Here is a 72,089-nt window from a genome sequence, read left to right as displayed (position 1 = left end):
TCTGCGATCTATCGTACTTGTGCTTATTTTTGTTAAATTTTTTCAAAACTTTGAAAATTCATAACTTTTCCACCCGGACTACGAATCAAGTGATTCTTGAGTCTAACTTTGTTATTTTTTTGTTGTTTTTCCAATGGTATGCACGGTAGCATCCATTTCGGTATGAAAAGACCATTTTACCCTTGAGTCTCAAATTTACCGTTTTTAAACCTAACTTCCGCTTTTGTTTTCTTTTGAGTCTCATAGCTTCTCGGGAAGTCATTTTTGGGTCTTAGAAATGATGTTCATTACTAGAGACCACTTCACTTTCATTTTGCTTCCGCATTTGGGATCCTTTATCGAATCAGTTTCGGGTCACTTGTTGACGCACCGGGTATTGTAAAACTTAGGCCGTCACAATAACAAATTTGTGATATGAAAATTATACACTCATTCACTACCCTATATATACACAATTTATGTAACTTACAAATCATTTAAAGGTCTCGAATTAACTCGAATGATATAACTTCTATCAATTAAGAAAACCTAAGGTCTCTCACTAAATATAAGTAAGGATAATATCACTTTCCTCCCTCCAAGTTAGGCCTAATGATAATTTGGTATCAAATTACTTTTTTACCCTAACAATGAGTTTCATTTTCTTTCTTTTTTCTTTTTTTTTTTTTTTTAGGAAATTGAACTTTTCTTTCACTCTTTCAAGCCCTAAATTTGCAGTCATGAAGATATCCTATTTTTGCCCAACACAAACCCAATATACACTCAATTTCTAAAGTTTGAACCCAAATTTCAGTTCGCTAAGTGACAGAGAAGACTATAGACATTCAAACAAACCATATTCTTCACAATCGGAGGATATTTGGCACCATATGTTTTTGCACGAGCGTTTAGTTTCAGGGTTTTAGCATCCTCTTCACCATTGCCTGGAGAGCCACCATCTTTACCGCCACCGGAACTGAACCAATTCAAAATCGATGACCCTATAGTTCCAGCCATTGCTATAGAATTCAAAATCAAGAGCACAACAACAACAAGTGGGTCTAAAAGATGAAAACCAAAAGCAAACAAACTCAACCGAATTCGAAGGAAGTCCGGGTCATTATTGATGATACTGGCAAAGTAGGATGTGCACGAACCACCGAGTCCAGCGGCACAGACTATGGCCTCCAAAAGTAGCATAGAGAGGCAAGAGGCGGCACACGAGAGCACGACGAAGGGGTCCGGCGGAGTTGTGAGCTTCTTTTCCGATGAGAGCGAAGATGCCGGAGTTGACGACGGAGACAAAACCAACCCATATCAGGTCCCTCCAAGTAAAGTGGTGATTCGTCTTGGTTTTAGAAATCAACCTGCAGCTCGATCAATTCGTCTGAGCGGTTGGATAGGTAGTTCTTCAGTTTTTGAGGTGGTGCTCTGTGTGGGTTTGATTCAACATATATATATATATGTATATATATATATATAGAGAGACGTGTTTGTAAGAAAGAGGCGCCTTGTAAATAAAGTATGTTAGACAGGGTATATGAGTATTTTTAAATTAAAAAGTGAGGGTAAAAATATCTTCGCAACTATAGTCCGGGGAAATATGATATTTCATACTCAATAATAGCTAACATCATCAAAAATAAAAAATGGCTATTGATCGGCGTTGATCATCACTAGAAGCGAGCAGATTTATATAATTTTTGAAACATTAGAAATACTGCGCCTAACCTCAAAAAGAAGTAAGTGATATTTTTTCAATGTAAGTGATATGAGGAATTCATTGACGGGTCATGAATTCGGCAACCTCGAGATCGGCAACATCGAGATCGAGTTGTCACCTAACTACCCCCGAAGGACCCTTCCTTCAATCAATTAGAATTCTACCCAACAACAGCTTTGCCTCGGCAGCTGGCAATAACGTCGAATCACCACTTGCACTTTCTGCGTCAAGCTGAAAAAATCTTGATCGCTTCCTTGCGTCTCGGCTTTCTAGGACAAGTTGTTTAGCTTTTGGTCGCCCTCATAAAAAATGGGACATGTGGATTCGATGGAGCACTTCTCAATGGCACCTTTCTAACTCTCTACAATTCCAAAATAATGATAAATAAATAAAAAATAAAAAAATTGGGCTAGAGGTCTCTCACTTTGATACAGGCCTACTCATCTCAAACATGGTGAAGAATTCATGATGGCAAAGCAAAAGCAAGAGCAACCAACCACCAATAACAAGGTTGATAAAAGTCAGGTTGCCTCCATCTTGTTCGTCCAATTTGGTTTTGCATGGTTGGCATCTAGAAGTCCGTACTAAAATTTGTGATGTTCTTATCAGCGTTCTATTGGTTAAAAAAACAAAATCCATTGTTCAGGGCAATATACGAAAAAATCTCAAGGGTCAAACTTTTGATAGAAGGTTTGATAATTCAGATTTAAATTTAAATTTGTTTTCGAACAAAGACAAATATCTCTTAATCCTGGGGATTTAGAGCAATGAAGGGGAGTATCCAAATCAAACACACACCATTTTTTCTAAAAATACGAGGCCATTTTCTGACAACCCTCACCTTACCCGGATATAATATTATCCGTTTTTAATTCTCCCGAATTAGAGACTTTCCAGGCGGCCAGTCACCCATCTTGGTACTACGAGTTCTGATGGGTTTACTATCATCACCGTTTTAAAATACGTTATGTCATAAAATGGTGTAGAATCTATATATATCACTTCACATTTTCCAGCGATGTGGTATCATGACACCCTGTAACCTGCCAGTACCCGCTCACAAAAGTCAACACAATCATCCCTTAATGGGGCCCAACATCCTCGTTGACCACACTTTCTCGCTGGGTTCTGCCTTTGATACCATTTGTAACAACCTTCACCTTATCTAGACACAGTATTGTCCGCTTTTAGCTTCCCGAACCAGAGACTTCCCAGAGGAAGGAAAATTAACTTTGTAATTCTGATGGATTTACGGTTACCAAAATTTTAAAATGGGTTGTGTGATAGAAGGATATATAGCCTACACATGGCACTTCTGTTTAAAGTACCGCCACCAAAAAAAATAGAAAAATGGAGTCAATTCAATGTTTAAATTTAATTAAATTGTAATTTGACCTTGGGGTATGGTTTTAGTCAGTTTGTGGCGGTGAAAAGGAGAATAATAGTGAACTCAATGTATTTAATTAAACTGTATTTGTTGTATAGTTTTTAACAGTTTTGGCTAGGAAACATGACAAGAATAGAGTCAATTCAAGGGTATTATTTTATTTATTATAGAATGGAGTCAATTGATTGGTATTTTTTTATTTGTTATAATTGTACATCATTCTCACAAAATTATTGGATTGTTTTAGGAATCTAACTATTTATTGTCGCGGGTTATTAATATTTTTTTATTATATTGATAAGAATGAAATTTTAAATTTATTTTTATTAAAAAACAAAATAATATTTTAAATTTAGTGTCGTTAAAAAGATAGTTTTAATTTTGAAATATGATATGTATTTTGAAAAATCTCAAAATAAAAATATGAATAAAATTTTAAGACGGAAGGAATATGTGCGGTATAAACATAATGGAGTCAATAATTCAAAGGTATTTGTTATATATCAATAAAGGGCTAAAATTATAAAATTCCAGCAACTTTTAATTTTTTATCATAAAATTCTAACATGTTTTTTAAAATTCCAACACTATTACAAAGTTATCACATTTTACCGTAATTCTGTTAGTTTGGGGCGTTAAAGTAGTGCATGTTGCTCATTTATATTGGCAAAATATTTTTAAGTGACAAAATTACCCCTCCAAAAACATGTGTCAACCATGTGCTGTTACACTTTTTTGTTATTCCAAAAATGACATTAAAAGAATATTTTTAAAAAATTAACATCAAATTATTTCTTTTTAAACACAAATGAGGCTTTTCATTTTATTTATTTTTTAGAAATACAATAAATCTAACTTTGAAAATCTTCTTCCAATTGAGTTTTGAATTAATTGTTTTTTTATATTTACCATTTTTCAAAATAAGAATTAAACTTTTGTGATTAGAATTTTATTCAAAATTTAGTGGTTATCCAAAATCTATTAGTTTGCCATTTAAACATATTTGAAAAAAATTACTAGCTATTCTAATTGTTGTCATTTTTTATATTTAAATTGTGTAGTAATTAGTCAAGTTTTTGAAGTATGAAAATGATTCAATTTTTTAAAAATATAAAATAAATAATATTATTTTAATGACTTATTTAGTTTTTTGTTTACCAAATTGTGAATTATACAAAAGATTTTTTTATTTAAATTAAATAAACTAAATTATAGTTTGATACATGATGTAATATTCATAAATTGACTTGAACTAAATTATACTCAATATACAAGGTCTGTGCTTGAGGGTAATTTTGTAATTTGTAAAATATCAATTTTTGTTTTTTTAAATAAAGTGGAATATCATAAGAGTAATTTAGTCATTTAAGAAACCCTTATGCTTCGTTTGGATACACAGGAGAGAAAAGAAATGAAATGATTATAAGAGAAAAGAAAATAAAGGAAACGATAATTATAATTTATATTCATGTTTGGATAGATAGGAGAGAAAAGAAAGGAATTGGTAATATTGTTGTTTGGATAACACAAAGGGGAGAAAAGAAGAGAAAGGATAATAATAAAATTACCATCTTACCCTCTTTTTTTTGTAGGGTTAGGGCAAAATCATTTCAGCCTCCCAATCGCCACCATCATTCTCTGATCTCTCTCTCTCTCTCTCCAATTGGAAACTACAAAATCTACAAGAATCAGAACATCGAAACCTATATCTCGACATATCATTTCAGATTCCAAAAATCAAAACCAAACTATATATTTTCAGCCTCCCAATCGCCTCCATCATTCTCTCTCTCTCTCTCTCTCCCCAACTGGAAACTACAAAATCTACAAGAATCAGAACATCAAAACCCATATCTCGGCATATCATTTCAGATTGTTCCAAAAATCAAAACCAAACTATATATATATATATATTGCAACCTCCCCAAACTACATATATATATATATCGGTTTTTACATATATATATATATATATATATCTCCATCTCTCTATTCTCGTATGGGTTTTGTTTTAATTCTCCACTTTGAATTGAAGTTTGAATCAACTTTTGTTACATTGGTTCAATTCTCGATTTCTATCTCTAGTGAAGGAGTTCGAAAATTTTACAACGGTACGATGGATCCTTAGTTGATCAAACTCGCTCAAGAACAAATGAGTCGCATGTCACCCACTGAGTTGGCTAGAATTCAACAAAAGGTCTCTCCCTCTCTCTCTGCAACTGTAAATTACATATATATATATATATATATATATATATATATATTTCAGCCTCCCCAATAGCCTCCATCTCGTGAGGAAGCCTCCCTCTCTCTCTCTCTCTGTAACTGTAAAAATCAAAGCTTCAGCCGGCTGCCTCTCAACTTTCTTGCCCCTTCTGTAATTTGCTCCATTTCTCTCCAAATCCCTCCAAATCCGTCTCAATCCTTTCTTTTCTCTTCTATTTCCTCCATTCAAACACACTTAACACTATCCTTCCCTTTCTTTTCTCTCCAAATCCCTCTAAACCCCTGAATCCAAACGAGGCTTTAACGATTCATTGACAGAATTGGGACAATATGATTACTTTGTAATAGTGTTGTGGTTTTTAAAAACAGGATAAAATTTTATGACAAAAAATTAGAAATAGTGGAGATTTATGATTTTAGCCCTTAAATAAATTGTAAATCTTGTATCTTTTTTAACAGTTTCTCCGGTGAAAAGGACAAGAATGGAATCAATTCAATGGTACTATTTTATTTCTTATATTTAATTATATTGTAGTAGTTGTATAGTCCTAATCAGTCCATGCAATAATGATACGCCTCACATAGTCTCATGGTATCAAGATCGGTCATGCAATAAAAATACGCCTCGCATAGTCTCGTGGTATCAAGATTGATTTTTATTTTATTTTCCTGTTCGGTTCGGTTTGGTGGAAGTTCGCATGGTATCAAGATCCTTTCCAATTTACTTTTACTAAATAGTCAAGTTCACCCTACATTGAGGAGACATCACATTATATCAAAAATGCTGTACACTTGTACAGCTTTAGTCTAAACACTCACAGTGTGTTTAACAATGCAACACTAAAGCATTTTTAAATTGTGAATGCGACAACTCTTTTTGTTTTTTCGACTTGATGATGTGATTGAGGGTTATTTATTATTATTTTTTAAATGCGTGTTGCATTACTTTTTACCGTAGGATCGGCTGGAACAGAATTCCTGTTCCACAGCAGACGATTTTGATCCAAGGTTTTAGTCAATTTCTGGCAGTGAAAAGGAGAATAATAGAGTCAACTCAATGTAAATGGTTTTATTTTATTTGATATATTTAATTAAATTGTATTTGTTGTATAGTTTTTAACATTTTTGGCTAGTGAATATGACAGAAATAGAGTCAGTTCAAGGGTATTATTTTATTTATTATAGAATGGAGTGAATTGAATAGTATTTTTTTATTTGTTATAATTGTACATCATTCTCACAAAATTATTTGGTTGTTTTAGGAATCAAATTATTTATTGCTGCGGGTTTTTAATACCTTTTATTATATTGATAAGAGTAAAATTTTAAATTAATTTTTATTAAAAAGTAAAATAATATTTTGGAATTAGTGTAGTTAAACAGATTGTTTTAATTTTGAAATATGATATGTATTTTGGAATATCTCAAAATAAAAATAAGAATAAAATTTTAATACATATTTGCCGTATAATTTTTGTCAGTTATTGCCAAAAGAATGGAGCCAATAATTCATTGCTATTTGTTATATTTTAAATAAAGGACTAAAATCATAAAACCTCCACTACTTTAAATTTTTTATCATAAAATTTTAACCTGTTTCTAAAAATTTCAACACTGTTACAAAGTTATCACATTGTTCCAATTCTCTTAGTTAGGGGCGTTACGTGCTGCTCATTTGCATTGGTAAAATATTTTTAGTGACAAAATTACCCCTACAAAAACATGTGCAAACCATGTGTTGTTACACTTTTTTTGTTATTCCAAAAATGTCCTTAAGCATGTTAAATAATAAAAGCTGTTGTTTACTCATCCACTGAAAATGATTGAATTTTAATGTTTGAATTAAAATTTTAAATAATTTGTGACTGAAGATGGTGTGTTGCTGCACCATAAGCTTAGAGAGTGTGCATTAAGGCGAGATCCAAGTTTTACATTTATAGAAGCCACTACTACCTTTCACTATAAATATAGTTAGGGCGAGTAGGGATCGTCCTAATGGATTGTGAGGGTCGAACAAGGTTGTGGAATCGCTATTAGGGCTAGTAGGTCGAGTGATTAAACAATTGGTTGGTTGGTTGATTAAACTAGAGAGCAAATTAAACTAAATAATTGAATGCAGATAAGAGTAAGTAAGAGAGATAAATCTTAGGGTTTAGAGGTCACTACCAAGCAATGCTTTTCTACACCCTTAACAAGTGACTAATGAGGGAAATGTATGTTGCAATATTGATGCGTGCGTGTGTTTGGTTGATACAACTAGTAAGGGTGACCAATTAAGCATACATTGTCTAATCAACATGTGAAAAGCACAATATATCTAGCAATTAAGTATATATTATCTAAATAGCATGTGAAAAGTACAGCATATATAACAAGTCATTAATCATTTCATTAAGCTCACAAGCCAAATATACCACAAGGTTAGAGACATATGCTACTTGCATTCAAAAGTATGGAATATCAAACAATAAGCATGGATTATCCTCCCATCTAACAACTACGCTACCACTACACTACAATTAAGCTAATGACAAGAAATTAAACTAATTAAGCTAAGGGAGATGCACAATCCATCAAGAAATAAGTATGAACCATCAAGAAAATCACAAGAGCATTCCATTAAGCACTATGTTTTGACAATCTCTAAATCTATAGCATCAATATACATAAATATGCATCAATAACACAAATCTAGAGACAAGCACATGAACATCTATTCTAACATACATAGACATATGAATAGAATGAAATGATCAATTGAAAACATTTAACCACATAAATCATTGAACAATTAAGATCTATATATATCAAAGTGTCAAAATATTAATTACAACATTAATCCCTCAATAATACACAAGATTAAGATATAGAAAGCATGCTTGGGGCTAACTCTAGCCCCAAGAGGATGTCTAGCCACTTATGGTGATGTTGCTCCAACCCTCAAGGGCCAACTCCGTGGAAGAAATCTACTCTTTGTTGATGAAGAACTCCCCCCTTTGTGTCTCTAGCCTCCTCCTCCTCTAAGCTTGCTCTCCAAGAGATGATATGATATTGGCTCCCCCTTGTAAAAAGCAATCCTTATCCTTATATAGGTAGGTCAAATGACACCCAAAATGAGATGGGGTCGTGCACACAATATTCTCTAATGATTGGATAAATGACAACTTTCAATGAGCTGGAAATTTAACTTTTTCGCACTAGAAGAAGTTCGATCGATTGAACCTTGAACTTGGATCGATCGAACTTGGCTGAGATCTATCGAACTTAGGCTGGATCGATCTTCATTAGTGGTGCTTTTTGGATAAAGACAAATCTGAGATATTTTGAAGATATTTTTGGGAAAAGGACAAAAGTGGTTGGTAGGGTGGTACAATTAGATAAGATCAATCATTTGGATAAAGACAAAGCAGTTCGATCGATCGAAGAATGGTGTTGGATCGATCAAACTTTTGAGATCTCTGAAAATGTCATTATGGCTCTGATCCATCTTGAAGTGCTGAGATCGATCATGTTGGATTGATCGAACTTTGATCTGAGATCGATCGAAGATATTAATTTCCACATTTTTCTTCCTTTTGCTTCCACTTGGCTCCTTTTTTTGATTTATCCCTGAATTGCTTCATTTCTACTCTTATTTGGCTGAGTTAGCTTATTTTCGGGATAAGTGCCTGAAAATGAAAATAATATGAAATCAATTTAAATGGTAAAGTAAGATAGATAAAGGTACTAGAATGCCTAAGCTTAAAGGGTTTAAATACGCACTTTTCAGCGCTCATCACACCCCCAAACTTAAATATGGCTAGTCTCTAGCAATGAACTAGAAAGTAAAGGAATGAAATGAACAACTATACAACTATGAACTAGAAAATAATAAATGGATAACGCCGCTTTCGTAGGGAATACGATTGCATTTAGCGTATGTAAGAAGCCTTTTAAACCCCTAGGTTACCCCTAGTGGATGAGTGAAGTCTCGTGAGGGTTTCTAGAAATGGTACCCATAAACATTAAGCTCATTCTTTCAAAAGAGGTACCAATATTGCAAACAAACATTGGGAGAAAACTACCTCAAGTATGCAATGTTTCAAACATTTCTGAGCAATCTCCCAAAATCTCAACATCAAGCAAACAAGTATGGTCCTCCACACATAAAGAAAATAATCATGCAAATCAAAACAACTTTAGAATCCTTTTGAGTGGACCGGCATCAAATGTGTTGCTATCTTAGCTAACTAAAGAATTAATCACATTCTTACCCTTAAATTAGCACACAAATCTAGTATCAATTATCAAGACAAAAAGTGGACCTTTTATTAAAGTTTCATTCATCTAGGTGCGCTTATTCTTTTCACTCAATTTTTTTATTTTTTTATTTTTTTTTAGGATCAAAGATGGAAGCATGGTGTAATGTGTTGATCTATTAAGCTTTCTAGCGATTCATGAGGTCGAGCGTTAGGTCAATGACTCCCAAATCAGACGGCTTTAGGGCATTAGGCGTTCAAACACCCCTACGGACTTACAAGCTTAAATCAACTAGGTTACAAATCAAAACAATCTCCATCTAATCATTTCCCACTTCTCACCTTTTGGGAGAAGTCCTCACTTTTTTATTACTTTTGCAACTTTTTATTCTTTTTTTTTTTTTTTTTTTTTTTTTTTTTTTTTTCATTGGACAATCAATTATTAACCTAAAGTTTGGGCCCTCCACCTTTCGGCGCGAGAAATTCGGTACTTGATGAGGCTAAAATCCCGGCTACTTAGTGAAAAGGGGTTGTTATCCATCTTTATCAAGAATGAAAACTTTCAATGCACTATTAGCTCAATTGGGATATAACCAATTGAATAATCAACAAAGCATGTATCCCACAAATGAATGATAGTGTGCACCTGTGCTAGTGTAGAATACTAGAGTGAATCTCAAAACAATCACAAAATCCGAATGATGTGGACCACAAGTGCAGGCAAGATATCAATCTTTCGAAAAATTTACTCCTAAATGGCATCCAGAAGGCATACAAGGAGTATTGGACTCTCAAGTCAAACAATTTTTAAATTTTAAGCAATATAGTCCTCAAGAGATCAAAATCATCGCTAGATATGGACCAATCATAGAAAAATCCCTCAATTACACAAGTTATGCTCAAAATCTTGAATTTAAAACTAACACTGCAAAGCACCATTCCCCCAAACTTAATGGCACAATGTCCTCAATGTGCAAAGAGAATAAAGGAAAGAGTATACCAGTGCAACGAAGCAAGAATGATCGGGACTGAAGTATCCAAAGTGGGTGGCATGGCCCCCCCAAACTTGGGATTAACAGTGGTCCTGAAAAGATGGCACTTGGATAAACTCATCAGATAACAAAACGGAAAATAATCAGTGCATAGTGGACATGCACGTGTAAATGGGATAAACAGATAAAGAGATGAGAGAGGTATAAGTGTGGTCCTGAAAATCGGGTAGCACTCTCTCATTGAAGTCACTGTGATGCACCTGATGGAGTCAAACATATAGATTTGAGAATATAATATATGACATCCATAATAAAAGCATGCATAAATAGAAAATAAAGTACTGGAACATCAAAAAATCTAAGCCGACAGACTGGCTGTAAAAATAATAGTACTATACAGTGACAAAAGTAAAGTATCAATAGTAGAGAAGGATCATAAAGAGATAGAAGAAACTGGAATCTCAGGAAGATGGGGTAGGACGGGCAAGTCGGGCTCCACCGATATCTATGGATAGATCTCAGAACATAGTTGCGACATCCTTACGGAAGGTAGCAAAATCAGCTCTGTGGGCCGTAAGATCAGCTCGTATAGCAACAACAACATCCTCAAGAGTCTGCAGGCGTACTCCAAAGCCGGGGGTCTGATCTGGAGCCTTAGGTAGAAGAGTCAGAAGAATGAAAATCCCGAGTCTACTCCTGCTCGTGAATGGGTGACCCAGCTAGAGAGTGCTGCTTTGTGTCATCTACAGGTCGTTCCAAATCAATATCTATATACTTAGCAGCTGGACCGACTGGTACATCGTCCGCTGCGGGATCTGCTGTTGCTGCCTCTACCTCTTCAGCCTCTAGCTCCTCTGTAGCCACTACTGCGTGGTCCTGCAGTCTAGTAATGATGGTATTGTAGCTCTTATCCCAGTCCTTCTTCAAAAAGTGACAGGAACCTCTCTCATGGTGATCCCGAGGATGAAAAGGATAGCGCTGGTCAATCAGAATCTGGGTGATGAGGTGGCCAAAAGGGAGAGACTTAGCCCGTCCGGGCTTCTCTTTGCTGATATACTTATCAAATAGCTTCCTCATCACGCTCCAGATGAGCACGAGAATAGATACCCAGTGGCCTGTGTAGAATGTGTAGAGGGCTGTCAGAGTCTCATCTCCGCTGGATCTTGTGCCCGGCCATATATATATTCCAAAAAAGAATGGAATCGAAGAACCATAGGTCATCTGGAAATAATGTGCGGGTGGCGAAAGTCTCGCCATCGGTATGGTGACCTGTAAGAAATACTGCCATGTCAGCAAAAGAAGGCCTGTATAGCCTCGGATATAACTCCTGTAGCTCCGGAGGGCATCTGTATGGACAATGGCAAGAACGGGCTAGCGAGTCCACAGTGATAGTGATCTGATGGCCATCTATGGTAGTGACCAGCTCTGCTATGGTATGCGGGGATGGTCGGAGGTTCTGGAAGAATAACCGTACCAGCCGCGGGTAGACTGGCTCTGTAACTGGGGCAAGAATAGCTGCAAGGCCCTTCTGAATAATGTCGTGGTAAGCTGATCGGGTCAGCATCGATCTGGAGAAAAAGTCTGTGTTGAACACCGACTCATGGTCTACTACCATATGTGTATATCTAGGCGCGGGCCTATCACGCTCCTGAGCTGGTTGAGCTAGCTGGCGTGGTGGAGATGGTACTGGTGAATGCTCAGCTCCAGCATGTAGTGGAGATGGTGATGGTGTAAATGCAGCCTGAGCTGTAGAGGTGGATGGAATATGAGCATCCTCAGCTTTATGAGCAGGTGACTGAGGTGGAGTAGGCTGTACTCGCTCCTCCTGTGAATGAGAATGTCCTTTATCCGTGGTCTGATATGTCTCTGAGGCCCGTGTTGCCTCTTGGCAACAGTCTTGCGCTTAGTCATAGCCTAAAAAATAATTTTAAAAAAACTTGCAAGGGGAGTTAGTGCTAGAATTAAAAATTGAAAGCACAAAATAGAAACATGCATGTCAAATAAGATAGACAAAACATATAGATGACATGAATTTATGCAAGTGATAGGATATGAAACATGCTAAACAATGTAAATATGAAATGCATCCAATGTGAAATGTCACAGGCATTGGGCAAATATGAGATAGCATGAACATAATGCATGATGAAAGAAGTGTGTGCATGAGATCTATGAAGTTCGATCGATCACAAAAAGGTTTGAGATCGATCTCAAAACTTTGATCGATCTGAGGTATGAGTTCGATCGATCTCTCAAGATCGATCTGAGATTGAAGTTCGATCGATCACAAAAAGGTTTGAGATCGATCTCAAAACTTTGATCGATCTGAGGTATGAGTTCGATCGATCTCTCAAGATCTATCTGAGATTGAAGTTCGATCTATCGAACTGTGCGAAGGTGAAAACTCAAAGGTCACAGATCTGTGACTTTGGAACACGAACAAGGTCATGGGCCCATCAACACAACAAATCAATCAATTCTAGGCACATTACAAAACCCATACTCCTATAATCAATTCGAAAATAAAAAATATAAAAACATATATACACATATATATACACATATTTACAAACATGCTTCAAGCTCATCAATGGTGGATTTCATCATCATTCATCCTAGATCTAGCATGTAGGCAACATATATTATCAAATTAAAGCTTGAAATGACAAAGTGTGGTTCGGATCTCACCTCTAGTCGCGAGAGAAGAGGAGATGAAGATGGTGATGCAAATCCAAGAGGAGAGAGAGAAAATCAAAGGTTGGAACTCGCAGGAGGCTCGCCGGAAATGGAAAGGGTGATTGGGGTTCACGGCGATGATGAGGGAAGCAAGGGTTAGGGTAGGGAGTTGTTGGATCGATCTTTGTAATCGATCTCACAACTCTCGGTTTTATTTTTAAAAACATTTCCCTATTAGTTCAATCGATTGAACTGAGATTTCAGATCGATCGAACTTTGATGAACTCTCCTCAAAGTATTTTTTTTTTTGAAATTTTTGAAAAATGAAAAACTAAAATTAAAAATTAGAATTAAAATTTTAAAAAAAATAAAATAAAATAGAATAAAATATTTTTGGATTTTTGAAAAATAAAATAAAAAATAAAATTAAAATTGAAAAATAGAAAATATTTTTGAATTTTTTGAAAATAAAATAAAATAAAAATATTTTTGGATTTTGAAAATTAAAAAGTCAAATAAAGTCAAAGAAGGGTCAAAATAGAGAAGTGAAGAACTGAGATTCATCTGAACAAAATGTTCGATCGATCAGACAGAGGGCAAAAATATGCAGGTTTTTGGTTCAAAAATTTGGCTAAGTGTTGGAACTTAAAGATCGATCCAACTTTGAAGTTGGATCAATCGAAGAACTTCAGATCGATCTTGGAATGTTTTCGATCGATGAGACAGAAAGCTGAAATATGCAGGTTGATGTAAGCTCAAAATTTTTCTAAGTGTTGGATCATGAGATCGATCAAACTTTGAAGTTGGATCGATCGAAGGTCTCCTGATCGATCTGAGAATTAGTTCGAACGATGGGACAGAGAGGTGATTTGGATGCAGGTGGATGTAGGTCGAAATTTTTTGTAAGTGTTGGATGCAGGTGGAAGTTTGATAGATCGAACTCTCATTTGAGATCGATCGAACTTATGCAAAATGCTCAATCACAACATAAAAATTCATGCAATCCTAATCACAGTTCCTATCAATGCATATGAACCAAAAACAAGTATCTAGACTTCGCAATAAATGAAATTTAAGATAGAAATGAAGGAGGAATAGGGTTTTAACACCCTACGATATGTTTTTGTTAGTTTTTAATGTATCTAGCAAGACATTGGGCTTTTTTAGCCCGGATCAAAGATCTTGTAATGCATCCCCTCCTTGTTGGGGTGATAGATGCTTTGAACTCCACCTAACAAACGGTTCTTTGAAGAACTTGTTAGATTAAGCTCAAACGAAACTTTTGTTCCCTTGTCAATGCAAGAACAATCTTTAGGCTTCCATGCCCTTTCAAAGCAAGAATTTGAAACAACACTTTGAGAATGCAAGGTTGAAGATGATCCATTTGAAGTTTTGGTCTTACACAAAAGCTCACTTCCTTGACATTGAAGATCATAACATTTATATACAACATTAACCTCTCATTCATATTTTTCAAATGAATTGGGTATGGGATTGAAGATATTCAACTTCACCTTCATATGGCCAAATGAGATCTTCATTATCCTCGTCCTACAATTGATGTTGGCATTAGCGGTTGCCAAGAAAGGACGGCCAAGGATAACGGGAATTTGGCTTTTAGGATTGGGAACCGATTCTGTGTCTATGATAACGAAATCAATCGGGAAGAAGAATTTATCAATTTTAATCAAAACATCCTCAATGACACCTCTAGGCTTCTTGATAGATCGGTCGGCAAGTTGCAAAACTACCGACGTCGGTTTTAATTCACCTAGGCCCAATTTGACATAAACCGAGTATGGAAGAAGGTTAACACTTATTCCTAAGTCAAAAAGCGCCCGTTAATGATATGATCACCAATGATGCATGAAGTAGTAGGTGAACCAGGGTCCTTAAACTTTGGCAAAGTGTTATGTTGCAAAATTAAGCTTACTTGCTCGGTCAAAACCACTTTTCTTGGTGCTTGGCTCTTGTTCTTCCGCTTTTGGGTGCACAAGTCTTTTAAGAATTTGGCATAAGCCGGAATTTGCTTGATTGCATCCAGAAGTGGAAGATTGACTTTTACTTGCCTAAACATTTCCATGATTTCATTGGTTTTTGCCTTTTGCTTGTCTTTTGAAATGGATTCTTATAAGACATCCGGAAATGGAACTTTTTCAAACACTTTTTTAGAATTTTCTTTTGAACTCTCTTCAACACAAGAAGTTTTCAAATTACTTTGTTTCAAATCATTTTTCAGCAAAACCTTTTCAAATTCATTTTTTTGCAAATCTTTCTTCAAATCATTTTCAAAATCATTCTTCAAATCACATTTCGAAGTTTTCTCATTCACAAGATCATGTATATGCAATGAAGGAGGAATGGGATGTGAAACGGGACGGGTGACAACTTGAGGTTGCACCAGTTCACTCTCTTCATTGGACACTTCTACTTGATTGTCCACAACCCTACCACTCCGCAAGGTAGTCACCGCATTAACATGTTCAATGGTGTGGCCTTCCGATGAGGAATGAGTTTCCACAACACATTATTGCTTAAGTGGGACATTAATAGGCATCATTCCCTTCTCTCTTGCATTAAGAGTGCTTGCTATTTGCCCTACTTGGGTTTCTAGCTTCGCAATAGATTGAGAGTGAGAATGGAGCAATTGTGTGTTAGCCTCTAAAGTGCCCAAACCATTTAAAAACTTTTCTTCAAAGGTGGGACTTCTAGTATTTCCTTGGGAATAAGATTGGTTGGGAAAATGAGAATTAGCAAATTGATTCCCTTGTGATTGATAAGGTCTATAACCTTGGGATCCTTGGTTTTGAAGTGGAGGTAGAAAGTACTTCCCTTGAAAACCGCCTTGGGAAGGGTTTGAGCCCTCTTCTTGGTTTTTCCAAGAAAAATTCGAATGATTCCTCCAACTTGGATTATATTGAGTACTATAAGGATTGTTCCCTTGGTTCACAAAAGCTGCATTGACTAGGTTTATTTTGCACTTGTCCGTGAGGACAATGAGAAGTAGAATGAAGAACACTAGAACAAGTCATACATGTTTCATTTGATGCACGATGAGAATGGTTAGGGAAGGAAGATACTTGGTTCGCCGAGTTTTGGTTAATCAAAAATTGATCAAACCTTTGAGATAAAGACTTTATTTCGGCGGCTATTTCATTTGAATGGTTGACTTGATGTAAGCCAACACTCTTCCTACCTTGTGAATTTCTACCATTCTTGGATAATAATGTTCTATGCAAAGAATTTTCACTTATGCTCTCATAAAGACGCCACACGTCATCCTCATGCTTATCAATGTATGAGCCACCCATAGAAGCATCAACCATACCCTTATAATTGTCCGATAAGCTCTCAAAGAAATATTGAACTAATTGCCATTTGGGCATGTCATGATGTGGACACTTCCTAAGCAACTCATTGAAGCATTCCCATGCCTCATGAAACGTTTCTCCATGTGAAAATTCTCGAATTGAGGTTCTCATAGCATTGGTTTTTGAAACCGGATTGTACTTCTTCAAGAACTCTTGTTGCATTTCTGCCCAAGAAGTGATTGAGAAAGGCCTAAGATTGTTAAACCAATACTTTGCCTTGTCTTTTAAGGTGAATGGAAAAAGTTTGAGTCTTAAGACCTCTTCCGGCATGTCCGTAAATTTTACGGTGGAACATACTTCAAGAAACTCATCTAAATGCTTGTAAGGTTCTTCACTTGGAAGTCCATGATAGTTAGGAAGCATTTGAATGGTTTGTGGCTTAATTTCATAATGATGTGCTCTAAATGGAGGCAATTGGATACATGTAGGTAAATTATACTCATTAGGCACATAATGGTCTCTTAAAGCAAGAGGTGGATTAGCTACTTGAGGTGCAGCATGAACACCTTGGTTTTGAATTCTTTGATTGATGATGGGAGGTTGTGGAGCATACATTGGCCTTGGCATTCCATATGGAGCTTGGCCTTGTTGTTGTGGTGGTTGGTGAATGTATGGCCTAGGCATGCCTAATGGTACTTGTATGTTCTCATGATACACATTTGGATGAAGGATACCTTGTTAGTCTATGTGACCAAGGTCCTCTACATTCTCTTCATTATGGCCTTCCATTGATGTAATGGATCAGGTAGAACTAGAACTTCCTCTTCCCCTAGGATTTCTAATTACGGATTCAAGATGCAAATCAAGAGGGACAAGAGTTGGTCTTAGCGATCTATGACCATGCATGCACAAGGTGAAAACACATAAACACAATGAATGAACAAACACTTCAACTTCACAACAATTCAATTAGACTTGTTCCACAAACACTTAATTCATACTCCCATACTTTAACAACAATGATGCAAAGAACAAATAAGAATGCCTCCACGCGGGCTCACAATTTGTCTAAGTGATTGAGTAAAGAAAGTCTCACAAAGGTCCTTTAGCACTTCAACTCCAAATTTAAAGCTTAGCTCAGCAATTTTTTTTAAATTTTTAGCTTTTTACTTTCTTTACTTTGCTTGAATACTCCTTTGCTTGCTTCCTCTCCAACAATGCACCTAGTCAAGTAAGAACAACACAATATGTAACCAAAAAGAAAAATAAAAATAAAGTAAAGACACGATCAAAAGAGTACTAATCCTAATTGATTCCACAATTCCGACGTTGCCAAATCAAATCAATCCCTAGCAACGGCGCCAAAAATTATGGTGTGTCACCGCACCACAAACTTAGAGAGTGTGCATTAAGGCGAGGGCCAAGTTTTACATTTATAGAAGCCACTACTATCTTTCACTATAAATATAGCTAGGGCGAGTAGGGATCGTCCCAAGGGATTGTGAGGGTCGAACAAGGTTGTGGAATTGCTATTAGGGCTAGTAGGTCGAGTGATCAAACAATTGGTTGGTTGATTGATTAAACTAGAGAGCAATTTAAACTAAATAATTGAATGCAAATAAGAGTAAGTAAGAGAGAGAGAAAGCTTGGGGTTTAGAGGTCACCACCAAGCAATGCTTTTCTACACCCTTAACAAGTGACTAATGAGGGAAATGTATGTTGCAATATTGATGCTTGTGTGTGTTTGGTTGATGCAACTAGCAATGGTGACCAATTAAGCATACATTGTCTAATCAACATGGGAAAAGCACAATATATCTAGTAATTAAGTATATATTGTCTAAATAGTATGTGAAAAACACAACATATCTAGCAAGTCATTAATCATTTCATTAAGCTCACAAGCCAAATATACCACAAGGTTAGAGACATATGCTACTTGCATTCAAAAGTATGGAACATCAAACAATAAGTATGGATTATCTTCCCATCTAACAACTATGCTACCACTACACTACAATTAAGCTAATGACATGAAATTAAACTAATTAAGCTAAGGGAGAGGCACAATCCATCAAGAAATAAGTATGAACCATCAAGAAAATCACAAGAGCATTCCATTAAGCACTATGTTTTGACAATCTCTAAATCTATAGCATCAATACACATAGACATGCATCAATAACACAAAATCTAGAGACAAGCACATGAATATCTATTCTAACATACATAGACATATGGATAGAATGAAATAATCAATTGAAAGCATTTAACCACATAAATCATTGAATAATCAAGATCTATATATATCAAAGTGTCAAAACATTAATTACAACACTAATCCCTCAATAATACACAAGATTAAGATGTAGAAAGCATGCTTGGGGCTAACTCTAGCCCCAAGAGGATGTCTAGCCACTCATGGTGATGTTGCTCCAACCCTCAAGGGCTAACTCCATGGAAGAAATCTGCTTTTTGTTGATGAAGAACTCCCCCCTTTGTGTCGCTAGCCTCCTCATCCTCTAAGCTTGCTCTCGAAGAGATGATATGATATGATATTGGCTCCCCATTGTAAAAAGCAATTCTTATCCTTATATAGGTAGGTCAAATGACACCCAAAATGAGATGGGGTCGTGCACACAATATTCCCCAATGATTAAATAAATGACAACTTTCAATGAGCTGGAAATTTAACTTTTTCGCACTGGAAGAAGTTCGATCGATCGAACCTTGGACTTGGATTGATCGAACTTGGCTGAGATCTATTGAACTTAGGCTGGATTGATCTTCATTGGTGGTGCTTTTTGGATAAAGACAAATATGAGATATTTTGAAGATATTTTTGGAAAAAGGACAAAAGTGGTTGGTAGGGTGGTACAACTAGATAAGATCAATCATTTGGATAAAGACAAAGTAGTTCGATCGATTGAAGAATGATGTTGGATCGATCGAACTTTTGAGATCTCTGAAAATGTTATTATGGCTCTGATCCATCTTGAAGTGCTGAGATTGATCATGTTGGATCGATCGAACTTTGATCTGAGATCGATCGAAGATGTTGATTTCCACATTTTTCTTCCTTTTGCTTTTGGCTCATTTCTTTGATTTATCTCAAAATTGCTTCATTTATGCTCTTATTTGGCTGAGTTAGCTTATTTTCAAGATAAGTGCCTGAAAATGGAAATAATACGAAATCAATCTAAAACGGTAAAGTAAGATAGATAAAAGTACTAGAATGCCTAAGTTTAAGGGGTTTAAATACGCACTTTTCAGTGCTCATCAGAAGACGTTAAAAGAGTATTTTAAAAAATTTAATATCAAATTATGCATTTCTTTTTTAAACACATATGAGGCATTTCATTTTATTTATTTTTTAGAAACATAATAAATCTAACTTTTGAAATCTTCTTCCAATTGAGTTTTGAATCACACGTTTTTTTATGTATACCATTTTTCAAAACAAGATTAAACTATTGTAATTAGAATTTTATTAAAAATTTAGTGGTTATCCAAAATCTATTAGTTTACCATTTAAACATATCTGAAAAAAATTACAAGCTATTCTAAATTTTGTCAATTTTTATATTTAAATTGTGTAGTAATTATTCAATTTTTTGAAGTATGAAAATGATTCAATTTTTTAAAAATATAAAATAAATAATGATATTTTAATGGCTTATTTAGTTTTTTGTTTACCAAATTTTGAATTCTACAAAAAAAAAATTTATTTTAAATTAAATGAACTAAATTATAATTTAATACATAACGCAATATTCATAAATGGACTTGAACTAAATTATAATATACGGGTTTGTGCTTGAGGGTAATTTTGTAATTTGTAAAATATCAAGCTTTTTAAAATAAAGTGAAATATAATAAGAGTAATTAAGTCATTTAATAAACCGTTAACGATTCATTAACAAAATTAGAAAAATGTGATAACTTTGTAATATTGTTTGGTTTTTAGATACAGATTGAGATTCTATAATCAAAAATTAAAAGTAATAAGGGTTTATGATTTTAGCCCTTAAATAAATTGTAATTGTTGAATCGTTTTTAATAATTTCAGACAGTGAAAAAGACAAGAATGGAATCAATTCAATGGTATTATTTTAGTTCTTAGATTTAATTATATTGTACTTCCTGTATAGTCCATGCAATAATAATATGCCTCGCATGGTATCAAGAACTTTTTATTTATTTATTTATTTATTTTTTTGTCTGTGAGTTCGCATGGTGTCAAGATCCTTTCCAATTTACTAAATAGTCAAGTTTACCCTACGTTGAGGAGACATCACATTATATCGAAAATGCTCCATACTCATACAGCTTTAATGTAACACTCATAATGTATTTACTTTAAAAATGCAACACTAATGCATTTTTAAATTGTGAATGGAACTCTTTTTAAGTGTTATTGTGTTTTCGACTTGATGATGTGGTTGAGGGAATTTTTTTTTTTTTTTGAAAGGTGTGTTGCATTATTTGATTAGTTGTATAAAATAGTATACTAGAAAGCATCCATGTTTGTATGAAAGATCAGTCCTCAAGCATCTTCCATTTCTCTTGTAATTTGTTGTTTGTTGGGTATGAATTCAGATATAATAACAATTATAATAACAAATAAATATAATTAAAATAATATAGGAAGTTCCCATTCGGGAAAAAATAATAGTATAGGAAGTTCTCCCCGTACTACAATTATTTATACTCGGTATTTGTTTTGAGGTGCAACTCACCGTCAATTTTGACCCGCCAATGTGAACAAAACGTTGAGCTGATGGAATCAATTATCACATCGCTTCATCAATTTATTTAAGAACAAAATATTGAGCTGTTAGAGCTGGTTGAGATTTTATGATAAAAAATAATTGATGAATTGATGTGGATAAAGACAAGTTCTTCAGATCGGTATTGAATTAGAACACTGAAATTTATTCTCTTGTTAAATACTACAACCTACCTTTTACAAAGGGGGTCAGTTAATTCCAAGGGTACGACAGAATTCCCTAACAGAGTCTTTTCATCTCTTCTTGGTCTTGTACTAACTTGACCGTCGGAAACTCTTGGGCCGGTATTGCACCAGTGCCTTTCCGATAAAATTCTCTTCTCTATAGGTTACGACGTCATTCTAGGTCGTGACAGAATCTTACACCATCAGTTGAAGCCGTTTGTGGGAAACGATATTAGTTTCCCAAAAAAACAATGGTTTAGTTGCGATCCGGAGTCCAACTCGGAGAAGGAAGCCAACACCTCTTGCGCCTTGATGGTGCAGGCCATCATCAATAGCATGACAGCAGAAACCAGTCACAACATAGTGATGGCAGTCACCATCAACATCATCATAGTGGAAATCAATCATAGCATGGTGATGACAATAACTGTCAACAACATGACGATGGGAACCAGTCGCGTCACAACGATGGTCATTAATCACACCATGATAACAATCAACCCCATCGCAGGAATGACTGACCTCGCACTAGAGAAAATTAGTCCGAGTATGCATCTCGTCACGAGAACGCGCCTAGGCGTGTTCTAAACGATGGGAAGATTTTTGCAGTGTTGGAGCAAGAGGTTCAGAACCTTACTCAAGGTATGAATCAGTTGGTCTAGCAAAATGCAGCAATCATGCAATACCTAACTATCCCTGCAGTATCCCTCCAAGGTAACGAGGACAGTGATAGAGTATAACATAGCCAAGCGGGAGGCCAAAAGAGAGACATGAGCACTTTCACGCCTTGTTCCCGGCAACAGGATATATCTGATGCCAGAGAATGCACTAAACCAACTTAAGTCGATCATCAGATCCAGGATCTCAAATTGAAAGTGGAAGGAATGGCACAAGCCCTAAAAGGAAAGGTTCTTGCCACAGTAGATGTGTGACAACCTGAATTCTTAAGATTTTAATTATATTTGAGGAATTGATGTTGTATCAATAAATGATGGTATTGTTTTTATGATCCTGGGTGTATAATGAAGTATTTAGATTTGAATAAATTGAGGAATTTTATTTAGAAAATTTAGGGCGTGACAGAATGGTATCAGAGCCTGTACCTAGCCGGAAGTGTGAGTGTAGTGATGTTGTATTTGACGGGTGTGAGTGGGTGAGTGTTTTGTTCTGGCAAGCTATCACTCGTAACCTGGTTTGTGTGGGCAGGTGTCGTTCACTGACAGCTATTGGGATGGTTAATAATTGTGTTTGTGCATGTATTGCCTGGTTTATAATTGGTCTTGGTTTTGTGGGCGGGTGACGGCATCGACTAGCTGCTAGGATAGTTACGGAGTATGTGGGCAGGTAACTATCATTGTTAGCTACCGCAACGTTTTTCATGTCACGGTATCTCACATTGCCTGGGGTAAGGATTTTTGGATTTTGTTTTGCCACTTTTAATGCTTTCTGGTATGCGAAGACTGTTGGATCTGAATTTCGGGATGAAATTCTTTTTAAGTGGTGGGGAATGTGACAACCCGAATTTTTAATATTTTAATTATATTTGAGGAATTGATGTTGTATCAATAAATGATGGTATTGTTTTTACGATCCTTGGTGTATAATGAAGTATTTGGATTTAAATAAATTAAGGAATTTTATTCAGAAAATTCCGGGCATGACAAGATGACCTTGTTCAAAAGATGAAACTACCTTTTAGTCCTCAGATCAAAGCCCTCCCTTTACCAACAAAGTTCAAGATTCCCCATCTTGACAGTTTCGACAGAACTTGCGACCCCTTCGACCACTTAGAAAGTTTTAAGTCCCTCATGAACTTGCAATCCATTCCAGATGAGATCATGTGTAACGCTTTCCCTACAACACTTAAAAGGTCAGCTCGAGTTTGGTTTAATAAATTGAAACCAGGATCCATCAACGACTTTGATGAACTTAGTAAGCAGTTCATAGGGCATTTTATTATAGGGAGGAGACACCAAAAGCTAGCTACTTATCTGCTGAATGTTAAGAAAGACAAAAGGGGAGTCGTTGCGTGATTATATTAATTGGTTTAATATAGGAAATGTTGCAAGTTGATGAAGTAGATGATAAGGTTGCCCTTACATCCTTCATGGGAGGGTTACAATCTTCCAAGTTCATACTTTCCATGTTAAAAGATCCACTAAACAACATGACAGTTATTGATTAAGGCCCTGAAACATATGAATGTTGAAGATGCCATGAATTTAAGAAAAGGCAAGGGAGTCAATGATAAGAAGACGCTATAGATAAGAAAGACGACAACTTCAGAAAGCCTACCAATGATATGCCCTTTAGGGTACCCAAGGGGCAAGATAGCTATACTAACTTCACTCCCTTAAACACGTCGATCAATCAGTCCTCTTATAGATCTAAGATAACCATTTCTTGAAGTGTCCCCCCAAGTTAAAGTCAAATCCGATAAGGACAAGTATTGTCGGTTCCATAGAGATCATAGGCACAACATTGATGACTGTTTTGACTTGAAGAACTAGATAGAAAGCCTAATTCGTCGGGGGCAGTTACACAGATATGCCACGGACTGTGAAAAGGGTGCGACTTAACCTACCCTCGAGAATAAAGGGAATAACCTTCCTGGCAGCTCGTTAGGAGAAATAAGGGTGATTTAGGGAGGATTTGCATATGGTAGAGAATCAAGTTCGGCACGAAAAACCTATGTTAGGAGAGTCCGAAGCTTAGCAGGAGTCAATGAAGTTGAGATTCATGAACCCCAGCGAAGTCTCCTAAAGTGGAAGGTCAAGACATTACCTTTTCAAAAGAAGATGCAAAGGGAATCCAGTAGCCACATGGCGATTCTTTAGTAGTGATAGTAGTTATGGCCAACTACGCAATCCATCGTATAGTAATTGACAATGGTAGTTCTGCCGACTTGTTATTTATTGATGCATTTGACAGGATGTGTATTGGTAGGGAAAGGTTAAGGCTAAGGTTTTTCTGAGAAAAAGGTTTCCCTTTAGGTGTGGTCACACTTCCGTTAACAGCCGGGACCAGTCCGAAACAAGTAACCGTGATGGTATATTTTTTAGTAGTAGATTGTCCATCTACGTACAATATAATCTTGGGGAGAACGACTTTGAATACAATGAAAGCCGTCATTTCCACGTACCACCTATTGATGCGCTTCCCTACAGAGCAAGGCATTGGTGAGTTAGGAGGTAACTAAGCAATATCATGGGAGTGTTACGCCGCCATTTTAAGAACAATAAATTTACAAGAAACATTGGCCATCGAGAGACCAGAAGGGTTAATTGAGAAGGAACCCACTAAAACGGCAAAACCAGTGGAGGACCTCATGGAGATCGATTTGGATTAATAATAAATTTGGAAAAAGGTGAGCATAGGGTCACTACTCAACCCACTTATCCGAGATTCACTTGTTCAACTTCTCAGAGGCAACAAAGAAGTGTTTACATAGACACATGACAACATGCTTGGCATCGAACCCTCCATTATGCAGCATCGGCTCAATGTGGATTCATTCTTCAAACCGGTCAGACAGAAAAAGTGGGTGTTTGTTCCAAAGAAGATCCTCGCTATATCAAAGGAGGTCGAGAAGCTCCTGAAGGCCAACTTTATTTGGGAGGTTTCAATACCCCCATTGGCTGTCAAATGTGGTCCTGGTCAAGAAGGCAAATGACAAATGGAGGCTTTGTGTTGATTTCAGAGATATAAATAAGGTATACCCAAATGATAGCTTTCCTTTGCCGAGGATCGATATATTGGTTGAAGGAACAACAAGACATGAGTTACTGAGTTTCATGGATGCTTATTCCTGATATAATCAGATCTTTATGTATGCTCCTGATAGTGAAAAAACTTCTTTTATCACTAACAAAGGTCTGTATTGCTACAATGTGATGTCGCTTGGGTTGAAGAATGCTAGTGTCACCTATCAGAGACTGGTCAACACAATATTTAAGCAACAGACAGAGAGAAACATGGCATTATATGTAGATGACATGTTGGTAAAGAGCCTGAAGGTCGAGGACCACTTAGTTGATTTACAAGAGTCTTTTGTTGTGCTTAGGGCATATAAGATGCAGTTGAATTTAAGCAATTGCGTTAAGTGCTGAAATATGCACATTTCATCCCTAATCTTGAGTATGATATAACCTTATTCTAATTTTTTTTTTCCCGCTTTAGTCTTATTTTGTGTTATTTCCCTTTTAAAGTGCACAAGGTTGAAATGAGCTAAATCTGGTGTTTTAGAGCCTTGGGAAAGTCAACCAAAGTCTTGGCGAGAAACTGAATAAAAAAGGAAGCTGGGTTGAAAAATTCCTATCTATGATCGATCGAACCAAGATCCATGATCAATCTTATCAGATAAATCAAGCCAGAAACCTTGAAGGATCGAAGACTTTGTCCTTATTCACATAAATATCTCCAACAACCCTTGATCGATCTAGCCAAGGCCATGATCGATCAAGCACTTTGTCCTTATCCATATAAATATCTCCAACAACCTATGATCAATCGAACTAAGGCCTTGATCGATCGAACGAGCCCTGACACTTGCGAAAATCAGAATTTAAGCCTTAATTCAAGGGGGCTTGGGGTGCAATCAAAGAGGTGTCCTTGTGAACGTGGTCTAACTAATTTGAAGTCATAAGAGACACCTATAATTTATTGGACCAATTAGCAAGGAGGTTAGCAAGTGTAAACATTAGAGATTAGATTTGGGATATTTTGGGACACATTCTCTCTTTACATTCTCTGCACTCTCTCTCTAGGGTTTCAACCAAGGAAGAAGAAGAAGAAGAAGAAGAAGAAGAAGAACCCAAGCTTGGATATGGATTGTGAGACAACCATGATGACATCTACCTTTTCCATGAGTGGCTAGTTCTTCACTTAAGGCTTGGATGAGCCCTAAGCTTGTGTAATTAAACCTTTGACTTTTAATTTTGGGGATTATTAATAGTAATTAGTGTTTGGTCTTCTGAATTTAAACTTGGTTGTACCAAGGTTTATATTGAAAATTCTTTCAATTGATTCTCTATATTGGTTACATGTTGTCTTATGTGTGATTGATTGAGGGTTAATCTCTACATTGAGTACTTTTTGTAATTGTGATTAATGATGGCCATGCACGGTTTCTATTGGATACAATTGCTAATTAGTTTAATGGATTATGCTTAGTCTTAATGGGTTGTACTACACCTTAGAATAATTGTAGTTAGGTAGACAATTGACGCTGGATTTTTATAGTTCATACTTATTCATTGCAATTTGTATTATCTTATTGATTTTTGAAGTGTGCTTGTAGCCACATTTTCATTACAATGAGTTTTCCCCATTAATTGAAGGAATTTGGTTTAGTTGCATAAGTTTAGTGGTGCAATTCATGCCCTAAGCCTCTCTCCCTATCACTCAACTAAAGTCTAATTTAGTTTCATTTCATTTGCATGCTTTACATACTTAAATCACCATTAGTGTAATAAACCAATCACCATCTTTTCAATCTCACGCTCATTGATGTTAAGTTAAATTCCAAGCCAATAATCCCTGTGGACGATCCCTTCTCACTATACTAACGTACAAGTGTTTAGTGGTTTTATAAATGTAAAAGTTGATGCCCCTAATTGCCACATTTAAACACCTATTTTTGTTGAATACAGTCGAATACTACCGAGTTTTTTGCGTTGTTGCCAAGGATTGACAGTTATATTAGAATTGAATTTAACAGTAATGTTCATTTGATTGTAAGTAGGATGAAATTCCTGCCTTTTTCTTATTGTTTGTTTTATGTACAATTAGGTACTTGATCGAAAGAGAAGCAAGCTTTGGGATCACAGCATTATGCTTTAGACCTCTGTGAGCGTATCTTGAACACTTGAACCATTTTTGCACATTTCTATTCATGCTTGAGAGATGTCCCACATCGATTATTTATAGAATATTTAGTATATTCTTATAAGCTTAGAATAAGCCTTGTAATTTCCATCTCCTTATTCAGCTTTGGGGGAGTGAGGAGATGGTATTTTGTTTTCACAAAAAAAAGGGGGACAAAATTACCACATTAATGAAAAGGAGGAAAAATATGTGATTTAAATAAGCCCTGGATCATAAGAAATGATGTAGGGAAGTGCCCATTTTTATTGAAGTTCGTTATTTGGAACTAATGTCCCACATCGATTATAAATAAAACAATTGCTTTATTTTTATATGATAAGATATAATTCAAGCATCGCCACTGGTGCCATAACCTCCACAGAAAGTAAAACCTTAGAAGAATTTGGCGATGGTTTTTACTTTTATTTTATAAAAAGGGGGTATATATATATATATGTATGTATATAAGAGACAAAGTCCGACATCACTTGAGTAAATAATTATTCATGGTTCTTATTTAGTAAGCCATTTTGGGAAGTGGACTGCTAGCACATTCCTCCAACATAGAAAAAGTGATGGGGAGTGTGATAGAGCATTTTAAAAAATAAAAAATAAACACAGACAAAGGAAAACCTAAACACTATTTTTTATTTTAATTTTTTTTTCCTTCTTTATAGCCTAAGGCATAGAAAGGTGGAAAAGGCCAAAAAAGTGGCAATGGAAGCAAGTTTGATAGCTAAAAAATAGAAAAGCAAAATTCTTAAGGCATTAAAACTTTTCAAAGGAAAAAAAAAAAAATGGCAATGGTGATAAGCGCCAAATATTTCATATTTAAGTGCACTTAATTGCATTATTTAGTTTATTTAGCATGTTAATAAAATATGTTTTATACAGTATTTAGTTTAATCGTCATTTTTAGGGCTTATCGCAAAAATGGTATAAAAACGGGATATTAATGGCTTTTTAAGGACAAGGGAATTGGCGAGCTACGGAATCCGGAAAAATGGACTTAGAGCCTAAAGATTGTACTCAGCCTGAGAATGAAGCCAGGCCCGGGAAGCTGAGCAAGAAAGAAAAGTCAAGACTTGAAGGATTCAGCCTTACGTTCGGACGCACTCTCCTAGTATTAATCCTACGTCCGAACGCCCCTCACAACTGTGTTCATCAAATTAAGGTTTGAAGAAATTAAAATTCCAATAGCCTCGTGAATTTGTGTTCGGACTCCTGATGCCACAGCCTTGTGAAGTCGATGCCTTACGCCATGCCAAAGGAAGTCTGAACACCTCGCGTCCGGATGCAATTCCCTAGATTTGAAATTCAAATGAAATTTTAGTTACTTATTTCTCTCCTCCCCACTTGAATGAATGAGTTTAATTGGTTTTTGAACTAGTTATGCCAGAAAGAGGTTATACACTTGTATAGGGATCCCTAATACATATCCAATATCATATATCATTGCTAGAGAGAGAATTTGAGGTTCCAGAGAGAGAAAGTGAGAAATAGCTAGGATTTTCGAGTGTTCTTGGTATTCGGCTACCATGTAGTCGAAGATGGAGTCTTCCCCTTCAACCATTAGGGTTCCTACCACCACCAGGATGAGCTAAATCCCCTTCTAGGGGATTGAGGTAGCCTCGATTAAGTAATTATGTAGTCTTTTGTAATGTAATTCGAGGAAAACTCTTGTGTTTGATGAAGTTTCATGAATAAAGATGTGATGTATAATTTAATTTGTGTTTTACATTTAAATTGATATACAATCTGGGTAGAATATATATATATATATAGGTATATACACCATGTGATTCTTGTCTTAGAAAGCATGATTATATATTTATACACTTAATATTTTCATATGTGACAATAGGAATTTATATTCATGAAATGGGATTATTGGCATGTTATGCATGAATTTAGATAGATTATGCCAAGGGAAGATGAACCATACTACAACCTTAAATTAATATAGTTAGGTAGATAGTCCATGCAAACCAAAGATAGTCAATGCTAGAGGATTGGTTTCATGTGCTAAACTTGTAATGCTAAGATTTTGATAGGCCATGCCTAGGGAAGATGGCTCATACCACACCCTAGTTTAGATGGATGAGCCTTGCCAACCGCAGATGGGTTATGCTTAGTCTTAAATTACATGATTTTCTTGACAATTGTTGTAGTTATTTTATATTTCTACACTTTTCACACCATATGTAATTGTATCCTCAAGTTACTTATAAGTATGCATGATTGTGAGGTCGTGGTGAACTCAATTCCCTAGCCTTCCTTTTATTACTCTTTAAATTCAATTTAGTTTATTTTAATCTTATGCAAACGATAAACAAACAAATCAACCATCTCTTGTGACATTTGTTGGGATTTATATGCCCTGTCATAGCGAATTTCTAATTAGATTAAAATGACATATGTTCCTAATATATCTAAAATATTTATACTTTATACAATTGGTGAATTCAATGTATTATGTTTTGATTTATAGTGGAATTGATAGTGTCCACTTGATTACAAGAGATATTTATATATGTATGTGATGGCGATCAATATATGAATATAAATAGTAATCATAAATAGTTCATAGTGGGTAATTATGGATGGACTCATTATTAACTAAGACTTGAACTGGATCCGCATTAGGTTGAGATATATTGCGAGAGCCATCGTATGTAATTGCTCCCTATCACGGTCATGGCATTTGACTCTTAAGCGTGAGAGAAGTATAAACTCTTTTATTAATTAGTAATTACTTTGATTTGTTTGGCGGAATCCTCGGACTCCATAAATCGGCACTTTGGGTAATTATGTAATTAATAGTTAGAGGGTTATATTTTCAATATTTGCATCATTCCTACTTGTATTTATTTTGTATTGATTATGGTTGATCACAAAGTAAATTCGAAGGCCTTCGTGTGTTTTTAGACAAAATGATTTATTATTTATTTATTTATTTAAATTATTATTTTTGTTAAACAAATATTTTATTGTGATCAAGCCGAAAATAATCAAAGATACCAAAATAAATATATTAATTTAGTAGTCGGATTGATGGTTTTATTTATCCGATATTTAATTATGCATAGAAGGGTCAAAATGCAACATTGACTTAGAGGTTAATTATTATTTTATTGGAGTTCAATTAATTTCTTTTAGTGAAATATAAATTAATGTATGAATTCATTGAATTGAGTCCATGGATCAGGCCAATTATTAATTCATTATAGTCAAGAAAATAATAAGCCGAAAGGATTCTCACTCATAACCCAACTTAATATTAGAATCCCATTAGATTTGAGATATCACGTTAATTTTAGAGATTGAGAAAAATATATTGTCTTCAATTATTATTTTTAGGTGGCCTATATATATATATGGAGTCCATGTATAGTTGGAGGTTACGCCTATGTGCAATAATTTTTAAAAGACAAGAAATTATTTTCTCTCTCTAAGATTTTAGGGTTCGTGTTCTCATTTAATGGAGGCTCCCACAAGCTTAGCTCTCCAAGGTCATTCATGAAGGCTTGTGAGTTATTCCTAAAGGTAAGATCATTACTAAGAAGATGGAGATCCAAGGAGGAGGCATCTAGCAAAGGGATCTACAATAAGTGGGAAAGTTCATTTTAGAGGAGAGATCTAAGGTTTACTCAAATCTTGATGTAAGTTTTCTATCCCTAAATTGAATGGATCATCATATTCTTCATATATAAAACTTGTCTCTACACATGAATCAAGATCTTTATTTGAAAAACCCTCATAAAGTTATAAAAACTTCCGTTTGCCCAACAGTGATATCAGAGCTAGATTTTATTCATGTCTAGAGATCATATTTTTTATTGAAGAAAATTATCATTCATGGATCCAAACTTATATATATGCATATATATATATATATATTAATATATAATTATGATTTATGTATATTTGTATTTGGATGATGATAATGTATGCTTGGGCCATGGATGAAGCTTATAGGTTAATTAAATGTAATTTTATCTTTCGATGAATGTAATTAAGGCTTTGATTTAGCCATTTAAAAGTTTAATGATGTAATTTTATTTTTTTCATTGTATTTCAAATTGTAAAATTTATTTAAAGTCATGTAATCTTCATTAAAGGATGTTATGAAGCTTTAAGAAGGTCCAAGAGGGTTAAATTAGGCTTCAAGAATTTTCTGAAATTTTTTAGAATTTTTCTAGAATTTTTCTAGAATTTTTTGAACCTAATTTAATTTTTTTGGAATTTTTTGGCGACTTTCCGGTGGCCGGTGGGCTGCCTGTGGCAAAGGAGATGCCAGATGGGTTGGCGGTTGATTCGGTGCAGCGCAGTCCACATGCGCCCGCACCAGCAGCCCTTGGATCGTCATTAAGTGGTAAGAGGATGTGGTACAAGCCAGCCAATGGTGCGCATTAAGAGCACCCAATCCAGAAGCAAGTGAATATCACGTACCGGGCATTATGGTGCCAATAGGCACGTGCAAGCCCATGGAATGCGCTGGCCACACCCACATGCGAGTGCAAGCGCGTGGCATGTGTTGCAAGCTCCCACCAGCGTGTATAGGCACGTGGGAGCGCGTGGCACGCCTTGAGAACCTTCCTAGGCGAGTCAGATGTGCTTAGGGGTGTCCGATGGCTCGTGGGGTCGGGTTACAACCTCCTACAGGTGTACACAAGCCTATGATGGACCCTCGCGCAATAATTAGAGCATTTAAATATTAAAAGCTAAATCCATTGGCCATTTTATTTGTTTTATCTGTCATTTATTTATTTATGTGATTTATGAAATGCATAGAATAGATAATTGTTAATTAATTATTATTCATGCATTGGATCCATGATATTTATTTAAATGACTTGATTTATATTAATTAAATTATGAAAATTAATTGAATTTGATTATTAATTAATTAGAGGGCACTTGAAGAGGTAAATGGAAAATTATTTTATTTTTTTAAAAATATGCCTTAAATTAAATATTAGTAAATCATTTAAAGTCTAAATATTTTCTAAATTTAATTGGATTAAAATCAAGACGTTTTGCATGCATTATATCATTTAAATGAATAAATTGAAAACCTTAATTATGAATGATTAAAAATTGAGTGGGAGCAAATATTTTTATACATTACTCCATGGCCTTCGTTATTAGAACTATTATAATTAGATCTTTAAAAATAAGGCCCCACGTATGACTTAAAGAGTCTAAAAATTACTAGAATGGTTGTCTCATAAAAAAAAAAATATTAAATGCTCGTTGTAATTAGATCTTTAAAAATAAGGCCCTACACATGATTCATAGAGTCTAAGATTATAATTACAAGATATTTAATGTTTTATTTTTCGTTGGAGCATTAATAACGTTATACACTCAATCTAAAATCAATAGTGTTAGCTCCCCAACAGAGTGGTCTACACTAAGTGATTTTAAAAAGGTTACACATAATCGGGAATCATTTCATATTTATAGACAAGGCATTGTCTTATGAGATATGGAAATGATGGGATTCGGCCAAAAGTAATAATGAACTTCGCCAATCGAATAAATTATTAGCGTATTGGTTATCCGATTTTTTATGCAAAGTGGTTAAGGGACCTTCATATTATTATTTTAATGGAAGTGCTCGTCTAATACCAAATGAATCTCAACAATAATAATAATGAACTCCTCCATCAGAATAAGTTATTGACGTATTAATTGTGTGATTTATTATGCTATGAAGTTGAGGGACCCACATTAATTAAAAGGGATTGTTCACCAATAGTGATAATGAACTCCTATTCTATTGAGATTTATTATACTATGTGATTGACAAACTCATTTAATTTTGAATATGCATGGTAGTATTAATAGTTCACCTTACTTATTGCATGAATGCATTTATATTTAGATTTTATGTCTAATCTATTTAATCTTCTTGCTAATATATTCAATATAACTGGACCTTATTTATACGGACTGGAAAAGGAACTTAGATATTTTACTCACAATGTAAGGGTACAAAATGTGTTTACTACTCCCATACCTAATTCCTTTTTACTTTAAGATACCCAAGAGGATATTAATGATTTTAATAAGTGAAATAAGGCAAATGATATGGCTCGGTGCAACATTCTAGAGTTTATCTTGAATACGCTCCAAAGCTAATATTTGTATTATTTTATTTTCTTCAAGCATTATGTTAATCTCAATCAGATGTTTTGGTGAGATTAAATAGAGGTATGCCTAAGTACTATGTCAGATTAGAATACCATCAAGATAGCCTAATGAACTCTAGTAAAAAATCGTATTTTGAAAATGAATGTTTATGAAAAGGACACCTAAGAATAACTTGAATATACTTTTCAGAATCGTGGACTGGTTTTGTATTAAGAACTAAGAAATCGATCAAAAAATAGAACTTGTCCACTTTTATGAGTACATCTTCAACAATACCTCGTGGTTGTCTGACAGAACGGTCAGCAAGCTGTAAAATAACCAACGTAGGTTTTAATTCTCCCAAGCCCAACTTCTTATACATCAAGCAAGGAATAAGATTCACACTTGCTCTAAGATCAAGAAGTGCTCGCTCTATCACATTGTTTCCAATGATGTAAGAAATTGTAGGAGCACTAGGATCTTTAACCTTTAGAGAAGTGTTGTACTTAAGAATAGCACTGACTTGCTTGGTGAGATAATTTTTTTAGGGACTTGGCTTTTGGATTTTCTCTTGAGAGTGCATAAGTCCTTTAGAATTTTGGAGTAGGTTGGAATCTGCTTTATAGCATCAAGTAGAGGAAGATTGATTTTGACCTGTTTAAAGACCTCCATCATATCTTTAATTTTTTCCCCTTGCTCACTAAAGTAGGAGGGTTCCTTGAGACATTCAGGATAAGGAGCTCTTGGTTCATAAGTTGTCCCAGAGTTGGGAGTAGATGAAGAAGTGACTCCATCTTCAACTCTTGTTATGGTTTGTGGAATAAAGTTTAAGGAAACATCCCTAGGATGTGAAGTATAGATGATAGGATCAATGAGAACCTTAAGCCTCTCTTTTTCTTCCTGTCCTTTTTCAACTTGATTATCAACCCCTTTACCACTCCTTAATGTAGTGATAGCCTGAACTTGCTCATAATGAATACCTGAGGAATTGGTTTCATCAATCATGTAAGTTTGCCCTTTCAGGTTGGCTACTGGCTAACGAGGCAGCTTTCTATCCTCTTTTCGAGATAGAGTACTTGCTATTTGCCCAACTTGTGCCTCTAGCTTTGCTATGGCTTGTGAATGTGAATTAAGAAGTTGGGTATTGGCTTTAAGATCAACAAGAGCATTGAATACTTGATCCTCAAAATAAGAATTTCTAGGAATAGGTGGAAGATTAGGAGTTTAAGTGGGTTGATTCCTAAACTAGGGTGGACGATAAATGGCAAATTGATTGAAAGAATTATTTTATGGCAGAGTGTTGGATGAATTTTGATACTTTTTATGTGATTATGGAACAGTGGCTCCTTGACTTTGATTACACCATGATTGATTTGGATGATCTATCCATCTAGGATTATATGTAGAAGCATATGGATTATAAGTTGGTCTGGAGAATACAGCATTCACTTGCACCAGTGGGATCTCAGATGATTGTCCCATCATAGGGCAAGTGTCAGCAAAATGGGAAGGATTAGCACAGATTGAACAAACTTCCTTTGGCAAGGCAGTTTGTGGATTAGCAACAAGAACATAACCAGATGATAAGATTTGGTCAAACCTACGGTTCAACGCTTTTATTTGAGTAGCTAACTCACTAGATTTTTTTACCTCGTAGAGTTTTTCAACCTTATGAATTCTAGGTGAAGACCTAGACCTAGAGGAAGAAGCATATTGCATTGAATTTTCACTTATGGCCTCAACCAGTTCCTAAGCGTTAGTCGGACTCTTACGAAGAAAAGATCCATTACGGGATGCATCAACCATGTTCCTATGAGAATCAGAAAGATCATTATAAAAAATATGTACTAAATGCCATTTAGTAATATCATGGTATGGACACTTTCTTAGAAGATTATTATATCTTTCCTATGAATCATAGAACTGTTCCCCCGGGATTTGAGAAAACGCCATGATATCTCTTCTTATTTGTGAGGTTTTACCCACTGTGTAGTACATTTTCAAGAACTCGTGTTGCAACATGTCCCATGTAGATATAGAATTCGATGGAAGGGATTGCAAACAAGTTCTTGCTTTGTCTTTGAGAGAGAATTAGAAAAGTCACATCTTGAATGAATCATTAGTAAGAGTGGTCAACTTGGTAGTCGAACACAATTCCAAGAATACATCCAAGTGCGTATACGGATCCTCTGTTGCAAACCCATGGAAAATATGAAGCATTTGGATCATAGCAAGCTTAATTTCATAATGGGTTGCATCAGCATCAGGAAATACAAAGCACGAAGGGGAAGTGTATGTAGTTGGAATAAAATGATCTCTCAATTATGGTTGTGAAGGAACAGGTGCTTGTGGCACTTGCTCTTCATTACCCGTATCAGCCATGTTATTAGAAGAACTTTCTATTGAATTTAAATCCTTTTTAAGTTTTCTTAGTTAACTAAGAGTTCTCACTATTTCAGGATCATGCGCTAGAGGTTCTGACTGAGAATGACGAGTTAACATGCACTAATTCCACTAACCCTAATAGTAACAAAAAAATAAAAATTCCAAGCAAAAGAAAATAGCAAAAACTCACAAAAGGTTTTAAAAACCGAAACTTTTTATCCCTTAAGCGTCTTTATCCTAACTGCTAATTTCCTGCACTTGAAAAGAAAAAGAATTAAGGTGAGATATCAGAAAGTCCGAAGACTGGTAAACCAAAAATAATGAACTAATTAAAAATTAAACAAATAAACAAATCTCCCTGGTAACGGCGCCAAAAATTGACGTGTTTAGTTTATTTCCACTTGCAATAGCACGAATCTTTGTAGGATAGTATTATATAGAGGATGTCAATCCCACAGGGAGATGAGTGTTATTTGCTTTGTTCTTAACTAATCTAATTTATTTCTTAGTTTACAGGTAACTGGTTGAATTGATTGGTTGATTGGTTGTCACTAATATAAAATAAAATTAAACTGAATTTAAACTAAAGAGATCAGAGAGAGAAAAAGTCTTAGGGCTTTGACTTCACCACAACCTTCATACTATGGTTAACTATTCAACTCTGGGAATTTAACAATTTATATTTCAAATGAATTGAACTCAATAACATTCATTTAATTTGGTTTTTAAAGAAAGATATTTTATAAATCAAAAATAACTATAACCTATCTATGCTTAGCATTGACTATCCACTTATCTACTTCAACTAATTTTGCAAATAATCCATCTTTCCTAAACACAGACAAGAAAAACATTTATTTATAAAAAATATTGGAACACCATTACATGATCTCCATTCCTATGTCCAGCAGGGCTCCGCTAGATACCGTCCAATAAGAATAGGGTGAGAATAATTTAAGAATAGTTATATCTAAGACAAGGTAATAACTTTTCAGGATCTATTTAAAACTTTAAAATCCAATTGAGTTGTCTCAATTGCTCATAATCATGTAATTAGAAATATAATATATTAAAAAAATCCTAGAGTTTAAACAATCAAACCACAGTACTTAGATCGGGCTACATCAATGCCTTAAAAGAGAAATTAGCTACTCATAATGATGCAGAATGTCATCTATGTTGTTGTTGTCTTCATCATCACGGATGACACTTCTCTTATCAGGATCTTCACCTTCTGGAAACCCTAAAAGCCACCACTACAATATCAGCCTTCTAAATAATACAAGAATAAGGAACATCTTCTATCAATTCTTGTGCCTTCTTTTATAGAAGAAATAAGGATTTAGTGGGCTTTTAGGTCTTCTGGCCTATCTGAAATGAAATAAGACTTGGAAAAGAATAATCCCCGTAACTTATAAATCCAATTTGTCCTGGAAGGCTTGAGCTTAAGGAGTAAAGCTCGAGCTATTAGGCTCAGGCTCGAGCTTTGGGAACAAAGCTCGAGCTTTCTTGAAATATGGCTCGAGCTTTAAGGAATGGTGCTCGAACTTCACTTTTATACTTAGTCAAATTTCTTCAACTATTTTCCGAAGCGTCTTTTCCATCAACACTTAGAATATTTTGGGGTTTTCTTCTTTTAACATTACTCGATCCTAACTTCATAGGGCTTGAGGTTTAGGTATAAAGCTTGAGCTTTTGGGGCTCAGGCTCAAGCTCTGAATGATAGTGCTCGATCCTTGAGACTTGGCACGAGGCCCTGGGAGCTTGGTTTTCTTTAAAACTAACTCTTCAAATTCCAACGCCTCATACCCGAGCTTGAAGGCAAAGGCTCGAGCTCTGGAGGTATAAGGCTTGAGCTTTAATGCCTTCTTGATTTTTTTCTTCTTTTTCTTGTAGGACTCGAGTCTCAGAACTTAGGCTTGAGCTTTAGTACTTGGATTCTTCCAAACTTCACCATTTAAGCTCTTGGCTTGCTTTGGATGACCAGCAACGACTCTGTAAGCTTCGATATCAGTCTTTTCATCATAAAGTCTCGGTTTTAACCGTTTATTGGGGAAAGTACCTATAAATACACAATAAACCTAAATCAGTCTAACAATGGATAAAAGTATTACTTTAGGTCTTAACATATGTATATTTAGGGGCTCGAATATGTAATATTCAGTGCTTATTATCTAGTTAGTAATGTGTTTGAAGGACTGATGTGGAAGATAGTGAAAGCTTACATTGATGATATGGTTGTCAAAAGCATAAGAAAAAATGATCATGTGCAACATATACAGAAGGTCTTTGACACACTTCGAAGGTACAATATGAGGCTCAAGCCTACAAAATTCTTGTTCAGCATATCATCAGGAAAGTTCCTAGATCACATAGTTAATAGATCGGGGGTTGAAGCTAGTCCGGCACAGGCCAAAGCCCTGGAAAGGAATCAAAAACTGTGATACCCCTCGATTCTAGAGCCACGAGTGATCAAGTTCGAGCACAAATCTGAGGGATACCAAACAATTAATATGTAAATAAGCACAGAATACAAAAATGATAATTAAATATTAAACGCAGAAAGAATTCTAAATTAAAAATCCTCAAAATAATAATATTAAAATCCAATAATCTAAAACCTCTATTAACTAAACAACTCGGGAATCCATCTAGTGGACCCCTAATAAAATCCCAAGCTAAAAAGAAAATAACTGAAACAAAATCTAAAGTTAAATATGGAAAGCAGTCCTACATAGTTAGAGGAGGGAGTGACTGTATCTATTCTGCACGATCAAGCTCTAACTCTGGAACTGCCGACCACCTGAAAAATAAGAGTGGGTCAGGCCTACATGCAAGTTCTATCCTGCTACAATCCATACAAAAACCCGATATATAGATACATCCTAGATGGCATAACAATAACTAAAATAGTCCATATATGTATAAATACACACTATAGGATGCTCACTAGCCCAATAGGTCTGTCTCAGCCTGAGTAGAAATACCATGCAAATCGCACATAATGTGGTCATGTGTACCTAGACCTACCAGGGAACAACAACTATGTCCAGTTATCCATCGTAGGTGATATACGCACCCTAACCATGGTCTTGAGACTTAAGCTCATACTATGGCATCATAACCATAAATATATAAAGTCCGTATAATCCTAATACCAAATATCTTCCATCTGATATAGTGGCTTGACATAGGTATAACAATCCATCTAGAAACCAGAGTATGTCATTTAATTAATTATTGACCTGACACTAATATGAGTAGGACTTAACCTTTATGGTTAATCCATACCACAATCTAGAATAGCTAGGACTTAGTGTTTGAACTAATCTATCCTTAGTATGCCACCGTCTCATACCGGTGCATACAATCCTTCAAACAACGTCATTGATAAAACAATAATTGGTTTCATCAACCATTCTCCAGGATATGCATAAATATAATTTAATACATATATGACGATATTAGACATTCATTATAGGGATAATTCTATAAAAATGGAATTTTGTAGGTCAAAGGTCAAAAAGGTGGAGTCAAATTTTCATTTTCCAAATAAATGGAGTTTTATGAAAGGCTGAGGTGGACATGGAAACTTATTGCAAAAAGACCCAACTACCCTTTCTCTCTCTTCATATCTCTGTGATTGCCTGCTCTTTCAGTCAAAGCTTCCTTTGCCCGTCTTTATAAATCTCTTCATACCTGAAAGTTTATGATGAACTGAGTCAAGAGCAACGAAGATGGCGATGATGGAGTGTTCTTACTGGCGACAAACAAGGATTACAAGCAACGATAGGGGTTATACTATTTGTTAAGTTTGGAGATGATCATATACCATAGAAACTGCTTTTCTGTAAATGTTTGCTTTTATCAGTAAATTACAAACATAAACAGTGCTGTTACTTTCTTCTATCTATTAATTTTCCAACCCCTCACCTTCTTTGCATTTTCAACACCAGTGGTGTGTGTTTCTTGGAGATCAAATGACCAAATCAAATTATGACAAATGATTTACAGAATTCAATTAAAAATCAACAAAATCAAATCCATATACTGATATATATGGCAGTCCATAAATATAGTTGGTGTGTGTTTCTTGGAGATCTGATGACCAAATCAAATTATGACAAATGAATTATAGAATTCAATTAAAAATCAACAAAATCAAATCCATATACTGATATATATGGCAGTCCATAAATATAGTTCGTACAATAACAGGATATGTATAAATAAAAAGGTGAAATAACTAATCGAGAGAGATGGTACTGTGCATTCATCTTCTCCAATCACAAAGAGATATGAAGAGAGAGAAAGGGTAGTTGGGTCATTTCGTAATAAGTTTCCATGTCCACCTCAGCATTTCATAAAACTACATTTATTTAGAAAATAGAAGTTTGACTCCATCTTTTTGGCCTTTGACCCACAAAACTCCATTTTTATGGAATTATCCCTTCATTATAAGACCTAAAAATCATGTTCCAACCCTTTCAATTGCTAAAATAAGGCTAAGCATTTAAATCCTCCAAACAGTCCATGAATTGATACAGTTTACAACCAATTAAATATCAATTTAATCCAAACCAAGTATAATTAATTGCAGATAATCCACTATACTTATAACATTATGGAAATATAATTAAATCATATATAAAAGATTTGCAAAGTTATAGTAAGTAAATTAATTAAGAAAACAGTGTGCAACGTGTAGGTTTTTTTCCTTAAATTTATGTTGCTCCATTCTCTTATCCATCTATGAAATAATGCTTCCCAATATTTTTGCAGGTCCATAGCAATTATTTACAACATTTAATGCAATTCAAACAGCTTAAAAATACCCTGTATAGCCCAAACAAAACCTTAAAATAGTTAATATGCGTTTCTGGGCGAGAGCAGGCTCTCACAAGTTGAGAGCTTGCTCCAAAACAATGGGAGCCGGCTCCCCACCCTTGGGAGCCGGCTCTAAGGTGTTGGGAGCCGGCTTCCTCCATGTGGGAGCCAGCTCTTGCCTTGAGGGAGTTGGCTCCCTCCTTTTGGGAGCCTACTCTCTCTCCCTTAAGAGTCGTCGTCCGTTTTTCCTTCGTCTTCTTCGCCTATGGCGATACTCAGAGCCTCTGTAATGTTTTTATTACTTGTTCTAGAGTTCAATCAATGTCCCAAATTATTTATAAAACATCGATATGCATCAATGACATCAATTAAACAAAGCTTACAACCAACGACAGTAGGATTCAGTTAAAAACTTTAAAGAAATCTCAAACCAGTTTAATTCATCGAAATTAAATATAGTTTAAGCATGCATAAAAGATATGTTTTAGCATTAATTTATACCCTAGAGTCCACCTAGGCATGCATAAAACACAGGTTTAAGGGAAGGAGTTAGAATAGAGACTTGCTTTTGAGATTTTTGAATTAAAAACCTCGTCGCCGTCTTCCTAAGTTTTCCGATGACGTTTGATCACTGCCAACCTCCTACTGCTCAACCTTCCTTCCTCATAGGTCCGTCCTTTAAATTCACAGCCGAACCCCAAATGTAAACTCTCTGTTTTTCTCACAATTCCCTCTCTGTTTCTCTCTGTATCTCTGTTCATGAATAGGTTCTACAACCCCTTTGCAGACTTATCACTGTATATTTATAGGCTAATATAAAACCTTAGTCCAGTTATAATTAGAGACAGAAAACCCTAACTAAATCCTAGCCGGCCGCAACGAGAAACATAAAAGAACAACAAAACCTAATTTAAACATTAATTAAACCCTAATCTAATCCAATTAACTCATTTAAGTAATTAAAACAATTATTTCAATTAAAGAAAAATAATAATACAATTAAAGAAAAATAAAAATACAATTAAATTAACACGTTAAATAATAAAATAATTAATTAATTAATTCAAATAAACAGGCCAATAACAAATAAACAAATAAAAATGCAATAAAAAAAAAATATTAAAATACCAAGACTATCCTTTTAAAATTAGGGGTATTACATTCTTTCCCCCTAACAAAAGGAATTCCGTCCTCGAAATTCACTCTTACCTTCTTCCAATATTTTCAGAAACTACGAGCGAATGGCATCCTCCCATTCCCAAGTAGGCTCAGCCTCATTGTGATGACTCCACCGAACACACACTAAAGGGATAACCTTATTACGAAGAATTTGATCTCGACGGTCGACAATACGACACGATGGCTCCAAATATGTTGCATCCGGCTGCAACTCAATCTCCCCAACATCAATATGCTGATACCGATCCTCATCTCGCAGAAATTTATGCCACATGGAAACATGGAACATATTGTGTACGCGATCCAAATTATCCAAAAGTGCCAACCAATAAGCTACAGCGCCAACTCGATCCATAATCATGAATGGACCGACAAGCCGCGGTGATAACTTCCCTTTCTTCGCAAACCGCATTACTCCTTTCATCGGAGACACTTTGAATAAAACCTGATCCCCAACCTGTAACTCTAAAGCACGAATGCGACGATCGACATAACTCTTCTGCCGACTCTAGGTAATGCGCATGCGATCCCTAATAAGAGCAATCTTTTTAGAAGTATCCTTAATGAACTCATGACCAAAAAATCTACTCTTTCCAACCTCCATCCAACAAACAGGAGATCAACATGGTCGGCCGTACAATGCCTCAAACGGTGCCATACCAATAGTCTTCTGGAAAAATATTATTATATGCAAACTCCACATGTCGCCAATAATTCTCTAGTGGCCTTTGAAATCAAGAACACACGAATGAAGCATGTCCTCCATGATTTAATTAACCCTCTCAGTCGATCCATCCGTCTGAGGATGATAAGCAGTGCTAAAATGCAACTCTGTACACAAAGCCTGCTGAAAACTCTTCCAAAATCCTAACACAAAGCTCGAATCCCTGTCTGATATAATAAACAATGGAATTCCATGCAGCTTCACAATTTCTTAAATGTAAAGCCTCGTTAACTGCTTCGAAGGGAAGTCAGTGAGAATAGGCAAGAAATGAGCTGATTTAGTTAATCTATCAACAATAACCCAAGTAGAATTGTGATCCTTAAAAGAATTAGGCAATCCCTCCACGAAATCTATAGAAATGCTCTCCCATTTCCACTCTGGTATCGGTAGTGGCTGTAGAGCTTCTGGCGGCCGCTGATGATCAATCTTGACCATCTGACAAGTACTACATCAAGAGACAAAAGTAGCAATGTCCTTTTTCATAGCTGCCCACCAAAACTGTCGCTTCATATCCAGATACATCTTGTCTCCTCCTGGATGAACAGAAAACTCAGAATGATAAGTCTCCATCATCATATCCTTCCTCAAATCATCAGCAGAAGGTACCACTAAATGTCCTTTGTACCTCAAACCTCCATCAGTCCTAATATAGTAAAATGGGACCTCTCTAGAAGTTATCTCTGCAATTTTATCAATGCACTGCTAATCCGTGAGTTGCACCTTTAAAACTTTGTGAATAATCGAAGATGTAACTACCATGTAAGCCGAAAAAGCATCCGAAAACTCATCCACCATCTTCAAAGTATTCTAGTTAATAGTGAATAGAGCAGAAAGACTAGCAGCGGGTCGGCGACTGAGTGCATTTGCCACCACATTTGCTTTCTCGGGATGGTATCGTATAGAGAAATGATAGTCTTTCATAACTCTAACCATCGACGCTGTCTCATATTCAGCTCCTGCTAAGTGAACAAATACTGTAGACTCTTGTGATCACTAAATAATCTAAAGGATTCTCCCAATAGATAATGCCTCCAAATGCGTAAGGCAAAGACCACAACTGCCAACTCCAAATCATGTGTTGGATAATTAAGCTCATGAGGCTTAAGCTTTCGAGATTCATATGAAATCGGTCATTCCTCCTACATCAAAACACACCCAAGACCTTGTAAAGAAGCATTTGTGTAGATAAGATACTCAATCCCGCTCTGTAGAGTAGACAGAACCGGTGCAGAAGTCAACTTGCACTTTAGCTCATCAAAAGCTCTCTGACAGTGTTCATCCCACACAAACCGTACACCCTTTTTAGTCAGATGGGTGAGTGGTCCCGCTATCTTTGAGAACCCCTAGATGAATCTACAATAATATCTTGCCAATCTGAGGAAACTCCGAATCTCGGTAGGTAAAGTAGGCTATCCCCACTCAACCACTGTGAAACCTTGGCTGGATCTACCGCTATTCCCCTTTCTGACACCACGTGACCCAAAAACTTCACTTCCCGCTGCCAAAATCCACACTTCTCAAACTTGGCATATAATTGGTGTTCACGAAGTGTTTGCAAGACTATACGAAGATGTCTAGCATGATTTTCCTCCGACCTTGAATAAATTAAAATGTCATCAATGAAGACAATGACAAACTGATCTAAATAAGCCCTAAAGACTTTGTTCATTAAATCCATGAAGACTGCTGGTGCATTAGTCAGTCCGAAAGGCATGACACGAAACTCATAAGAACCATATCTAGTGAGAAACACTGTCCTCGGAACATCTTGCTCTCTAACCTGAAGTTGATGATATCCAAAACGCAGATCAATTTTAGAGAAGTATGTAGCTCCCTTCAACTGATCAAAAAGATCATCAATCCTGGGCAAAGGGTACTTGTTACAAATAGTTACTTTGTTCAACTCCCTGTAATCTATACACAGGCGAAACGAACTATCCTTCTTCTTCACAAACAGAATTGGTGCTCCCCAGGGTAAAGTACTTCTACGAATAAAACCCTGGCTGAGTAATTATTGAATCTGATCCCTCAGCTCTCTCATCTCTACTGGTGCCATCCTGTATGGTGCCCTAGCAATAGGCGTAGTACTTGGAGCCAAGTTAATCATAAAATCTATCTCACGACTAGGTGGCAACCCTGGAATCTCCTGAAACACATCTGGAAAATCTTGTACTATTGGTATGCTATCCAATGACACAATAATTTCCTCCTCTGTTTCCTCTTCCATATGGAACAAATATGTGCTAGTATCCCCGTTAGAACGTGGCATAGCGACGACACACATAACCTGACCAGGTATGGTAAAAACAACAGACTTATTATAACAATTAACTTGGGCATGGTAGTGCGATAACTAATCCATCCCAAGTATCACATCAAAAGTGTGCGTCTAGGACCAATAGATTGGCTAAAAATCTGAGTCTACCAATATCTAGTATCACGGGCCCATCACTCTCATGTAAAATGGTTGTATTGCCTAAAGGTGTAGAAATACCCTGAGGTTTACCGCATACCCACGTCGTCATCCCAAATAAAGTAACAAAAGATCTAGATACAAATGAGTGTGTAGCACCCGTATCAAATAAAACATGCCCCAATGAACCATGAATAGGAAACATACTTTCAACAGCCTAAGGTTCCTGAATATCCTGTGGCATGGGGTTGTACACTCTGCCATAATGCAACTGCTGCGATACCTATCCTTGATGCTGTGGTGGTGCTGGTAAAGCTGGATATGTCTATCCCTGAATCCGTGGAACCTGTGGAGCGGGTAAAGGTACCGGTGCCCTCTGTCCCTGCTGCACATGCTATCCCTGTCCATGTCCTGTTTTAGGACATTGCCTGAAAGTATGACCAAACTCTCCATAAGTGTAGCAACTACCCTGGAAAGTACCAAATGGCCTCCTCTGTCAGTTAGCCTGTGGCTGACCCTGTCCTTCTTGTGGTCCCCCATTCTGCTACCTCTGAATAGGTGCCCCATCCCTGTGAGCATCTAAACCACCCTTATGCTTCTTCCAAGACCACTATCCCTGGAATTTTCCTTTGTCATTCTATCGGTGTCCATTGCCATTTCCTTTCTTAGTTGACTGATTAACAGAGTCTCGGTCACCCCGCTTCTCACCCTTAACCTGTCTGAAGTCCACGGTTAATTGATACTGCTGTAAAGCAGCGTCTACCACCTGAGCATAAGTAGTATAGGCTGGATAACCGGTAATAGATCACTTAATAGAGCACATAAGTCCCTTAATGAAACTATTACGCTTCTTTTCGTATGTATCCACCTCCTCTGAAGCAAAAAGAGACGAACGCGTGAATTGCTGCTCATACTCTACCACTGTCATGTTCCCCTGTTACAGATTAAGGAACTCTGTTTTCATAGCTGCCTTGATTGCATAAGGAAAGTACTTTTCATCAAAGCGAGCACTGAACTGATCATAGGTCAATGATGTCCTCTCCTCTAGGGTGGTAACTGACTGCCACCACTGTCGTGCATCTCTAACCAGCTTAAATATAGCAAGCATCTGCTTTTGAACCTTCATGCACTGAACCAATCGAAGATGTCGCTCAATATCCTTCTTCTACTGATGCGCTATTTTTGCATCGGTGGAGCCTGTGAACTCAAGTGAGCTCTCCTTTGTGAAAGAACTCCTAGCCTTTTCCCAAGGATCAGTCGGAACCACTAGTGCTAGTATAGGTGCCTGCTGAACCTATGGTAAATTCCGAAGTGCAACTGTTACCCTTACTTCTATAGCCCGAGCAATGAGGTCATTGATATAAAGAGGATACTCTGGATTTCCTCCTTGATCTTGAGTCTGCTGAACTTCTTCCTACTCTTCGTAGAATTGACCATCATCATCCTGAAACCCAGGCAATTGCTACTCTTCCTCCATTTGTTGATGTCATAGGAGGTCTTGCTACCTACGTGCCGCTTCCCGTCACTGTTGATTGTTCTGTCTGGTTCTAGCATTAGCTATTCTATGAACACAGAAGGATAGACATTAGTACGATATAAACCGAACCATAAAGGAATACAACGAATCCTAAACTTAAGCTCTAAACAAGAGAATATGCTATGCGGAAGTCTTATATGATAGAATCCCAGAGACGCTGAACCTGGAGTGCTCTGATACCAACTATGATACCCTTCGATTCTAGAGCCACGGGTGATCAAGTCCGAGTACAGATCCGAGGGATACCAAGCAATTATTATGTAAATAACCACAGAATACAAAAATGATAATTAAATAATAAACGCTAAAAGAATTCTAAATTAAAAATTCTCAAAATAATAATATTAAAATCCAATATACCAAAACCTCTATTAACTAAACAACTCAGGAATCCATCTAGTGGACCCCTAATAAAATCCTAAACAGAAAAGAAAACAACTGAAATAAAATCTAAAGCTAAACATGGAAAACAGTCCTATGTAGTTGGAGGAAGGAGTGACTGTATCTGCTCTGCACGATCAAGTTCTAACTCTGGAACTGCTGAACACTTGAAAAATAAGAGAAGGTCAGGCCCACATGCAAGTTCTATCCTACTACAATCCATACAGAAACCCGATACGTAGATACATCCTAGATAGCTCAACAATAACTAGAATAGTCCATATATGTATAGATACACACTATCTGACGCTCACTAGCCCAATAGGTCTGTCTCAGCCTGAGTATAGATACCATGCAAATCGCACGTAATGTGGTCATGTGTACCTAGACCTACCAAGGAACAGTAACTATGTCCAGTTATCCATCCTAGGCGATATACTCACCCTAATTATGGTCCTAAGACTCAAGCTTATACCATGGCACCACAACCATAAAATATAAAGTCCGTATAAGCCTAATACCAAATATCATCCATCTGATATAGTGGCCTGACATAGGTATAATAATCCATCCAGAAACCAAAGTATGTCATTCAATTAAATATTGACCTGACACCAATATGAGTAGGACTTAACCTTTATGGTTAATCCATACCATAATCCAGAATAGGTAGGACTTAGTGTTTGAACTAATCCATCCCTAGTATGCCACCGTCCCATACCGGTGCATGCAATCCTTCAAATAACATAATTGATAAAACAATAATCGGTATTCATCAACCATTCTACAGGATATGCAAAAATACAGTTAATACATATTTAACGATATTAGGCATTCATTATAAGACCTAAAAATCATGTTCCAACCCTTTTAATTTCCAAAATAAAGCTAAGCCTTTAAATCCTCCAAATAGTCCATGAATTGATACAGTTTACAACCAATTAAATATCAATTTAATCCAAACCAAGTATAGTTAATTGCAGATAATCCACTATACTTATAACACTGTAGAAATATGATTAAATATAATTAAATCATATGTAAAAGATTTGCTAAGTTACAGTAAGTAAATTAATTAACAAAACAATGTGCAATGTGTAGGTTTTTTTCCTTAAATTTTTGTTGTTCCATTCTCTAATCCATCTATAAAATAATGCTTCCCAATATTTTTACAAGTCTATAGCAATTATTTACAACATTTAATGCAATTTAAACGGCTTAAAAATACCTTGTACAGCCTAAATAAAACCTTAAAATAGTTAATATGCGTTTCTGGGCGAGAGTATGCTCTTACAAGTTGAGAGCCTGCTCCAAAACAATGGGAGCCGGCTCCTGGTGGGGTGTTGCCGCGAGACCACCGAAGCTTGCAAAGTGGACTAAGATGAGTGTACTACCTTTCACTAAAAATATAGTTAGAGCGAGTAGGGATCGTCCCAAGGGATTAGTGGGTCGTATTAGGTTGTGGAATTGAGATTAGGATTAGTGGGTCGAGTAATCAAAAGATTGGTTGGTGATTGAATCATGCTAAGATGCAATTTAAACTAAAGTAAACAATTAAATGCAATAGAGAGAAAATAAGAGAGAGAGATCTTGGGGTTTAGAGATCACCACTAAGCATAGCTTTTCTACACCCTTAATTAATGATTAATGAGGGAAAACATGTGTTGCAATATTGGTGTGTGAGTGTTTGGTTGATTGAATTAACATGGATGACCAATTAAGTATATATTGTTTAAGAAACATAGTGAAAAGCACAATATATCAAACAAAGTTATTAATCCTTCCATTAAGCTCATAATCCAAGAACATCACAAGGTTAGAGAAATATGTTACTTCCATTCACAAGTATAGAACATCAAACAACAAGCATGGATTGTCCTCCCATTTAACATCTAAACTACAACTACATTACAATTAAGCTAATGACATGAAATTAAACTAATTAAACTAAGGGAGAGGCACAATCCATCAAGAAATGAGTATGAACCATCAAATAAACCACAAGAGCATTCTATTAAGCACAATGTCTTCACAATCTCTAGATCTATAGCATCAATACACATAGACATGCATCAACAACATAAAATCTAGACACAAACACATGAACATCTATTCTAGCATACATAGACCTATGGATAGAATGAAATGATCAGTTGGAAACATTAAACCACACAAATCATTGAATAAACAAGATCTATGTATATAAAAATGTCAAAACATATATTATAATACAAATCCCCTCAAAAATACATAAATCAAGATGTATAAAGCATGCTTAGGGCTAACTCTAGCCCCAAGAAGATGTCTAGCCACTCATTAATGGTGTCCTCCAATCCTTAAGGGCTAACTCCAAGGTAGAAATTGCTCATCTTCTTGGTTGATGGAAGAACTCCAAGCTTGTGTCTCTAGCCTCTTCTCTTATTTTCTTCCTCCCTAAGAGTATGATATGGAAATTGTGTCCAAAGTTCTCTTGTAAAAGTGGCTTATATTCCTTGTATAGGTAGGTCAAATGTCACCCTTAATGATCTGGACTCGTACACCAATATTCCTCTTAATGATTGGATATGAGACAACTTTTAATGAGCTGAAAATTGAATTTTCTCACATTTGGGGAAGTTCGATCGATCGAACTTATGGTGAGATCGATCGAACATGGGTGAGATCGATCGATCTTTGGCTGGATTGATCCTCCCATGGCGGCGCCTTTTTGGATAAGGACAGATCTGAGATATTTTGGGGAATGAGACAAAAGTGGTAGGTAGGGTGGTACAACAGGATAAAATGGAATATTTTCGATCGATCTGAGAATTGTTTGATCGATCGAACTTTGTAGGATCTTTGGATAAGGACAAAAGAGCTTGGATCCATCTTGAAATGTCTAGATCGATGAACTTTCGATCGATCGAAGTGTACTTATGATCGATCGAACCCGCTGAATCCCATACTTTGCTTCAATCTGCTTCCACTTTGCTCCTTTCTTCCATCCAGCTTGAGTTAGCTTCTTTTAAGCTCTTATTTGGCTGAATTAGCTTATTTTAGGGATAAGCACCTAAAAAGGGTAATAACACGAAATCAATCTAAAACGGGAAAGTAAGATAGATAAAGGTCCTAGAATACCTAAGCTAAAGGGTTTAAATGCACACTTTTCAGCGCTCATCACACCCCCAAACTTAAATATTGCTAGTCCCTATCAATGAACTACAAAGTAAAGGAATGAAATGAACAACTATATAATTATGAAACTAGAAAGCAATAAATGGATAACGCCACTTTCGTAGGGAACATGATTACATTCAGCGTATGCGACAAGCCTTTTAAACCCCTAGGTTACCCCTAGTAGATGAGTGAAGTCTCGTGAGGGTTTCCAGAAATGATACCCACAAACATTAAGCTCATTCTCACAATAGAGGCACCAATATTGCAAACAAGAATCGGGAGAAAACTACCTCAAGTATGCAATTTTTCAACTATTTCCAAGCAATCTCCCAAAAATTCAACATCAAGCAAGCAAGTATGGTCCTCCATACATCAAGAAAATGATCATGCAAATCAAAACAACACTGGAATCCTTTTTGAGTGGACCGGCATCAAATATGTTGCTATTTTAGCCAACTAAAAAAATGATCACATCCTTACCCTCAAACTAGCACACAAATCTAGTACCGATCATCAAGACAATGAATGGACCTTTTATTAAAGCTTTATTCATCTAGGTGCACTTATTCTTTTCACTCGATTTTTTTTTTTTTTTTTTTTTTTTTTTTTTTTTTCCTATCCCTAAGGATCAAAGATGGAAGCATAGTGCAATGTGCTGATCTATTAAGCTTTCTAGCGATCCATGAGGTCGAGTGTTAGGTCAATGACTCCCAAACCGGATGGCTTTAGGGCATTAGGTGTTCAAACACCCTAAAGGACTTACAAGCTCAAATCAAAACAACCTCCATCTAATCATTTCCCACTTTCTCACCTTTTTGGGAGAAGTTCTCACTTTTTATTGCTTTTGCAACAACTTTTTTTTTTTTTTTTTTTTTTTTTTTTTTTCAAATTATTAACCTAGAGTTCGGGCCCTCCACCTTTCGGTGCGAGAAGTTCAGTTCTTGATGAGGCTAGAATCCCGGCTACTCAATGAAAAGGGTTTATTATCCACCTTTATCAAGAATGAAAGGTTTCAATACACTACTAGCTCAATTGGGTTATAACAAATTCAATAATCAACAAAGCATGTACCCCACAAATGAATGTTAGTGTGCGTCTATGCTAGTGTAGAATCCTAAAGTGAATCTCAAAACAATCACAAAATCAAGATGATGTGGACCACAAGTGCAAGCAAGATATCAATTTTTTGAAAAATTTACTCCTAAATGGCATCCACAAGGCATACAAAGAGTATTGGACTCTCTAGTCAAGTAATTTTTAAATTTTAGGTAATAAAGTCCTCAAAAGATCAAAATCATAGCTAAATTGGATCCCAAATATCAATCATACAATTAAGTCTCAACTTAAGTAGAATGCAACAAAGTCCCCTTACCCATAAACTTAAACCGCACATTGTCCTCAATGTGCAATGAGAACAATAGAAAAGATGGAAAGAGTATACCGTGGTGGCAAAGACATGAAGCCCAGCAATGACCCAATTCAAAAGACGTCTCCCCCAAACTTGGAATCAATAACCTACTTGAATAACCACACTAGCAAATTCACATCAAATATTAAATGGGATAAGAATAATCAAATCATGCATTCTAAAGCAATATAACACAAAATGAAAGAGAGATATGAGATCAAGTCCAATAGAAAAGTAGCATGACTATATATAAGGGCACAATGGTGAAAAATGATAGTTTTTTTTTTTTTTTAATAAAATAAGATTGCTAAGTTTAACGTCTCTAGCTAGACATAATGCTGCTTTGAATAAATAAGCTTAAAATTCAAAAAGGGAAGAAAAAGTCAAACCAAAGATGTTCAGATCGATCAAGTTCAGATCAATCTCAAAAACTTTTCGATCGATCAAACATGCAAAAACCTGCAGACATGTTCGAACGATGAGACAGAGAGGTCTTTGGATGCAGGTTGGATGTAGGTTTAAAATTTTTCTAAGTGTTGAGACTGCAGATCGATCCAAGATGAATCTGGATCGATCAAAGAATTTACGATCGATCAGACAGAGAGCTATAATATGCAGGTTTCCTTTGCACGATTAGACAGAGAGGTGATTGGAAGCAGGTTGGATGGAGCCATGATGTTCGATCGATCAAACTTTCATTGAGATTGATTGAACAGGCAAAAACTCTTCCATTTTGCATTGCAACCCTAGATATCTTCATAAACAAGGTCTATTAGATGTGCAGCTTCCAAATGTCTTTGGAAGACCTGTCCCTCAATATAGGGTTTTAATCTCTGCCCATTAACCTTGAAAATGTTCCCCTTTTTCAAAATTTGAATTTCAACTGCCCCATGAGTTGCAACAGAGATGACTTCATAAGGACCTTCCCATTTGGTTCTCAACTTCCTAGGAAAGATTTTTAATCTAGAGTTGAAGAGCCAAACTTTTTGATCAGGTTCAAAAGACTTCTTCACAATGTGCTTATCATGAAAAGCTTTAGTTCTTTCTTTTTGTAGAGTTTGGCATTTTTTTTTTCCTGAATCGGTACTTTTTTTGAATTTTATAAATATTCAAAAGAGATACAATTACAAGAGGAGAAAATCTTCAATACAAGTCATAAAGTGGAATTAAACCACTACCATCCACCAAACCTAAGCTTCAAAATAAAAGAACAAATATGCCCCAAGCCATACAAATGAAAAGCAAATAAAAACTAAATGTCTAACATGAAACCAATCCACCTCTACAACTGAAGCATTGATGAAAGGAACCCGCCACATTAAGAAATCTAATCCCTGTAACCGAACTGACTCCCTTTTAGATAAGCAAAACCAGCCCCCATTAACACTAAAATCTGTAAATTTCAATCCTAAGCCAATTACCATCAACAGACTATGCAGCATCAAATAAAATCATCAACTCAGCAAATCCAATTGAGAAGAAGTGCATGACTTCCCAAACAATAACATTTGCAGCAACTGAAGCCTGCTCCTTAGAACCTCCATGCAAAGAAACATTCCTCTCCATCCAAAATTTCCAGATAAAAACACAAAATATTCCTTTCATAATTTTGGACTTAAGACAATCGGCCTGAACCTGCAATAAAATCCACTCCACAAACTGATTTAGACCTTGAAATCTCACCACTGAAATGTGCAACTTATCTAACACTTGCTGCCAAACCTCCAAAACATAAGAGCACTTGCAAAACAAATGGTCATTAGATTCTTCCTCCTTGAAACAATTATGACAGATAGATGGACCTGAAAATCTCATTCTCTGTAAATTAAAACAAGATAAGTTTTTATTTTGCAGAATAATGACCACCAAAACAGCAGCTCGAGGTCTACAAAATTTCCAACAAAGCTCCTTCCAGCCCACTATCTGTCCTCTAGCTCGACAAATTTCCCATACATTCTTCAAGCTAAATCTTCCCTGAGACCATTCAATATCATCTTGTCCAGACTTCACAACAATATTAGCCATAAAAGTAACAGCCGAAGCTAGAAAAAATTGAGGAAATGACCATCTTCCATCAACAATTAAAGTATTTAGCCTAGCCTGCTTATCATAATTTCTGAAAATAGCAGCCCTAAATCTCTGAACTAATGGCAACCCTACACACCAAGGATCAAATAACATGTTAAATGATGTCCCATTTCCAACCCTAAACTCTGCATTTTCTTATATGAACTCTCTGGTGTCTAGAATTTGTTTCCAAATAGAAAAATCTTGCACTTTAGGCTGAACAATCTAGAAATTTTCCTGTTGTAAGTACCTGGCATGCATCCACTTAACCCACGAAGCTTCCTTATTGTTCACAAAATCCCAACAAATAACAACTTTAGCTGCAAAATCAACATCAAGAATCCTGCGAAGATTAAACCCACCTTCTGCATATGGTAATGTTACTTGACTCCATTTTAATTGTGACATCTTGTTAGCATCAAGCTTTCCACTCCATAAAAACTTTTTGAACTTCCTTTCAAGAGCAATAATACAACCCCATGGAATTTTAAAACCAAAAAATCCAATGATACATAAAAGAATATAGAACAGACCTGAGAAGTTCTATTCTCCCTGCAAGAGACAGATTAATTGTGTTCCAATGCTCCAATCTAGTAGTAACTTTATCAAAAATCCCCTTACAATTAGCACTTCTCAAGCCTTTATTAACTAATGGAATTACCAAATATTTAATAGGAAAGGACTCCACTTTCACCTGCAAAACCTGAAGTAATCTCCTTTTACTCCTCACAGACTTTGAAAAAATGACAGCACTCTTCTCCTTATTCACAGCCGGACCTGACACTTCATGAAATTTCTGAAACACCCCATCAATAGCTTTAGCAGTCGAAATGTCAGCCTTAACCATAATGAACAAATCATTTGCATAGAAAGCATGAGAGACCAAAAACCCAGACTTCTGTACCATTTTACAAACCTTTAATTGACCATCAACAATTTTCTCATGCATCAAAGTAGAAAATTAATCTGTAATGAGAGTGAAAAGCAGAGGAGATAAAGGGCAACCCTGTCTTAATCCCCCCCCAGATGCGAAGAAACCAACTGGAACTCCATTACACAACACTGAAAATCTTGCTGTAGACACAATTCATAATCCAATTACACAATCTCTCAGAAAAACCATACAGCTTCATACTCTGATGCAAAAAATTCCAATTGACTGAATCATAGGCCTTTTTATGATCCACCTTAATGGCCATAGTAGGTCCACTACTTTTTAAACTAAATTTTTTTATCAAATCAGTCACTAACAGAATATTATCATGAATTCTTCTACCTTTAATGAAAGCTGATTGTTCCAATCCAACCAAGTTAGGCAAAATTATACTCAATCTCTTCCAACTCACTCAATTGTAATAATCGATTCTCTCCGGCTTTATCAAGGTCAAGATTGAGCTTTTTAACCGCCCACAAGGATTTATGTTCTAACTTAATCGGAAGATGGCAAGGCTTTCCATATACAAGTCTATAGGGAGACATGCCAATGGGAGTCTTATATTCTGTCTGGTAAGCCCACAAAGCATCATTTAACTTCCGTGACTAATCTTTCCAGGTGGTGTTAACCGTTTTCTCAAGAATATGCTTTATTTTTCGGTTAGACAATTCTACTTGCCCACTTGTTTGAGGGTGGTAAGGAGTAGCCTCTTTATGAGTAACGGAGTACATAAGAAATAAATGCCTTAAGAATTGGTTATAAAAATGCTTTCCTCCGTCACTTATCATAGCCCTAGGCATACCAAAACGAGCAAAGATATTGGATTTGATGAATTGAATAACCACGGAATGGTCATTTGTTTTGGTAGCACAAGCTTCCACCCATTTGGAAACATAATTAACGGCAAGGAGAATATATTGAAAACCATTGGACATAGGAAATGGACCCATAAAATCAATGCCCCATATGTCAAAGATTTCTACAACAAGGATATTGGTCAAGGGCATCAAATCTCTTCTTGACATTGATCCCATCTTTTGACATCTCTCACACGACTTACAAAAATTGTAAGCATCTCTATGGATAGTGGGCCAAAAGAGCCCACTTTAAAGAACTTTCAAGGCAGTATTTTTTGCACTAAAATGCCTACCACATGCAAGCGTATGACAAAACACAAGAACACTTGGAATTTCACTCTCCGGAATGCATCTCCTAACAATTTGATCCAGACAATAACGGTACAAGACAGGGTCTTCCCAATAATAATTTCGAATGTTGGCAAAGAAATGATTCTTCTCATTCTTTGACCAAGAAGTTGGAAGCTTGCCAATTGCCAAATAATATACAATGTCGGCCAACTAAGGCATTTGTCCATTGGAAATTTGAAAGAGCTATTCATCCAGAAAAGAATCATGAATTGGTGGGCTAGGGGAAGGTTCTATCAATAACCTTGAAAGATGATCGGCAATCACATTTTCGGTGCCTTTCTTATCCTTGATTTCAAAATCGAATTCTTGAAGAAGCAAAATCCATCTAATCAATCAAGGTTTTGTTTCTTTCTTTGTCAAAAGATGTCTCAAGGCAGCATGATCAGAATGGACAACAACTTTAGACCCTAAGAGATAGGACTGAAATTTATCAAGGGCATACACTCCGGCAAGTAACTCTTTCTCGGTAGTGGAGTAGTTCAATTGAGCTACCAAAAAAGTTTTGCTTCCATAGTATATGGCACATGGAAGCTTTCCTACTCTTTGTCCCAAAACTACTCACATGGCATAATCTAAAGCATCACACATTATTTCAAATGGTAATGACCAATTGGGAGGCTGCATAATAGGAGCGAATGATAACATGTCACACAAATTATGGAAAGCATCAAGGCATGCTTGATCAAAGACAAAAGGAGTTTCCTTAGCAAGAAGATTGTGCAAGGGTCTAGCAATTTTGCTAAAATATTTGATGAAATGGCAATTGAAGCCAGTATGACCTAGAAAAGAGCGAACTTCTCTCACCATAGAAGGTGGAGGTAATTTAGAAATGAGCTCAACTTTCGCTTTATCCACCTTAATTCCCCTTTTTGAGATGACGTAACCCAAAACAATACCTTCTTGAACCATGAAATGGCCCTTTTCCCAACTAAGAACAAGGTTTGTTTCACGACATCTTTTAAGTACCAAATTTAGATTCTTAAGGCATGCATCAAATGAAGACCCAAAGACAGAAAAATCGTTTAAAGACCTCTACATACTCTTCCACCATGTCCGAGAAAATTGACATCATACACCTTTAAAATGTGGCAGGGGCATTGCACAAACCAAATGGCATCTGTTTATAAGCAAATGTGCCGAAATGACAAGTAAAGGTGGTTTTCTCTTGGTCTAAGGGGTCAAGGGCTACTTGATTGTAACCCGAATAGCCATCAAGAAAGCAATAGTATTGTTACCCAGCCAATCTCTCTAGGATTTGATCAATAAATGGCAAAGGGAAGTGATCTTTCCTAGTAGCGGCATTCAATTTTTGGTAATCAATACATCCTCGCAATGAATTGGCGATACGCTTAGAAATTGCCTCACCTTTTGTATTTTCAGCCACCGTAATTCCTGATTTCTTGGGAACTACTTGAGTTGGACTCACCCATTTGCTATTAGAAATTGGATAAATGATACCGGTATCTAAGAGCTTAACTACCTCTTTTTTAACCACTTCTTTTATGTTTGGATTTAATCTCCTTTGGGCATCTCTAAAAGGTTTTGCATCTTCTTTCGTAAGAATGCGATGAATACAAATGGAAGGGTAAATTCCTTTTAGATCCACTACACTCCACCCATTGGCTTCCTTATTGTCCTTAAGCACATTCAAAAGAGAATTCTCTTGATCTTTTTCAAGATTTGAAGATATGATGACCGAAAGAATCTCTTTCAGACCTAAAAAGGCATACTTAAGATCAGGAGGGAGACTTTTGAGCTCAAGAGTAGGTGGAGAGACTAGAGATGGAACCAGTGGAATGTTAGAGGGTAGAGGAAGAGGTTCTTTTGGATCTTTCTAAGGTGGAAAATCCAAACTTGCAATGGATTCCATTATATTATTAACTTCATTCATTGACCCTTCATTATCAAACCCACAATTACCATACATTTCAAGTAGACAAGATACCAGGGGGTCCTCCGAAGAAGAGATGAAAAATCATCCTCGGTTGGTTGTTTCTTGACCATGGTGGGAATAGACTCCTCAATAACCTCATCAAAGACATCTATGAGACAACACTCGTCTTCATCTATGGGTTGTCGACTTGCATTGAGAACATTAAGCTTAACCATCATATTACCAAAAGAAAGGTCCATAACACGGGATCTATAATTAATGGTAGCATTTGTGGTAGCAAGAAATGGCCTTCCTAAGATGATGGGGATGTGATTGGTGGGATTTCCAACTGGTTCAGTATCAAGAACTACGAAATCAACCAGGAAGTAAAACTTGTCAACCTTGATGAGTATGTCTTCAATCATGCCCCTATGTGTTTTAATAGATCTATTGGCCAACTGAAGCACCACCAAGGTTAGCTTCAATTCATTCAAACCTAGTTGGACATACATGGAGTAAGGAATCAAATTAACACTTGCCTTTAAGTCAAGAAGAGCTCTACGAACTTCATGGGTTCCAATAACACATGAGATGGTTGGAGCACCGGGATCTTTGAACTTAGGTGGAGTGTTATGTTGAATGATGGAGCTCACTTGCTCTGTTAAGAACACTTTTTTAGGGCCTTGTCCCTTGCACTTCCTCTTTTGTGTACAAAGGTCTTTCAAAAATTTTGTATAAGGCAGAATTTACGTAATTGCATCCAAGAGTGGAAGATTTATATTAACTTGTTTGAAAACCTCCATCATGTCATGGATTTTTCCCTCTTGCTTCCCAAAAGGCAAAGTTTCTTTCAAAGCATAAGGAAATGGAGCATTTGGCTCATAAGACTTTGCAACTTGAGGGGATGATGAAGAAGGTTGAGAATTCCCTTTAGGGCCATGCTCATCCAAGGAAATAGGAATAGGATTGGAAACGAGACGGGTGTCAACTTTTGGTTGCACTGGTTCACTATCTTCACTTGGTTGTTCAACCCTATTGTCAACTTGTCTACCACTTCTCAAAGTAGTAATTGCTTGCACTTGCTCTTGGGAAAGACACCCCGATGTCGAGTTTGCTTCCACAAAATGTTGAGCTTTGGGGTTCCTTTCGGGTTGGCTAAGCAATTTACTAATTTCTCTCGCATTCAATGCATTAGCTATCATCCCGATTTGAGATTCCAGCTTTGATATCGATTAAGAATGAGAATGCAACAAATTGGTGTTCATTTCCAAGCTACCCAAAGCTACTAAGACCTTATCTTCAAATGTGGGGTTGCTAGAAAGTGTATGAGGGTGATTAGAGCTACTTTGAGAATTATAAGCTTGAGGATGAGAGAAATGGTTCATGCTTTGATGAAAAGAAGAAAGTGAGATGAATCCTTTTGAGCCTCTATTTCTTTGATGAGGAGGAACATACCAGTTTTGAAAATTTTTAGCTTGAAGAGGATTTGAATGTTCACTCCACACCGGAATATAAACATTCGAAAGACAGTGAGCAAATGTGGCATTGACTTATTCATAGTGTTCATCAAGTACATGTCCATGGGGACAATTGGAAGTAATATGCAATACTACTTGAATAAGTCATGCATGGCTCACAAGAATGATGAAGATGATGATTAAGAAGAGGAGATGATTGTTTTGCCAGCTTGTGACTCAATAAAAATTAATCAAGTTTTTGAGTTAGAGTTTTGACCTCGGCAACAATCTCTATTGGACTTTCAATTTGACACACTTTCAAATTTTTCTTTTTGTTATTAGAATCATGACTCAACTAAGAAGTGTGACATTTATGCAATGAATTTTCACACATTTTCTCAAAAAGGTACCAAAGATCGTCTTCATGTTTTCCAAAATATGATCCTCTATATGAGGTATCAATTATGTCCTTGTGAGTGTTTGATAAGCTTTCATAGAAAAATTGGACAACTTGCCATTATGGAATACCATGATGTCGGCACTTTCTTAGCAAGTCATTCAATCTTTCCCAAGCCTCATGTAAAAGTTCTCTTTCCCTTTGAGAAAATTCACAAATAGAAGTTCACATAACATTGGTCAAACTCACAGGATAAAATTTCTTTAAAAATTCATTTTGCATTTGTAACCAAGAAGTTATTGAATTTTCCCCTAAGTTGTTGAACCAATGCTTAGCCTTATTTTTAAGAGTGAAAGGGAAGAGAAGTAACTTAAAGACTTCCTCTAGGACATTCATATACCTCATGGTGCAGCATATTTTAAGAAATTCATCAAGATGTTTATATGACTCCTCATCATCTAAGCCATAAAATAGTGGACACATTTGAATGGTCTTGGGCTTAATTTCATATTGATTGACCTCAAAATTAGGTAGCATAATGCAAGTTGGTGCATGGTATTCATGAAGATTATAATGATCACGAAGGATCATTGGAGGAATTGGAGCTTGAACTTCGGGAGGAAATTGGTTGAAAGGAGGATGCTCCATGAAGTTTGGGTCTAAATAACCAAGATGACCCTCTAGATTTTCCATTGGTTATGATGGGGTTGGTTAAGACCGCATGAAATTCAAGAAACACAACAATGAAATCAACTAAGCAAACACTTTGCCCCCGCAACAAATCAATCAACAAATCTCTATATATAATGATCCCATACTCCCATGCTTAAACAACATGCAAAGAAAAGTAAAATGCCTCCATGTGGGCTCATGATTTATCTAAGAATTGAAATACAAGCCTCCACACGAGCCGACGATTTAACTAAAGATTGAGTTAAGAAAGAGCTCACAAAGGGTCCTTTAGCACTTCAATTCAATTTTCAATTTTAGCCTTGCAAAATTTTTTAGATTTTAGCTTTTTCGTTGCTTTTGCTTAGCTCTTTGCTTAAAATGCTCCTTTGCTCACCTTCTAACTTAATACACCTAGTCAAACAAGAACTAACACAATAAGTAACCAAAATAAAAATGAAAATAAAGTAAAGACACGATCAAAAGAGTGCTAATTCTTAATTGATTCCACAAATACGACGTTGCCTTCAATCAATCCTCGGCAACGGAGCCAAAAACTTGGTGGGGTCTTGCCGCGAGACCACTGAAGCTTGCAAAGTGGACTAAGATGAGTGTGGCCAAGTTTTACATTTATAATTGCCACTACTACCTTTCACTAAAAATATAGTTAGGGCGAGTAGGGATCGTCGCAATGGATTGGTGGGTCGTATTAGGTTGTGGAATCGATATTAGGGTTAGTAGGTCGAGTGATCAAAAGATTGGTTGATGATTGAATTATACTAAAATGCAATTTAAACTAAAGTAAACAATTAAATGCAATAGAGAGAAAATAAGAGAGAAAGATCTTGGGGTTTAGAGATCACCACTAAGCATAACTTTTCTACACCCTTAATGAATGATTAATGAGGGAAAAACATGTGTTGCAATATTGGGGTGTGAGTGTTTGGTTGATTCAATTAACATGGATGACCAATTAAGTATACATTGTCTAAGCAACATAGTGAAAAGCACAATATATTAAACTAAGTCATTAATCCTTCCATTAAGCTCACAATCCAAACACACCACAAGGTTAGAAAAATATGCTACTTGCATTCATAAGTATGAAACAACAAACAACAAGCATGGATTGTCCTCCCATTTAACATCTAAACTACAACTACACTACAATTAAGCTAATGACATGAAATTAAACTAACTAAACTAAGGGAGAGGCACAATCCATCAAGAAATGAGTATGAACCATCAAATAAACCACAAGAGCATTCTATTAAGTACTATGTCTTGACAATCTCTAGATCCATAGCATCAATACACATAGACATGCATCAATAACACAAAATCTAGAGACAAGCACATGAACATCTATTCTAGCATACATAGACATATAGATAGAATGAAATGATCAATTGGAAGCATTAAACCACACAAATCATTGAATAAACAAGATTTATGTATATAAAAATGTCAAAACATATCTTACAATACAAATCCCCTCAAAAATACATAAATCAAGATGTAGAAAGCATGTTTAGGGCTAACTCTAGCCCCAAGAAGATGTCTAGCCACTCATGAATGGTGTCCTCTAACCCTCAAGGGCTAACTCTATAGTAGAAATTGCTCCTCTTCTTGGTTGATGGAAGAACTCCAAGCTTGTGTCTCTAGCCTCTTCTCTTCTTTTCCTCCTCCCTAAGAGTATAATATGGAAATTGTGTCCAAAGTCCTATTGTAAAAGTGGCTCATATTCCTTATATAGGTAGGTCAAATGTCACCCCCAATGACCTGGGCTCGTACACCAATATTCCTTCCAATAATTGGATATGAGACAACTTTTAATGAGCTGGAAATTGAATTTTCTCGCACTTGGGGAAGTTCGATCGATCAAACTTGTGATGAAATCAATCGAATATAGCTGAGATCTATCAAACTTTGGCTAGATCGATCCTCCCATGGCGGCGCCTTTTTGGATAAGGACATATCTGAGATATTTTGGGGAATGAGACAAAAGTGGTCAGTTGGGTGGTACAACAGGATAAGATGGAATCTTTTCGATCGATCTGAGAATTGTTGGATCGATCGAACTTTTTGGGATCTTTGGATAAGGACAAAAGAGCTTGGATCCATCTTGAAATGTCTAGATCGATGAACTTTCGATCGATCAAAGTGTACTTGTGATCAATCGAATGCTAAATCCCATACTTTGCTTCAATCTGCTTCCACTTTGCTCATTTCTTCGATCCAGCTTGAGTTAGCTTCTTTTAAGCTCTTATTTGGCTGAATTAGCTTATTTTAGGCATAAGCACCTAAAAAGGGAAATAACACGAAATTAGTCTAAAACGGGAAAGTAAGATAGATAAATGTCTTAAAATACCTAAGCTTAAGGGGTTTAAATGTGCACTTTTCAACACTCATCAGCCCCCCATCCTTGGGAGCCTGCTTTAAGGTGATGAGAGCTGGCTCCCTCCATGTGGGAGCCGGCTCTTTCCTTGAGGGAGCTAGCTCCCTCTTTTTAGGAGCTTGCTCTTTCTCCCTTAAGAGCTGTCGTCCATTTTTCCTTCGTCTTCTTCGCCTCCTGCGATACTTAGAGCCTCTGTAATGTTTTTATTACTTGTTCTAGAATTCAATTAATATCCCAAATTATTTATAAAACATCAATATGCATCAACGACATCAATTAAACAAAGCTTACAATCAACGACAGCAGGATTCCGTTAAAAACTTTAAGAAATCTCAAACCAGTTTAATTCAATGAAATTAAATATAGTTTAAATATGCATAAAAGATATTTTTTAGAATTAATTTAAACCCTGAAGTCTACCTAGGCATGCACAAAACACAGGTTTAAGGGAAATAGTTAGAATAGAGACTTACCTTTGAGATTTTTGAATCAAAAACCTTGTCGCCGTCTTCCTTAGTTTTCCGACGACGTCCGATTACTATCAACCTCCTACTTCTCAACCTTCCCTCCTCCTAGGTCCGTCCTTTAAATTCACAACCGACCCTGATTGTAAACTCTCTATTTTTCTCACAATTCCCTCTCTATATCTTTGTTCGTGAATAGGTTCTACAACCCATTTGCAGACATATCACCATATATTTATAGGCTAATATAAAACCCTAGTCCACTTATAATTAGAGACAGAAAACACTAACTAAATCCTAGCCGGCCGCAACGTGAAACATAAAAGAACAGTAAAACCTAATTTAAACATTAATAAAACCCTAATTTAATCCAATTAACTCATTTAAATAATTAAAATAATTACTTCAATTAAAGAAAAATAATAAAACAATTAATTCAATTAAAGAAAAATAAAAATACAATTAAATAAACACGTTAAACAAATAAAATAATTAATCAATTAATTCAAATAAACATGCCAATAACAAATAAACAAATAAAAATGCAATAAATTTTTTTATTAAAATGCCGAGACTATCCTTTTAAATCTTTTTAAAATTTAAGGTATTACAAAAACCCAAAACTCATAAGGATGTGTAGATATTAACTAGACAAATAGTAGCCATTGGCAGATTCATATCCAGGCTCTCAGATAAATGTAAACCATTCTTCGATGTCATACACATTAAATCCGATGAAGCCTAGAAATGCAAGTTGTAATAAGCCCTAATAAAGCTGAAGTAGTACATGTCCAATCCACCAAGTCTATCTGATATTTGTACTTAGTAGTGTTAATAATCGCTACTAACGTGGCCTTAGTAAGAGAAAAAGAAAGGAAGTTTGTAGTATTCTATCTTTTACACCATCAAAACCATAACCGAACTAGAAACCAAGTATTCAAAAGCTGAAAAAGTGATTATCGCCCTAGTACAGGCGAAGAGGAAACTAAGGCATTACTTTGAGTCACACCGTATCATTGTGCCCACAACCTTTCCAATAAGGGCAACCCTTGCAAAGTTATACCTATCTAGAAGAATAACAAAATGGGTCATCAAGCTTAATTCCTTTGATATCACCTACGAGCCCCGAACAGACAAAAAAGGCCAAGCATTTGCTGACTTCTTCTTAGAATATGAAGTTGAATACAAAGAAAATTTGTTTGAAGAGCCTCAATGAGGACTATACATAAATGGTTCAATAAATCGAATGGGGGTAGGAGCAAGCATCAAAACCAGAACACCCGAAGGCACGAAACTCCATCAATCTGTTGGACTTGAATTTCTTTCACCAATAATAAAGCCGAATACGAAGCCCTTTTAGTAGGCCCTCGTGTAATACCCTTAATTTTTAGAAATTTTATTTTATTTTATTTTATTTTATTGTTTTAATTGGATTTTATTTCATTTAATTGTTAATTGTGTGATTATTTAATTATTTGTTTAATTTTATTGGTATGTTGGTTTGATTATTTAGTTAATGTTTTAATTGTTCATTTAATGTAATTGCTTATATGTCATTGCTGTGTTTAAATATTAAATTATTTATTAATATTTCATTGTTTTTATTTATTTTAATTATATTGAGTTGTATGTTTTGGAGATTAATTTTATTGTGGAGATGTAACTTATGGAGATTTTATTATTTAAGTAATGATTAATTATTATTTTAGTTTTCCCTTTATAGTGTTATTATTTATTTTATTGTATTCCTCTAGTATTTTGTGCTTGCTAATTTATTAATTGTTTTTTATATCCCTAGGTTTTCGAGTATGTGCCTGGCCAACCTACACTTGGAAATACGGGGGTATCACACTTCGGCTAGCAAAAAAACTCCAGGTAAAAAACTTAAAGGTTTTAGTGACTCACAACTTATTGTGAAACAGATCATAGGTGATTAAACCTCCAAGGATTATAACATAACAGCATGCACAGAAGCAGGGAGGCTCGTCTCGCTTTGAACAAATATCGTTCCTCTAAATAACAAAGGGGAAAAACACCAAAGCTGGTCTATTAGCTTGCTCAACATCGACAGCCAACCAGAATCTAGTTAGAGTAATCCTGATTGATGTCTTGGAGGAACCTAACATAACACGATCAAATGAAGTCATAATGATCCCCAGAGAGCCAAGAGAACCCTATTGGATAGACCCCATTGAAGACTATCTACGTGATGGGATTTTTTCGAAGCGAAAGGGTGAGGCCCTAAAGATAATGATGAGCGCAACAAAATATGCCATCATCAATAATAGGTTATAATGAAGGTTCCTCTCCGGCTTATACCTAATGTGATTGGTCCCATCCAAAGCCCTAAAAATACTTAAACAAGTACATGAATGAGATTACGGAAACCACTCGGGAGGAAGGTCCGCTGCACACAAGATACTCACCCATGGGTATAACTAGTCGTACCTAAGTATTGATATAGAAGAATACACAAAACAACATAAAAAATGTCAATGACATGAGCACCTGATGCACCATCCTATAAAAGATCTCAATGTGATGGCAAATCCATGGCCTTTTGCTTAATGTAGGATAGACCTGTTTGGTACATTGTGACCAAAGGTAGAAAGGAAGGAATATGTTATCCTTACAACAGATTACTTTACAAAGTGGGTTGAAGTTAAAGCCCACACTAACATCATACACAAGCAAGTCATAAGCTTTATATGGAATAACATATTTTTCAAATTTGGTCTTCTGGAGGCCATAGTCATGGACAACAGAAAAAATCTTAACAATCAATTTAATCAGAAGTTCTTCAGAGATCACGGGATGCTCCAAAAGTTGGCAACCGTATGCCATCCTCAAAGGCTGCAGGAGAGAAGCTTGAAAAAAAAAAAAAAAAAGAAGAAGAAGAAGAAAGAAAGAAAGAAGTGGCTTTAGGAGTTGTCAAAGGTATTGTGGGCCTATAGAACTACCCAACGGCACCCAACAGACTAAAGAAAATTTGCTCTCGCATGTGGATCAAAAGTTGTGATCCCCACCGAAGCCGAAATACCAACTATTCAAACACAAGTTTTGTATGCTGGGCACAATGACCAACAGCTGGATGTTAATTTAAATCTCGTAGAAGAGAAATGGGATGCAACAGCAATAAGATTAGCCTTCTACCAATAACAGCTGAGGAATTGCTATAACAAAAAAGTGAAGCACAGAAGCTTCAACGTAGGAGATTGGGTTCTCAGCCAAAAGACGAAGAATGTCAAGAAGCTCCATTCAAATTAGGAGGCTCGAACCAAATTATTGAAGTGGTAGGAAAAGAGGAACACAAGCTACGAGAGCACACAAGGGAATAATTACCCAAGCCATGGAATGCGTTTCATCTCAAAAGGTACTATCAATAGTTATTTGCTATTTTAATAAGGGCATGTAGCCCCAGTTACAAATTCACTTTATTAGAACATGTTATTACAACCCAAAATAGTTGGGGGCAATCTTATAAGGGAATATCTTTTCCTTCTCATAGCTTTTCTCTATTTTGAAGAAAGTTATAATAGTATGTAACTTACTCTATCACTGGTAAAGAAATTCCCCTAAAGACCTTAGGTCCCACATTGAATAAAATAATAAGTTTTAATCACTTAAAATATGGTAGTAATTGTAGTTTATGGGCATGTTGACGTGTCGTTTCACAATCCCGACTAAGATTGTGAAGTGAGGCACCCATTTTTTCCTAAGTACAAATTTTGATAGAGAATAAATAATCGATGCCTAATGCAATTTAAATTTTGGCCATTGGACTTGTTTCCTTTTGATGTGCTCCAGGGAGTGTTCAATAATAAAACCACTAAACTAGAGCTCGAATTCCTAAGAAAGCAGCTAAGTAGGGTATCGATCCACGAAGATTGCGAAGCTTATGGAAATCAAGTTTCAAAGATTAATTTCTTGCTTGTTAATGTCACAAGAGATGGTTGATGTGTTTGTTTGTCGTTTGCATAAGATTAAAATAAACTATATTGAATTTAAAGAATAATAAAAGGGAGGCTAGGGAATTGAGTTCACCACGAACTCACAATTATGCATACTTGTAAGTAACTTGTGGATACAATTACGTGTGATGTGAAAAGTGTAGAAATATATAAAAAATAACTACAACAATTGTCAAGAAAATCATGTAATTTAAGACTAAGCATAACCCATCTACGGTTGCCATGGCTCATCCACCTAAATTAGGGTGTGGTATGAGCCATCTTCCTTAGGCATGGCCTATCAAAATCTTAACATGACAAGTTTAGCAAATGAAACCAATCCTCTGGCATAGACTATCTTTCGTTGGCACGGACCGTCTACTTAACTACATTAATCTAAGGTTATAGTCTGGTCAGTCTTCCCTTGGCATAATCTATCTAAATTCATGCATAACATGCCAATAATCCCATTTCATGAATATAAATTCTTAGTGTCACATATGAAAATATTAAGTATATAAATATATAATCATGCTTTCTAAAATAAGAATCACATGATGTATATACCTATATATATTATATTCTGCCCAGATTGTATATCAATTTAAATATAAAATTGAAATTGAATTATACATCACATCTTTATTCGTGAAACTTCATCACACACAAGAGTTTTCCCCAAATTACATTACAAAAGACTACATAATTACTTAATCGAGGCTACCTCAATCCCCTAGAAGGGGATTTAACTCATCCTAGTGGTGGTAGGAACTCCGATGGTTGAAGGGGAAGACTCCACCTTCGACTCCATGGCAGCCCAATACCAAGAACACTCAAGAATCCTATCTATTTCTCACTTTCTCTCTCTAGAACCTCAAATTCTCTTCTTAGAAATGATATATGATATTGGATATGTATTAGAGATCCCTATACAAGTGCATGTATATAACCTCTTTCTGGCATAATCAGTTGAAAAACTCATTAAACTCGTGCATTCAAGTTAGGAGAGGTGAGATAAGTAACTGAAATTTCATTTGAATTTAAAATCTATGGAATTGTGTCCAGACGCCAGGAAGTGCGTCCAGATGCGAGGTGTCCAGGCTTCCTTTGGCGCGCGCACAAGGCGCCGGCTTCGCAGGGCTGTAGTGTCGGTCGTCTAGATGCATGGCTACGCGTTCGGATGCAAATTTGCGAGGTTACTGGAATTTTAATTTCTTCAATCCTTAATTTGATGAACATGGTTGTGAGAGGCGGACAGACGTAGGATTTTTACTATGAGAATACGTCCAAACGCAAGGCTGAATCCTTCAAGTCTTGACTTCTCTTTCTTGCTAAGCTTCCTGGGTCTGGCTTCATTCTCAGGCTGAGTACAATCTTTAGGTTCTAAGTCCATTTTTTTGGGTTCCATAGCTCTCCAATTCCCTTGTCCATAAAAAGCCATTAATATCCCATTTTTACACCATTTTTGCGATAAGCCCTGAAAATGACGATTAAACTAAAAACTGTATAAAACATAATTTATTAACATGCTAAACAGACTAAATAATGCAATTAAGGGCGCTTAAATATGAAATATTTGGCGCTTATCATACCCCTAAACTTACAATTTGCTAGTCCCTTAGCAAATACACTACATGACATCCATTCTTTCGTGGGAATGATGATTGCATTTAGCATATGTAACAAGCCTTTTAAACACCTAGGTATCCCAAGGGGACTAGTGAAGTTTCATGAGGGTTTACCATAAATGATACCCACAAACATTTAAGCAAAAAGGCTCATTCTTACTAAGTTGAAACGTATAACCTTGGGGAAAGATTATATCTTGAAGACTACAACAAGTATTGTATAAAATGGTTTCTCAAAACCACATTCAATCCCAAGCATTCATACATCAACAAAATAATCTACATACATGATCTTAGCATCTCATTTATAATAGAACTTCATCTCAAGTCCCTTAGAAGTGAACCAGAACTTTTATTTTTCTTCTATAATGCACTTTTAACCCTTTTATGGCTCATACAAAATCTTCCACATCCTTAACTCATCTTTTGAAATAATAATCCAATACATAAATTTATTTGTTCTCTTTTTTTTTTTTTTTTTTTTTTTTTTTTTTTTTTTTCTTTCTTTATATATATATATATATATATATATATATATATATATATATATATATATATAGATATGCATATATATATGCATAACCGTGTGCAGTGTCCAAGTTCTTTAAGCTCTCTAATCACCCCATGTAACGAGCGTTGAGCCAACGACTCCCAAACCAGACTTTAAGTGTAAAGACACTCCTAAAAGCGTAATGACTTGGGATGAGTAAGCTACGAACTCAAACTAGTCATACATCTTACAATTTTTCCTTATCTTCCTTTTTATTCAGTTGACCAGTTGAAAGATTGCAGTTTTATTCTTTTTTTATTCTTTTTTTTTTTTTTAATGCCAAGGACAATTTCTTTCATTCAACTTAGCAGTTTAGGGAGCCAATTTTAATAGCACCGCGAGGAAGGAGATACAATTTCCGGTGTGCTCAATGTGCATTGTGAAGTCACTTAGAGATTAAAAACTCCAAAATAAGACATTTAAATCATACAATGGACCTTTTTCATTTAAACATTCATGCTAGCAACTTTCAATCACTCCTTGATATCATATATACGCATATAAATTGTATTAGTCACATAAATCCCCCCCCCCCCCCCCCCAAAGTTAGTTCCAACAAACTAGAAATCATTAGCCTAAACATAAATTTTTTTATATTTTCAGAATTTTCTAATTTTTTTTTTTATAACCACAACTTGGCAATGATAATATACAATAATATGCATATAAATGGTTACATCCCAACACCCCCAAACTTAAACGATACATTGTCCTCAATGTATGAAGACAAGTACAGAAGTTAAGCATGCATAAAAGTGTAAATGGAAGAACACTACCAAGTACTAAATCATGCAATCCATGCATCTAATCCCATAGGAGATGCCAAGTTTCTCTCCTCCCCAAACTTGTACCTGATAATCTGTCAAAATAAACTGGGTACCAAGCATAAAGCATAGACATTTATATAGATTGAAATCTGAAAAACATTCATTCTTTAGTATAAAACTGGGAAGAAAACCAAAATTCGTGCACATCTAAAAGTGCACCCACAAGTGTCATGCCAAACATGGCCCAAAAAAACAAAATATTCAAAACACACTAAACATAAATAAACATAAATAAATAGCATGAATAAAAGTAACAAATGAGCAATATGATGCTCAATTATCCCTTAATATGGATCAGGACGGGCACGGACACGCACACTTAAGAATAAACTCCTTCCACTTTTTGAGATTGAAAACTACTTTTGATGTTGCACGTGCTTCAATGCATGGAATAACAAATCCTTGGTCCTTAATCATTTTTATGATTAGATATGGAAATAGAAAGGACCAAGTCAATGATGTCTCGGTTTTTTGGACAATTAATTTGTTATAGACCTTTAAGATTTAGTTCAGTATATGAGTGGGTACCGAAAACCAAAACCCATTGTCAGCAGTGTAAAGAACTTCAAGGAATTCCCTGCTTTGTTCTTTTGCTTTGCCTATTAGAAGAACATTCATGGCCAGCACAATCTCTATGAACTAAAGTCAGGGAGGTACGCAAGAACATGTGGAGGAGGTATTCTCAATGTTTGGAAAATTGCTATAACTAATTTCTTTTAAAATATCCTCTAAGTCATCTAATAATTCAAGTACATCTGATATTGGGCTGAAGAGGGGTTGTCCCTCTGCATCAACTGGGGAGTTAATTGGGTAGCCACATGCGTTAGTAAAATCATCCAATGTGAATGAAAGCACATTGTCATCAATGGTGGTTGAAAGTTTAATTTGTTTCTCATATTTGTATGACAGATTCTGGTAGAATTGACGAACCAAATGAGGATGAACAATATGATGACATGGTTGAAATAAGGATGCAAGGCCACGTTCCTTAAGATCTTTCGCTGCCCAATCTGTGTCGGGGGTGCCTTCGGAAGGTATTCCTAATGGCAAATCTAGTTTTAAAGTCAAGGGGCCATTCACTCCAATTGGGACTAACAGCCTCCTCGGTTGAACTAGCCCGCTTATCCCGAACTTTTGGTGCCTTAGAGGATTTTGAACTCTTTTCGCTAACCTTAGATGTCATTTGAAGTGAAGACGTTGGTTGGGGACTTTACACAAACAGGTAGTGTGCAATAGAAAAGAACCTAGAGCAATAGTATGGAATTGAGTTTAGAAAACGCACAAATTTTTAGCAACAATCAAAGATAACCTAGTCCCAACACAACCTAATCATCCAACTCATGATAATTCCCTTCCTCCTCATGGATTAATAAAAGAATTAAAAGAGAAAGGATAAGAGATTTACCTTAGTGAAGGAGATGAAACTTGAGCTTAAATGATTGAGACCTTTAATTCTATGAATTAGAATATAGATTGAAGATGGGAATGATTGGGAGATGGATTAGTGGGGTAAAGTAAGTGAAAGTAGGGTTTAGAGAGAGGTGGGGTAAAAATATGGAGGGTGGAGTAGAAAAAGAATGATGTAGGGACAAAAAAAATAAAGAACAAATGGCCCCCATTTTCTGGCAATTATGTCCAAACGCAAGTAGGTGTTGAACCAAGAGGGGGGTGAATTGGTTAAACCTTTTCTTTTAAGTCTTCACTAAAAACAAGTACATAAAGATTAATGCAAACAAGGATTACAAGGAAACCCTCTCAACTAGGGAAAACCTTGGTTCTTGTCCTCTTCCGATCTGAAATCCACTACTAGCTGTATTTATCTTGTTACACACTCAGCTGTCTCACTCTCTACACACACCCAAGTACAATAATGGACCCTAGTTTTCACAACCAATACACACACTAGTTCACCACAGTGTACACACCCCTGTCCTAAGCAACATTGCTTGGACCTTGAAAGCTCTCATAGCTCACCATTATAGATGTAAAACAATATCAACAAGTCTTTCGTATAATTAAAATAGGACAGATAGCTCAAAACTCCAAGTTATAACCACAAAACCACAATCTGATGCAATCAGGAATTGAAGGGTAAAATGGGAATTTCCCATCGAGATTAATTTAGCAGCACCTTACACATGCTTTGGTCACTGCAGTACTCATGTTCA

General features: G+C 35.9%; 1 protein-coding gene across 1 annotated transcript; it reads right to left on the bottom strand.

Annotated features, from left to right (window-relative positions):
- Positions 1-52,930: 52,930 nt before the first annotated feature.
- LOC132313974 (uncharacterized) lies at positions 52,931-54,473 on the bottom strand. Its single transcript, XM_059812906.1, has 3 exons — positions 54,100-54,473; positions 53,817-53,909; positions 52,931-53,567 (listed from the first exon to the last, which is right to left on the bottom strand). The coding sequence occupies exons 1-3, from the start codon at positions 54,471-54,473 to the stop codon at positions 52,931-52,933; spliced, it is 1,104 nt and encodes a 367-aa protein (XP_059668889.1).
- Positions 54,474-72,089: the final 17,616 nt, after the last annotated feature.

The sequence above is a fragment of the Cornus florida genome, unplaced genomic scaffold, assembly GCF_030987335.1.
Source record: "Cornus florida cultivar Cherokee Brave unplaced genomic scaffold, ASM3098733v1 CherokeeBrave_3.0.0_Hap2_Chr06, whole genome shotgun sequence".
Taxonomy (NCBI): Eukaryota; Viridiplantae; Streptophyta; class Magnoliopsida; order Cornales; family Cornaceae; genus Cornus; species Cornus florida.
The sequence above is the reverse complement of the archived record's forward strand: the minus strand, read 5'-3'. Positions and strand labels throughout refer to the sequence as shown.

Excerpts from the sequence above, each read along its gene's own strand:
- LOC132313974 (XM_059812906.1), bottom strand. The coding sequence starts at position 54,473 with ATGGTACAGAAGTCTGGGTTTTTGGTCTCTCATGCTTTCTATGCAAAT. Across the intron at positions 53,910-54,099 it reads GGGAGAATAGAACTTCTCAG|GATTCTTGATGTTGATTTTG; the intron begins GTCTGTTCTATA and ends TAATCTTCGCAG. Across the intron at positions 53,568-53,816 it reads GTTAAGTGGATGCATGCCAG|ATGGTCATTTCCTCAATTTT; the intron begins GTACTTACAACA and ends TGTTGATGGAAG.